General features: G+C 34.5%; 3 protein-coding genes across 4 annotated transcripts; 2 read left to right on the plus strand and 1 right to left on the minus strand.

The window, feature by feature from the left end:
* Positions 1-21,028: 21,028 nt before the first annotated feature.
* Positions 21,029-30,460, plus strand: LOC104220824 (calcium-dependent protein kinase 21-like). The gene is made up of 8 exons (XM_009771779.2): positions 21,029-22,172; positions 23,593-23,736; positions 23,827-23,979; positions 27,745-27,857; positions 28,388-28,555; positions 28,653-28,780; positions 29,756-29,855; positions 29,934-30,460. The coding sequence occupies exons 1-8, from the start codon at positions 21,425-21,427 to the stop codon at positions 30,006-30,008; spliced, it is 1,629 nt and encodes a 542-aa protein (XP_009770081.1). The 5' UTR covers positions 21,029-21,424; the 3' UTR covers positions 30,009-30,460.
* A 14,195-nt stretch (positions 30,461-44,655) lies between these two features.
* Positions 44,656-53,287, minus strand: LOC104220619 (FRIGIDA-like protein 5). Of its 2 annotated transcripts, XR_709547.2 has the most exons (8): positions 51,063-53,287; positions 49,598-49,773; positions 48,751-49,510; positions 48,150-48,650; positions 47,110-47,285; positions 46,260-47,032; positions 45,663-45,832; positions 44,656-45,585 (listed from the first exon to the last, which is right to left on the minus strand). XR_709547.2 is itself a non-coding variant. In XM_009771521.2 (6 exons), the coding sequence occupies exons 1-6, from the start codon at positions 52,819-52,821 to the stop codon at positions 46,322-46,324; spliced, it is 4,083 nt and encodes a 1,360-aa protein (XP_009769823.1). In that variant the 5' UTR covers positions 52,822-53,287; the 3' UTR covers positions 46,139-46,321. The 2 variants fall into 2 exon arrangements, 1 of the variants encoding a protein (XP_009769823.1); XM_009771521.2 differs by lacking the exons at positions 44,656-45,585; positions 45,663-45,832 and having other exon boundaries at positions 46,139-47,032.
* Positions 53,288-68,970: 15,683 nt separating this feature from the next.
* Positions 68,971-69,417, plus strand: LOC104220620 (protein S40-6-like). The gene has a single exon (XM_009771522.2). The coding sequence runs from the start codon at positions 68,971-68,973 to the stop codon at positions 69,415-69,417; it is 447 nt and encodes a 148-aa protein (XP_009769824.1).
* Positions 69,418-72,089: the final 2,672 nt, after the last annotated feature.

Genomic DNA, 72,089 nt, shown 5'->3' on the forward strand with positions numbered 1-72,089 from the left:
TATTTAATTTTAAATTTCTAATATTAGGACTCCTACAAAATTCACATAGAAAGTTTTTAAAAAAATTTAGGTAATTTTAAAGTCTTAAATATTAAAAAAATAAAAAATAATTTAATTTATAGTACATTATTAGATTTTTTGGAATAAAACTTGTTCAACAAATAGCTTTGTTGAGTCACATAAGTATAATCGTTGTACTTCATTTGTTTTATATGTCATATCACCTAATTATGCATTATGCTTCTAGAAAACAATACAGAATACCAAATACATTATTTATATATTCTATACGTATTTATTAATACATTATTACTATTATTACTTTTAGTAACAAAAATTAGATTTATTCTTGTATCATATATACAAATACTATTTCAAGAGCTATTTCAATCCTAGTTTTATTATTATTGATATTTAAGATTTTGAAGTCAATAAATTACAAAATTATTTAAATTCTTAATTGGATATTTTCTAATGCTATATGAATTTTACAAACAATAAAATAAATAAGTGAATGAAACAAAAGCTGAAAATAAGAACAAAATCCTATCGTTGACATAAATGAGATATATTCACCCGTTTCCTTTCAATCTTTCTTTCTTTATATTTTTTCTCTTTAATATAACTAGTATTAGTATTGTGCGGATGCACGGACACTAATCATGTCAAATATTTAAATTATTTGGATTGTATATAAATAATCTTAAAATTTACACTTTGTCAGTAAATATAGATAATCATTGGATATTAACTATATGAAAAAAATTAACAATTTCTTCTATTTTTCTTTTTTGATATCATTTTTGCCGGTGTCATTGGATCCTAAAAATAGTCAGGAAGCAAAATAATAACTCATATTTATGGCAAAACAATCAAATGTTGATACAATGAATGACTCTTTGGATAAGACTTAACTCTTTTACTACTACTTGAACTCTTATTTGGTGTGTTGATATCTCTTAAAAATATTTCTTTCTTAAAATTTCAGTTTCTAAAACATTATTTTTCAATAATAATTATTTTTATAATAATGTAATTGAAAATATTATTCTTAATTCAAAACTCATTTTAGTTGGCTATCGAAAAATATAAAAAAAAAAATTTAGCTAGTGAATTGTTTTGACTCCATTTTGATATTTGACATTAACCATGTTAAATATCTGAGTTATTTGAATTATATGTAAATAACCTTAACATTTAAACCTTCTAAATAATTATACATAATCGTCAGATATTAATTAAGAAACACTACATGAAAAAGACTAACATTTTCTCAATTCTCGTAGTGATAATTTTATTTTTTCACTATTCTCATAGGTGTCATTAGAACTTAAAAATAGTCACAAAGTGAAATAATAACTCATATTTATGAAAGCACAAAGGTTGACACGATATAAATGATTCTTTGATTACGACGTGACTCTTATACTACGACTTGAACTCTTATTTGGTAGGATTTTATCTTTCAAAAAATATTTCTATTTTGAAATTTCAATTTCTAAAACTTTATATATATTATAATAATGATTATCTTTATAATAATGCAAGTGAAGATATTATCCTTAATTTAAAATTCACTTTAATCGGCTATCTAAAAATTTAAATAATTCTTTGGCCGGATTTATTTCAGTATGACTCCACTTTAAGCTTATCGATATCTCTAGCCCCAGAATTTAAATTTTTAATACCCTATATATACAACAATTTTGTTTTTTGAATCATTAAATGTTAAATTAGTTGATTATTATTATAAAACATTGCATATATTGTCTTAAAATTATCAAGTAGTTTATTTTTCAACATCATACTTGGCTTAACCTCAATACAAACTACTCAAATTGCATTCCAATTCAAATTCGAATATCATATCAGTTTGTTAGTAATAGTGATTTTTTAAAAATGACATATAATGTAAATTTAAAAAAAATATTCGAAGATATCCTTATCTTATAATCTATGTATTTGAGTTGAAAAAAATATACTTGAAATCGATGAGATTAACTTTCAAATTTTTTATATTCAACAAAGATGAAACATAAGAGGAAATTTGTTGTCATCTTTTATTTCTCGTTTTTAGATCTTTCTACCATTTCTTTCAATATTTATTTTCTTTTATCTTATTTTTTATGTCATTATTTCTTTTGTTACAAAAAATTAATTTATTTCACTATAAAAGGATGAGTTTTAATAAAAATTGTCTACATATGAACTTTAATTATATTTTTAGTCTTTGGTTGAAATTATTTCATATTTTTCTTTTGGCTTTATCTAATCAGCCTAAATAGGTGCTCTCCCGACCATTTAAATTAAAAAATTGAACGATGTGTAATTTATATATTAATCCATATATAATATACGTATAATCATGTCTTATCGATATATCATCTAATTATATTAGCTATAAAAAGTAAACAATAAATATGGCCGGATATTATGTAAATATTCCATAAAATTTCAGTTTTTTGAGTTTATCCATGATATAACTTCTATTTTAATAATTTTAAAACTCTCTACTAATGTTCAAAATTATCTTATCTTTTTATTATCTTTGAGTTTAAAAATTAAAGAGATTTTTCAAAATAATTTGTTTACATTTAAAAAAAAAAGATATTTCACGTCATACCAATTTTTTCTTTATATATACTCTTTGTTACACTTAAAAGTCACTATAGAAACTATCAATTAGAAACTAATTCATCTCTTATTGAGTTTGAAAAAAAAAACCTTTCACATACATGATTCAAAACTAATATTCTTCAACGAAAAAAATATTATACCCTTGCAATATTGACTTGACTACACCTAAATGAAGGGGTTTCAACTTATACCCTTCAATTCCTTGAATGTGCTAAATTGAAATTAATGATAGCAATTGTATAGCCAAAATTTTATTATTTGTTTGATCTCCATTTATGCAAATTGACTTCAAACATATATTCTTCAAGAAGAAAAAAGAAACATCTTTTTTTTTTAATATTGATTGATTTTGTGATGTTTCTTTCTCCAGCATGTATGTTTACTTTATTATATATGTAAGTAAACTTTTATTTGGTTTTGTAAACTCTTTTTTGTTAATAAACACAGACGTGTACCATATATATTACATTTATTTTAAAAGAATTTTGTTTGATTCAAATCTAGCTACAGTGTTTCAAAGAACTATACTTATAGGATTTTAAATGTGAAAGAGTTTTATAATTATATGAAGTAGATTTTTTTTTTTGCTAGAGGCAAAGTGGTATTTAAATAATTATAAAAAATAACAAAAGTTCTTAACATGATTGCATATGATCATTAACCAAATTAAGTATGATAACATGATAAAAAAAGATATATTTTATTTATAATTTAAATTCGAATTTTAGAAATTTATCTATAAATTCAAAATTATCTTTTAATTCAAATTCCGTATATATATATTAGATATATTATATTTATATTTAACTAAAACAGTCAAATATAGAATAAAGTTACTATATACTATTGCATTTATTAGCTTGTCATTTGGCTTAACCATAATGTCAAATATATATGATAGCTTTCTTGCTTATATATATATAGATACTCCTAAATCTGAAAGGAGTTGAAAGTAAAAAACTTTATTAACAAAATAAACCCTTACAAAGTGGACGAAACTTTCCTAGTCTGGATTGAAAAGTGGAGGAATTGTAGAATTAAAAAAATTAAAATCCTAAATATTTAGAGTATAATTAAATGACTACTCCTAAATATTATAGATAATTAAATAAATACTCCTACATATTAGGAAAATAATTAAATGACTATTCCTAAATATTAGAAAAATAATTTAATGACTATTTTATCCAATGTGAACTATATTTTAAAAGGGTAAAAAAGACGAACGAAATTTCGCTAAGGGCCTTCGTGCTTTTAATATAGTACTAGTCTCTATGAACGTGCGTTGCACGATAATAATAACACGTACATAGATATTCAAAATAGATTGCAAAATATGGTACTATGAAATATACTGGGTTTGATAAGGTAATTACTGTTCTTAAGAAATTTAAGTATTTCAATTATATTGTTGTAGGAATGGTAGCAAAATTTTTCCTGGATTTTACAAAACCAATGAAAGTCGAATTTCAACAATTAACTCAAATTTTCTCCCAGATTTTTTTATGAGTTGTAAAAAATAATAGTGAGAAGAAGAAGGAATTCAAAACGATTATTGTGTTTGATTTGGAACAGTACCAAATATTTAGAATGCCTTTAGGTGTCTGTTAAAAAATGAATGAGTTTTATAACTAATTAAGACAACCTTTGGGAAGAGACACTTTGCAACAACCACTTCTTTAAAAATTAAAAGTCACCCTTTTGGTAAAATCTGTTAAAAATGTTTTGTATAAATAAAATAAAAAAATTTAATTAAATAAATAAATGTGATGGGAACTAAAAGATATAATTAATTTTGGGCTATTTAAATTTTCACTCAATTCCCATAGAATATTCAGACTGCATGTATTCATCTATTTGCCGTTAGATTCTTGCTCATCAAATCCGAGAAAAACTTGAAAAATATTAGTAGTAAATATTTATATTTGGGAGTGATATAGTAATAGAGACAATCATTAAAACAAAGAAGGAGTAGAGACACTCCTTAACTTGTATCATAAACTTGAAATCTTTAGAAGGAAAGAATTAGGATTATATCTTGTACTGTTGTACAAGGAAAGTTGGCGTTGAGGTGTTGATGTCTAAGAAGAATTAGAAATTTTATCCTCTATAGCAAGCATGTTGGGAGTGATGATGTAGAGTCCTAAAAGAATTATACTCAATACTACAATTTTATCCAATATTATATTGCTTCTTTAAAGAAATAATTTAGGGCATAAAAGTTTATCAATATGTCAAGAATATTTTGTCGTTAACATTTAGTGTTAGAATATTTGTGCTTTTATAATAATATAAATATAGATTATTCTCTATGTTCTTGCGACACACGAATATGTTTAGTGACGGAGAAAGGTTAAAGAATAGGGACTTAAGTAAATCTTCTTCATTTGAAAATTATATTTACAAATAGACAACAACAACAACAACAACAACCCACTGTAATCCCACAAGTGGGGTCTGGGGAGGGTAATATGTACGCAGACCTTACCTCTACCCCGAGGGGCAGAGGCTGTTTCCAGGAGACCCTCGGTTCAAAGAGGCAACAAGAGACACTATATTAGTACTATCAATACACTCATAATAAAACACCATAAAATACCATAAAATCCATAACATAATATAAATACCATAAAAACAAAGTAACAACAATATAAGATATATAGGAAATACGAGAATATGTAAGGTATTAATACACAGAAGATAAAGCCCATCATCAGTAGTTGATCAATAGCATCCTAAGACTAATTCCTAACTGGCTAGTCTCACTCTAGTGCGCTGTAAAAAGACATCACAAATTTTCCCTAACCTACAACCTTAATGCTCGATCTCCACAATTCCCTGTTTAGGGCCATGTCCTCAGTAACCCTAAGTCGCGCCATATCTTGCCTGATCACCTCTCCCCAATACTTCTTAGGTCTCCCTCTACCTCTCCTCGTACCCACCACCGCCAGTCGTTCACACCTTCTCACCGGTGCATCAGTGTTCCTCCTCTGAATGTGCCCGAACCATCTGAGTCTTGCTTCCCGCATCTTGTCCTCCATGGGGGCCACACCCACCTTCTCTCGAATATCTTCATTTCTAATCTTATCCTTCCTTGTATGCCCGCACATCCACCTCAACATCCTCATCTCTGCAACTTTCATCCTCTGGATGTGTGAGATCTTCACCGGCCAACACTCGGTCCCATACAACATAGCAGGCCTAACCACTGCCCTATAAAATTTACCTTTCAGTAACAGTGGCACTTTCTTGTCACACAGGACTCCCGTCGCTAACCTCCATTTCATCCACCCCACCCCTATACGGTGTGTGACATCCTCGTCGATCTCCCCGGACCCCTGAATAAACGACCCCAGGTACTTGAAACTACCCCTCTTAGGGATGACTTGAGAATCAAGCCTCACTTCCACTCCCGCTTCCGTCGGCTCTGCCCCAAATTTGCACTCAAGGTATTCCGTCTTCGTCCTGCTCAACCTGAAACCTTTGGACTCAAGGGTATGTCTCCAAACCTCTAATCTCTCGTTGACGCCGCGTCGTGTCTCGTCGATTAGGACTATGTCATCAGCAAATAGCATGCACCATGGCACCTCCCCCTGAATATGATGTGTTATAGCATCCATCACCAGGGCAAATAGGAAAGGGCTGAACGCAGACCCTTGGTGCAACCTCGTAATAACCGGAAAATAATCTGAATCGCCTCCTGCTGTCCTAACCCGAGTCTTAGCTCCATCATACATGTCTTTAATCGCCCTAATGTAGGCAACCGGGACCCCTTTAGCCTCTAAGCATCTCCATAAGACCTCCCTAGGAACCCTGTCGTACGTTTTCTCTAGATCGATAAACACCATGTGGAGATCCTTCTTCTTATCCCTGTATTGTTCCACCATCCTCCTAATAAGGTGGATAACTTCTGTGGTAGATCGCCCCGGCATGTACCCGAACTGGTTGTCTGAAATAGACACCGTCCTTTGCACTCTCATTTCTACCACTCTCTCCCAGACTTTCATAGTATGACTTAATAATTTAATACCCCTATAGTTGTTACAGATCTGGATATCGCCTTTGTTCTTATACAACGGGACCATTGTACTCCACCTCCACTCTCCACTCTATATTTACAAATAAAGCAAAACTAAATTTCTTTAATTATGTATAAGTTGTTAAATTCCCTTGACCTAAAAGAAAAGTCAAGTAAAGAGGTAAATTGTTTAGAATATCTTGTGTGAATTATTACGAAGTGCGTATAAAAAATTATAAAATTTCAGTTGAATAGATATTCTGAATTGTTATTCACTATGTACAAAATTTAATATAGTAACAATTTAAAACAAAGGGTAGCAGCAACAGTCTTGAATATTCGTGAGCAGAATATTCTCAAAGTGTCACAATAATGAATTCTCAATTTATGTTCGATTTTTCTTTTTCTTCCATAATTGTGCTTCATATCCACGTTGAAACACTTATTAATTAATTAAGTGATATATTTAGTTGCAAATTCCAAGTTAGTTTGACCCAAAATCAACTTTGTAGGCTTGTCAAGTGTATTTTAAATGGGAAAAGAATTCCAGTCTTAGGTGATTTACAATTGTATCCTCAAGTTATATAAATATTTAAGGTTATAAAAATCGATCAATATTTTGAGGATATTTTAGTCGTTCAACATTTAACATAAATTATTCGTGCTTTTATAATATATATATATATATATATATATTATATTATAGAAAGAGAAATATAATCCAGCTAAATCAACCAAATGCTAGGGGTAAAAATTTCACGTAAATTGAATGGTCAATTTCAGCATTCATTTAAATAAAGGGATATTAATTTAAATATTTTAAATTAAGGGAAATCATTTGACTGTTTTAGCTATGCTTGTTAGGATGATCAATGATAACTTGAAACATAATACTAACTAAAGTTTATCCATTCTTAATTTGCTTATGCTTGCAGTTAATTAATTACGTGTCGTTTTTTTTTGCAAACTGCGATTAAACGTAAGTTATCAGTTTTGTCTCCTTTGGAAGTAGAATTGGATTAATATTGTATAATATGTACCGATAGATAGAGGCGGAGCTAAAATTTTCATTAAGGATATATAAAAGAAAATATACCAAAAAATTAAGGGTAGTCAATATATAATATATATATGCATAGAAATATTTTTTTTTACCTAATTACATAGTGTATTTTTCCGACGAAACAGTTGATAGACATTAATGTGGCGGCATAATGTTGATTAAAAGGTGATTAGGTCAAGCTAATTAGAATACGTGGCAGAAATCCAAGGGCAGGTTGAACCTAATTAAGATGAAATATCTGATATAAAAAATCTGTTGGAAACTAAAACATAATCCAGAAACTTACTATGTATAGCTAAGAAGTTGAAGATTAAATAGGAAACTGAAGTTGGTGAAGAAAAATGCCCAAGATTCCATCGACCAATTTTCGTTCACACTATTGCCATCTTTTATTTCCTGATTATTTTTATTCCTTCTTGTCGACAACTAGATTTTAGCTCTTTCTTCTTAATACCACCATTCGTTAATTCAATCTGTATTTCCATTAAATAAAATAAATATACGTGTGCACACGTAGATATGTACATATAACTTGTCCATATAGTAATGAAATAACCAGGGGTGGAGTAAAGATAAGAACTATAAATTGAGGGTTCGAATTCATCTCTTTCCTTTTTTGCTAATTGAAATCCTTTTTATTTTATTCTTCATATCCAGAATTACATATTGGGCGCTGAATAATTCACATCACTTCCGCTTCTATTGGAAGGAAAAGAATAAGGATCTTCTTCTGTGGATCCCTCTTGTTCGAAACCCATTGTAAAGGACAGTGCAATGCAAGAGAAATCATACAAAAATTATCGAATCTTTATATGTTTTGAAAAAGATATTAGGTGTTCGGAAATGGTGAATAAAAGAATTAAATCCTTTTAAGAAATAAAGTTTTTGATCGAAATAGGAATCAGACCGAAAGGATGTACAAATAAATAATATGTTTTGACATGAAATGAATATATCCATTTAATCCCAAGATATTGATCTCTGACTCGAAAAATAAATGTTTGAGCTTGAGAAGCTTTTGGTCTAAACTATTTTTTGGACATATAATTGCAAAAGAGTCGTAGATTCAAAAGTCGCTAAAAATAATAATTTTTGGAATTCATGAGTTATGACTCTAAAGCAAAAAAGCAAGATGCATTAATTAGTGTATTCGTCTTTGTACGTTAGTACTAATTTTTGGCCTGCAGCTAGTGCGATTAACTAATAAAATAGTTATTTCTCACTTGTTGGAAAATTCATATTGTGTTTGAAACCAATAAATTTAATCCAAGAATTTGAGCTTAAATATATATAAACGTGTAGGCCTAAAAAAGAACCACATTGGTGCATTGGATATATCTTCGACTCCATTGACAATGTCCTGTTCACATGTGATCTAACTTACTTTCCTTCTCATTTATCTTATTTTATTTTATTTTTGTTCTTTGTAGACCCTATCTTCTTGTTGCTTTCACATTAAAAAATGTCAATGTAGGTATTTTTCTATAATTTGGTAGGTAGCAGAAGCGTGGATTAAACGCAAAACACGAAATAAACCTAATTTCAAGATGATAAATATCTGTAATTAGATAAATTGTAAGATGAAACGTAACAAGACCAACCTCACATAAAGATACAAGTAAAAAAAAAAGCAGCCCAATGCACAAAACATTCCGTATTTATATAAGGCCCGAAAAAGAGCTGCATTCCAAGGTGTAACAAAACATTCCACATTATGTAGGGTCTAGGAAAGGGCCGCATTCCAAGGGGCGTAATATAGATAGTCTACCCTAATACAAGTATTAGTGGTTGCTTCCACGATTCGAACTGGTGACCTATAAGTCGGACGGAAATAATTTTACTGTTATTCCAAGGCTCCACTTTCTCAAATAAGATCCACGTAAATATCAAATTTTGCAAAGGGTTTTTATTTCCAAAAAAATTGTTTGTTTTCTTGTCGTAAAAATCCATGCAAAATAAGGAAAGTTTGAATCTAAAGTCATAACCTTTTAAGACATTTTGGACAGTTTCAGACTTCTTCGAGAATAGTATACTTTATATTATATTGTCAAAGCAAAATATTGATCGAGTAAATTGAAAAGTAGATAGTTCAACTAATCAATATCCTTTGTCTGCCACCCATAATTTCCTAAAATAAGAAAAACCAATTCTTACTCTATGTCCTTCCCACCACTTTCCTCAACCCTTGGTCAGTTGGTCCTCTCCCTAATTAAAGGGTATAAATATAGATGTTTCATGTAAATTCTAAATCTTCCACCTCTTTCATTTTACACATATTAATGAGAAAATTATACTTATAAGTTATAAAAGTTCATTTATATATACTAGTATATACTTAGTAATTTCTTTTGTGTAGAGAGACAGCTCTTCTTTGCCTCAACTTTTGATCTCCACCAGCGAGATAACTGTCTAAATCATTTGACGCGCTTCTTCTCACTGAGCAATCACTCGACTTCCACTTCAGGTTCGGGGAAAACTTATACTTAGTAATTTCTTTTGTGTAGAGAGAAAGCTCCTCGTTTGCCCCAACATTCGATCTCCACCAGCGCGACAATTGTTCTAATCATTTGACGCTTTTTTTCACTGAGCAGACCCTCGACTTCCACTTCAGGTTCGGGGAAAACTTATAGGGAGAAAGATATGGGAAATTGTTGCTTTAAACATGGATCTAACATGGTATGGGCAGGAAACGATGATGAAGAGTGGGAATGTGTCGTAGCGCCAAAAACTTTAGTTGAAGAGAAAGAAAAATTGTTGAGTGATAATTCCAAAGACTTATTCTCATCTTCATCTTCATCATCATCTTCTTCTTCTCTTTCTTCGTCGACGAATAATTACAAAGAGGTGAAGATTAGAATATCAAAAAAGGAGCTAGAGAAAATGCTAGGGAAAATTGAGAATATGGAGGAAGTAACAATGGACCAACTCTTGTCTGGATTTTTGAATTCTAGCAATAATAGCTTTGAATGTGAGAATTTTCAGCGTCAACGCTCCTGGAAACCTCGTCTTCAGAGCATTCCTGAGATTGATTGATGTTGGGAAAACCCTGAGCAGAGGCGAATGCAAGATTTATAGTCAGTGCGTTCAAAATGAATATTATATAATATTCCGCATATATATGTGCTTATATATCGAGCCAAAAGCAATGAGTTCACGAGGTGGCGAAGGATTTTTGTTTCCTTCCTAATTTTCTCTGCCTTCTTTAATTTGTTTCTTTTTGTTTATACATTTTTAGGTTTTAGGTGTATTTATTGATAACGTTGTAAAGGAATTAACTGGATTACTCAATATTTCTGTATAAAGTTTATTATATTTCTAAGGCCTTTGAAAAAAATTAATAATTGTTTAGTCCGAATATATTAGTAATTCAAATTAAGAAAAAATAAAAGAAATTGAACAAATACAAAGTCAGAATTCTTTTATTCATATTATATTATATTATTCAACGTGGAGATCCATTTAGCCAATATGGCTTTGGGTAGGTCTTATAAGCAGTTTTGTCTGTCATTGCTTTTCTGTAAATATTTCGATTTTCAGATAATGTTTGAAATTCTTCTTATATTGAATTTATTTCACCTCAAGTCAGGGGCGGATTTATGTACATAATTGGGGGTGGTACGCCACCCGGACGCTCGGGTAAAATTTTGGGCGTGTATATATGCATTTTGACATTTTACAAACAAGTTCCTATATATTTTAAGGACAACACTCGATATTATATGTGGGCTCTAGGTGCCGGTTAAAAACCAATAATCCGGATCTTAGATGCAGGATCGAATCCGTGATGTTCCCCCTTTCCTTCTCTTAATTTTTTGTATTTCTTCATCTTTTGATTTCTTTTCTTGGTACAACTATTTTATTATTTATTAAATAATATATTTGCTTCTTTTTTTCTTTGACTTGATCTTCAATATTTTATTGAATGTGACTTTAATATTATCTCTTTTTATCCATATAATATATTTGCTAATTTAAAATTTTATTTTAATTTTGTGCATCTAATCACATCATTCAATAGAGTTAGAGAATTAAATTAAATTAGACAAAACTTATTCGGTTTGATGGTTATATATTTATTTATGCACCAAAAATCTGGTAAATTTAACCTAATTAATTCAAAATAGATCGAACTAAACCAAAGTGAATCGAGTAGTTCAAAATGGATCAAACCAATAAAATGTGCACCATAATTCAATCTCTTAGACTAATGGTAGATTTGTATTAAAAAGTGATATCCGTAGCCATCAAATTCTGAATCCGCCTCTGCCTCAAGTATTAAACGGTCGTCTATCTGTCTTGTCAAATTGTTAGCTTAACCAAACTATGACTCAATCGTAAAAGGTGTGCGTTCATTATTATATTGGTCTCTGGATTTAGGAATCCATGTACAAGTTGCTAGGTTTGAATTGAAATTAAAATAAGTATTTTAAATTAGAAAAATTAATCGTGATAGGTTATGTACTTGAATTTCTTTTTTAAGTTTATGAGTGAAAAGTAGTAGGAGCATTTCACTTGATATACTGATCATGACCAAACAAGTATTTTTGAGTGTGATCTTGATTGTTTTCATTATTTTATATTGTTAATTCGTTGGCATTATGTGGAGACTATCATATTCTTTTTATTTATAGCCATTAGCCAAATGCACTTCAAATTTATCTGGATTATATTATATTATCTGGGTTGCTAAGCTCCTTAAAAGGATTAGTGAATAAGGTTTTCACCGCATCAATCAATAATTCCAAACTAAGCATTTTAGGGTGTGTTTGGCATGGATGAAAATGTTTTCCTAGAAAATATTTTCATGAAAAATGAGTAATTTTTTTTTTGGTAATTAATCACTTTTATATTAATCACCGATAAAACTGTACAAAACCATAACATCACTTACACAACTAACTATCTCATTACAACTCTATCACCTATTTAACATGAAATCTATACACTCAAACAAAAATATTAGTTTGTACTAATTTCTGATTGCCAGTAGTAGCTCTAATGTTGCATATGTATGCTACTCATGTGCAATAGCATTCCAATCTCGAGCCCTTTTTTCAAAGATCCTCATATGAGTGATAAATGTTGGGAATAAGCCCCACCTCCCTCCTCCCCACACAAAAATAATATTCACGGTAATAACAGCGGAACAATAATGTAGTACCGAAATACGGTAATCAACAAGAATAAAAGGAATAACAAGGACACAAAGATTTTTAACGTGGAAATCCCTTCTAAATAAGGGGAAAAAACACAAGCCCAAGAGGAGCAAAGTAATCCATTATAATGAAGAATTTTACACCCAGTAGTCCGAGGAAAATACTCCAGGGACCATTATACACTCAAAAGAAATAACCCTCTTTTAAGATTCCCACCTCACTACAATATCGCTCACGCTCTCTATTTTCCCTCACGGGCTATACTGCCTATGAATACCTGATGTTGCTCTCTAATTCTCAGATATATTTTGCTCTGAGATTGGTGTATTAAATAAGAAGCTGAAGCTCCCTTTTATAGGAGAAATGACCGACCTCTTCAACCAATCAAATTGATTGGCTTTAGCAAGTTGCTGTTGCAATTTGCCAATTTGCAAGAATGCAAACTGTTGCCAAAACCGATTTGGCAAAACATGTATGGAATCTGACATTCCTTTTACTTTTTCTTTTTCATTATTGGGATGGACCCTACAATCTCCCCCTCCAGACCCATCCACTTGAAGGACGTAGCATCAGACTTCTAATTTGAGTACATGCCGACAAATTCTCTTGCACAACTCGAACTTATCTCTTGGTACCACCTTGGTCGGCATATCTGCAGGATTCTCACTTGTAGAAATCTTCAAGACTTTTAGAGATTCATTCTCTACCATTTCTCAAATCTAGTAATATCTCACATCGATGTATTGTACATGGAGTCCTTACTAATATCTATTACACTTTGACTGTCACAATAGACGACATACTCCTTCCGATGCAATCCAAGTTCTTGAAGGAACCGTATCAACCATATCATCTCCTTGCCAGCTTCAGTAGCGGCAATATACTCTGCTTCAGTTGTAGAGAGTGCGACACACTTCTGCAACCTCGACATCCATGATATAGCTCCCCTTGAAAATGTAAATAAATATCCAGTAGTGAATTTTCTGTTATCAATGTCACCTGCCATATTAACATCTGTATAGCCTTTCAAGATTGGATTAGATCCTCCAAAGCACAAACAATCTCCCGTGGTACCTCTCAAGTACCTGAGTATCCACTTGACTGCTTCCCAGTGTTCTTTTCCATGATTTTCAAGAAACCTGATGATGACACCAAGTGCGTGAGCAATATCTGGTCTAATGCATACCATTGAATACATCAAGCTTCCAACGGCAGAGGAATAAGGAACTTTGGTCATGATCTCCTTTTCCTCCATTGTTGTAGGACACATCTTCTTGCTTAGCTTCAGATGACTAGCAAGGGGTGTGCTGACTGGCTTAGCATTCTTCATGTTGAAGCGTTCCAGTACACGTTCAACTTACTTTTCTTGAGACAGTCACAACTTTCTGCTTGTTCTCGAACAATCTTCATTCCCAGAATTTATTGTGCCGGGCTCAAGTCCTTCATATCAAATGACTTGGACAAGTCTCCCTTCAACTTTGCGATTAGCTCCTTGTCTTTCCTACAATTAACATGCCATTCACATACAATAATAAAATAATAAAATAATAAAGTTGTTGTCAAAAAATCTTTTGAAGTATACACATAGATCATAATATGTCTTTTTGTAAGTTCGACTTTTCATGAATGAGTCAAACTTCTTGTACCATTGCCTTGGTGCTTTCTTCAATCCATAAAGACTTATTTAATTTGCACACCGTGTGTTTTTTTCTAGCTACTTCAAATTCTTCTGGCTGCTCCATATAAATCTCCATGAAGAAATGTAGTTTTCACGTCCAACTACTCCACTTCAAGATCTAGGCTAGCTGCTAAGCTCAAATTGGTTCTAATAGAAGTCATTTTGACAGTAGGTGAGAAAAGTTTGTCAAAATCAATACATTTCTTCTATTCAAAGCCTTTTACCACCAATCGAGCTTTGTATTTGACCGGCTTGTCATTTTTATCTTTCTTGAGTTTAAAGACCCATTTGCATTTAAGTGGTCTTTTACCCTTTGGAAGTTCAACCAGCTTGTACGTGCCATTTTTCTGTAGAGATTCCATCTCTTCTTTCATGGCTTTCATCCACTGGTTCTTTTCTAGATGGGACAACATCTCCTTAAGACTTTTTGGCTCCCCCTCATCACTGATGAGGACATACTCTGTGGAAGGGTACATGCATGACTCTACCCTTAGCCTTTCTGATCTCTTCAAAGGTTGAGGTTGTTCTTTTTCATAAGTGGGGTAATCCACTTGCTCGACATCATCATCAAGTTGCTCCCCCGGCTCAATAACCTCACCAGGTTGCTTCCCCTACTCGGTAACCTCGTCGGTCCTACTTTCCGCACTTGTGGGATTATTAGAAATAGAAGGAATGGTAATAAGGTTAGGGATTATACCATTCTTGGCCTTCTCTAACTGATCATCTACATCTCCAATTTTACTTTCTCGGAAGATTACATCTCTGCTTCTGATGACCTTCTTCTTTACAAGATCCCGCAATCTGTACCCAAACTCTTCATATCCATATTCGATGAATATGCAGGGAACAAATTTATCATCCAGCTTTATTCTCTGCTCCTTTGGTACATTTGAAAAAGCTCTGCAACCGAACACCTTCAAATGTGAGTAGACACCTCCTTGTTGGTCCAAACTCTCTCTAGGATCTCAAACGCCAACGGAACTGATGGAATCCTATTGATAAGGTAGCAGGCTGTCTGAACCGCTTCACCCTAGAATGACTTAGGCAGTTTAGCCATTCTGAGCATGTTTCTCACCTTCTTCATAATAGTGCGGTTCATCTTTTCGGCTATGCTATTGTGTTGTTTGGTTCCAGGAACTATCTTTTCATGTATGATCCCATGGCTCGAACGGTACTTTTCAAATTCCTTTGAAGTGTACTCACCTCCATTGTCACTTCAGAGACGCTTTAACTTTTGGCCTGTCTCTCTTTCTACCAGAGCATGAAACTTCTGAAAAACTTGAAACACCTGATCTTTGATCTTCAAAATATAAACCCACAATTTCGTGAAACATCATCAATAAAAGTAACAAAATATTTGTTATCGTCCATCGATTCAATTTCTATTGGACCAAAAACATCAGAATATACCAAATCAAGTATTTTCAATTTTCTTTCAAACGACGTCTGAAATGAGACTCTATGCTGCTTACCAAATAAATAGTAGTCACAATGTTTTACCGTTTTACCTTTGGCATAAGAAATGGGTGATTTCTTGGCAAGAATCTGCAATCACTTCTCGTTCATATGACCCATTTTTTTGCCACAAATCTGCTGAAATCTTATCTTGTGACGCGTTCAATTCACCTTGGCATATTTCTGCATTTATCTTGTACAATATTCCATAAGCAACTCCTTTTGCAATCACCAATGATCCCTTGGTGAGTTTCCACTTTTGATTTGCAAAATTGTTCTCATATCCATCTCGGTCTAAAGTAATTTCCGAGATCAGGTTCATCAGCAAATAAGGTACATGCCGCAGTCCTTTTAGAACCAATGTACATCCGACATTTGTCTTGATATAAATGTCGCTAATCCCCGCAATCCTCGAGTAACTTGTGTTACCCATTCTCACAGTGCCTAAATCACCTGCTACATATCTGCAAAAAAGACCTCTTACCGGTGTGGTATGGTAAGATGCTGCTGTATCAACCACCCATTCCGACTCTGGACCTGACAAGTTCATGCATTCCTCTTCCCCATTTCTAAATAGGACAACATTATCATTGTTTTGCACCATGGCGGTTGTGTTGTCATCATTCTTTTGGCCATGCTTTCACCTTTGCCCTTCCTTGGATTTGGGCAATCTCTTTCGAAGTGACCTGGTTGATCACAATTGTAGTAATTTCTAGCTCTTGATTTGGATCGGTTCTCAGACTTCCCACGAGCTCCGGATCTACCATAGTTGCTCGAACTTCTTTGATAACTCCTGCCTCTACCTTCTGTGATGAGAGCATGTCCTAGATTTTTAGGCTTCTTTCTCATCTTGTCATTGAGTAGAAGAGCCGATATGATATCTTTCAACTCAATGGTAGTCTTACCGTACAGGATGGTTGTTGCCAAATTATCATACGAAGATGGAAATAAGTTCAATAGCAAGATGGATTTATCTTCTTCCTCGATTTTTACTCTGATATTGGCGAGCTGTGTGATTAGTCCGTTAAACATATTTAAATGTGATAAAAAAGTCGTACCTTCACCCATGTGTAGGGCGTATAGCTGCTTCTTCAGGTACAATTTATTTGTCAGCGTTTTGGACATATATAGGCTTTCCAACTTTGTTCAAATGCCATATAAGATGTTTTCATCAATTATGTTATATACCATATCATCTGATAAGTGCAACCTAATTGTACTAGTAGCCCTTTCATCCAAGTCAGCCCAATCCTCAGCTTTCATGGATTTTGGCATCAACATCTAGTACCTTGTGTAATCCTTGTTGGATGAACAGATCCCTCATCCTTCTTTGCCATGTTGAGAAATCATTATCTCGTTGAATTTTGTTACCTCGTACTTTACTCCGGATATTTTTGTCACCGAGTATAGTACTACCGACAGTGAATTGTATTTCTGTGAATGAGCAGAACCTGTGCTCTGATACTAATTATTGAAAATAAGCCTCCCACATAAATAATATTCACGGTAATAATAGTGGAACAATAATGTAGGACTGAGATAGGGTAATCAACAAAAATAAAAAGGAATAACAAGGACACAAAGATTTTTAACGTGAAAACCCCTTCTAAATAAGGAAAAAAACCACGAACCTGCGAGGAGCAAAGTAATCCACTATAATGAGGAATTTTACATCCAGTAGTCCGAGTAAAATACTCCAGGGACCACTATACACTCAAAAGAAATAACTCTCTTTTAAGATTTCCACCTCACTACAATATTGCTCTCGCTCTCTATTTTTCCTCACAGACTACACCGCCTGTGAATACCTCGCACTGTGCTCTAACTCTGAGATATATTTTGCTCTGAAATTGGTGTATTAAATAAGAAGCCAAAGCTCTCTTTTATAGGAGAAATGACCGACTTATTCAACCAATCAAATTGATTGGCTTTAGCAAAATGCTTTTGCAATTTGCCAATTTGCAAGAATGCAAACTGTTGCCAAAACTAATTTGGCAAAACCTGTATGGAATCTGGCATTTCTTTTTCTTTTTCTTTTTCTTTTTCATTATGGGTATGGACCCATAATAAAATGTGTGATTTTATTACTTATTTTTCCTTGCTTAGTTGGTGAACTGAAAACTTTTTTTGAAAAATATTTTCTAGTGTTTGGTTAGAGAGTAGAAAATATTTTAACTAATGTGTTACTTTACTTTTTTATGCAAAAATAACGTTAAAATTTGTGCTCCATAACTACAAAGAAAATACTTTTTTTGGTTGAAAAATGAAGTACTCTTTCTACAATATGGAAATAAAATACTCATTTTATTGAAACAAAAAAAAATATTTTTTTCTAAATCATGAAAAGAAAATACTCATTTTGTTGAAATGAAAAAATACTTTTTTTAATCATGAAAAGAAAATACTTTTTTGTTGAAATGAAAAAAAAAACTAATTCTACAGGAAAAGAAAGTATTTTTTTGGTTAAAATGAAAAAAAATACTTTTTTATATCATGAAAAAAAAAGTCATTTGTTAAAATGAAAAAAAAATCTATCTATAACATGAAAAGAAAATACTATTAGTAATATTTTTATTTAAAATGGGGGTGGGTTGGTGGGGGTTGGAGAATAGGGTGAGGAAGGTTGAGAAGGAGTTTTCGAAAATGTTTTTCCTTCTCTTGATAGGGAATACATTTTCTTCCAATTGGCGAAAAAGGAGTTCATGAGAAAAATATTTTTCAAAATGTTTATGTCAACCAAACATGATAAAATTGTAAAACATTTTCCGAAAAATATTTTCTTTCATACCAAACACACCCTTAATATTGTTTAATGAACACTTAGCCTAGGAGTTTTTGCCACTGCACTAACCAAGTTTTCCAATATTATATAAAATCTTTTTCTTTTCATTTCCCCTCCTATTTACCACATGAAGAAACTTAAACTTTTTTTTCTTTTCATTCGGTGCTCGTTTAAGTCTAATTAGGGATAAAACACTTCCTAATAAAGATAGTTTCATACTCAGAATTCTCAAATCCGAAACTTCCGATTAAGAATAAAGAAGTACTTCCCACTCCACCATATTGCTTCAACTTTTCTTTGGTAGACTAGTGTGGAGTCAGCATCTTATTCTTCTCAACTGAAAAAGGTACCCTTTTTATAAGTTTGTTTATTTTCCTCGGCCCAAAACAAGAGTTACGAGTAGCAGTGATATATTAGAGGTATTTGCATCTATACCCGTTTTTTGTGCCACATTTTAACCCGTGCCCGCTTTGTAAAAAAAATTGTAAGCGTACCCACTTTTTCGAATAACTTCAGCATACGGGGCTGAAGTAGCAAAGACAATCACGCAAAACTTCAGCATAAGTTTTTGTGTTGTAAATGGGAAACTTCAGCTCTAGAGCTAAAGTTTTTTTACCACCTATTAATATTATATACTAGAGCTGAAGTTTTTTTACCACCTATTAATATTACATACTAGAGCTGAAGTTTTTTACCACCAATTAATATTCAGCTCTAGAGCTGAAGTTTTTGTGTTGTTAATGGGAGACTTCAGTTATTCGAGGTGCTAGAATCGTCAAATATCATGCTTCGAAGAATCATATGGACGTCATTTAAGCAACATGTATTACATACAGTAAATCCTTGGATATTAGCTACCTTTGAGATCGAGGATTTAAGAACTACAGAAACAGACTAAAAGATGACAGTTGGTTGGCATGACATTAACAGAGGATTGGGAACACATAATCATAAAAGATGACTGTTGCAATGAGGAGTGCCTGCAAATCTCTTCTAGAATAGATTAGAGTTTTCTTGTGGCTTTATAATTCCATCCATGCTACTGAGTAGCTATGGCCTATGGGCCAGTGAAAACCTTAGTACTCTTTACGTTCATTATATTGGGGGGTGAGGTTGTGATGGTGATGGAGAAGGAGGAGGAGAAAGAGAGCTGAAGTTATTTAAGAAGTGAGTACAAGTTAAAAGTTTAAAAAAAAATAAGTATAAGTTAAATAGGGGCGACCAAATAAGACGTCCCGTGCAATTTTTACAATATATTATATACACCAAACATATTAGACTATGGAACCAAATGACAATTTTTTAAGAGCGTACTTTCCAGTTAGACATCTTTTTTCTTTCATCACTTTTTTTCAATTTGCAGATACAAGGAAATATTTTCTTATTTTACGCGTTTGGATTTGATTAAGACAACTTAGGGTGTGTTTGATATTCAATTTCTCATATTTGATTGATCGAGATGGTTTGGATTTTAGGAAAATAAATTCCTATAAAAATAAGGAAAAGACTTCCTAGTAGAGGTAGAAAAAGCAATTTCCATAACTGGCATTCCACACTGAAAGCCTTTAGAGGCGCGGAGCTAGCGTCACTTTTACTTAAATATTTTATGCGGGTTCAATCGAACCTAGTCACTTTTACTTAAATATTATATTTATAATAGAAAATTTATTAAGTATATATAAATATTTAATTACAAGCTCAATAACTAAGACGAGCTATGAGTTCTGTGATAAATTCATAACCTATAAACTTCAAATTTTGATTCCGCCTCTGATTGTCTTCTATCCCCTTATCCCGGCACACACCCGATCCCCATCCCCCGCCTCCCATTCACACTCCCTGACCTCATCTGACTCCTCATTACCAATCCCTCACCCAGCCTATACCTTACTTTTGGTAGTGTTTGCTTAGATTATATATGAATATTTTTGGAATAATATTATCTGTTTGTTTACCAAACGTCATAAAATTAAATAAGAAAATTACACTTATTTTAGAGGAAAATATTTTGTGCATAAAACATTTTACTTCGAATCAAACACACCGTTAAGTTTGACTTTTAAATTGCTAAAAAGACCCTAAATAAATAACCACTTGGCCTACCTATTTTTTTCACACGAAATCTGCATTTCTTTTCACTAGTGGGGAAAACCCCAGGAAACAAGGGTAGTAGACAAAAAAAAAAAAAAAAAAAAAAAAGTCGAAAAGCTGACAAACAAAGTTTTGACAAATCAAACTAAAGTACTAGCATTTCTATGGACAACTCCACGAGCTTAATCAAGTCAATGTATAGTGTTCAAGTCTTTGCCCTTGTCTGATCTGTGCAGTATCTTTAGGTACTGTACCCCTCAAATCTTTAAATCTTGATTTTATGTCATTCACAAAGTTCCAAACTTTTCATCTCTATAAAATCCCAAATTCTTGATTTTCTTGTAAAATCTTGAAGAAATGAAATCCAATAATTCAATCTTGATATATGGGAGGTTGTTTTAGCTAGAAGTATATCCAACAATCTTGAATCTTGATTTAGTCATTCACAAAGTTACAATCTTTTACTCTGTAAAACCCCCCAAATTCTTGATTTCTTGAGGAATTAAAGTCCAAAAATTCAATCTTGCTCACATAAACTGTAGAAATGGGTGGTTGTTTTAGCAAGAAGTATAGACAAGAAGGTGCTAATGGGGGGTATAGGGCAACAAGAAGAAATGTTAATCAAGAATATCAGAAGCCACCACAACATCAACCAGAAAGGCCATATCAGCCACAGCCACAGCCTCAACCTCAGCCTCAGCCTCAGCCACGCCCACAGCCACAAGCACATACTGTTACCGCGCAGCCGGCACAAACCCAAGATCAAATGCAAGGACCCCATTTGAATAACATATTAGGAAAGCCTTTTGAAGATATTAGGAAGCAATATACACTTGGGAAAGAATTAGGTAGGGGTCAGTTTGGAGTGACATATCATTGTACTGAGAATTCCACGGGGAACCCTTATGCTTGTAAGTCTATATTGAAAAGGAAGCTTGTGCGTAAGAATGATAGGGAGGATATCAAGAGGGAAATTCAAATTATGCAGCATTTAAGTGGCCAGCCAAATATCGTGGAATTTAAAGGCGCGTATGAGGATAGGCATTCAGTGCACCTCGTGATGGAACTTTGTGCTGGAGGAGAGTTGTTTGATAGGATTATTGCTCGGGGATATTATTCGGAGAAGGATGCTGCTGAGATTATTAGACAGATTGCAAATGTTGTTAACATTTGCCATTTCATGGGTGTTATGCATAGGGATCTTAAGCCAGAGAATTTCTTACTGACTAGTAAGGATGAAAATGCAAAGCTCAAGGCAACCGATTTTGGACTTTCTGTCTTCATTGAAGAAGGTCAGTTTCTTGCCCCTCGAGATTAATTACATTATAGCTGAGTTTTTTAGAATAAACTTTTGTGTTTGTTAATATTATGTTATCTTTTTATATTTTCATGACTTTTATTGCTTGAACGTGCCTCTCAATGCATGATGAAAAGAACGTCTTTACTGGGACACTAAAAGTAGTATCTATCTTCAAAAAGTAAAGATATGATTAGGGTAGAGTATAAAGATGCGCTTGTTGGTTAAGCAAATCTTTGTTGAAGATGCATCCATGGGTGTGGCCTAGTGGTCAATGAAGTGGGTTGAGAATCATGTGGTCTCAGATTCAAATCCTAGCGGATGCAAAAACAGTAGGTGATTTCTTCCCATATGTCCAAGCCTTGGTGGACAGAGTTACCTGATACCTGTTGTTAGTGGGATGTAGCACATATTCCATGGAGGTAGTCGAGGTGCGCACAAGCTGACCCGGACACCACGGTCATAAAAAAAACTTTGTTGAAGATCTATTCTCAATTGTTAGCTAAACAAGAATTACATCGGTCCGTCCAATCACGCAAGTTCTCAATGATTACCATCAAAGCAAGAAGTATTGCCTATAGACTATCAAAAGAGTTAGGCGAGCTGTAATTTCCATATCCAGTGCTGCAGTTGCTATCGTAGTTCCAATAACCTAAGATGGCTTTTATGCTGTATTCATGACTCAATCTAGTGTACTAAACCCGAACTTTTGTCTTGCTGTCATCTGTGGGTAGTGAAAGTGAGCAAGTGAAACTTTTTGACCGAGAATGCAAGTTATTGTTAGAGCATCTCTCATCAGTGATCAATCCTGTTTCCAGGTGAAGCAATGTGTTAGTTACAAGATTGCCAAAGTGTCTGCATAGTGCATTTGTTCAAGTGTTCATTTACTGGAGAGACAAGTTTGTTGATGTGTACCGAAGGCACTTGATTAGTGAAATATCTCAAGACTTACTTTACTTCCGTTCAGGATTACCTTTGAAGGGTTTAAGTATCTCCGAGGAAGGGGACAGTCGAACAAAAATACTACTCGTCGATTAAGTGTTAGAGTTGTCAGGATAAATCCACTATGTGTCAAACAAAAATGAAACAGAGTACCTTCGTTTTTGTTTCACGCGCTTTTTTTTCTTTTGTCTGATAGGTATACTTTACAGCACATCCTCTTCTCTTGTGATCTAAGTTTCTCTAGGTGCTGTGTAGTATTGCTGATTTTCACGAACTACTAACATGCATCCCCATTCAATATAGCACATTTGTTCTTAACGCTTTTATTTCATGTGTTGTCTTGTCACTTGTGCCACTATTTGAATATTTACGCATAGATCATTACCACAGTTGACTTCAATTGCTTTTGTTTCCTCCACCGTTCTTTTAAGGATCTACATTAGATGAACTTATGTTTCATTTATAAATTTCAGGGAAGGTGTACCGGGATATAGTTGGTAGTGCATATTATGTTGCCCCTGAAGTATTGCGGCGTAGTTATGGGAAGGAAGCAGATGTATGGAGTGCAGGTGTTATTTTGTATATTCTACTCAGCGGCGTGCCTCCATTTTGGGCTGGTAAGGACGGCGATCAAAGTTTAACAAGATGGTGTACTTACTGTTATTTGCTCTACTTATCTATTATGTCTCTTGCCAAATCCTTTGCAGAAACTGAAAAGGGAATATTTAATGCCATACTAAAAGGAGAAATTGACTTTCAAAGTGATCCATGGCCATCCATATCAAATAGTGCCAAGGACCTTATAAGAAAAATGCTGACGCAGGAGCCAAGGAAGAGAATGACTTCAGCACAAGTTCTTGGTATTTCTCTCTTTTCCCCTTTGTGTAATCAAAAGTTACTGCTGTGATTTCTTCTCTTTCTGCCGTTGTACATTACATCCATATTTCTTTCAATGTAATAGGGTTAATTCATGTTTAAAGTTTCTTATGCATTTAGTATTTATCTTATGAGTATAAGTTGCAGTCCTCCTCCAGTTGACTTTGACCAGAACAGACATTGATGAAATCACTGTCTTGACTATAGCAGAGCTAAATACATTATCATTCTTCGTATAATATCGCTTGTCTCTTGGTGTTAACTTTGGATATACTATGGATCTGCTTCACTAACAAACACAGTGATCTGGTGAAGGCATTTATCCAAGAGAGTGGTTTGATATATGAATACGTCACACATAGAAATGATAAGATGACTGAAATGGAGTTCTTTGGGCTTGGAAGATTTACACCAAAATTAAAGACAAGTTTTATAGAACAGTGGTGTGACTAGCTATGTTTTATAAGACTGTAACTTATCTACAACATGAGTTCTCAGAAATGTGGATGTTAAAACAGATGTGCGGTGATACAGTTCTGGACAAGATTAGAAATAATCACATCATGCTGAGAGTGCAAGTAGTATACATAGAGGATAAGATGAGAGAAAGTCGCCTTAGATGATTTGGTCATGTTATACATAGACCTCCACATGCATTATTCAACACTAAAATGCTGAAAAGATGAAAAAGAGTAGTTTTTTTATATGGTTCAGTAGAAAAGAATCCCAATAGTATAGTACACGTTGGAAGAAAATTAGGAATATAGGTCCATATAAGAAATCTTTTGATCGGTGAATCCATATAAAAATAAGAAAGGGCGCGATAGGAGTTCTTTCCGGTAAAGGGTGCAAGCCCATTCTGAGACTCAACCCTTTACATAAAGTATTACTACACGGAATATGCCAATATATCTACACAATTTTCACATCTTTCTACATTCTTTAAATTGGGTAAAGCTCTTCTTTTGGTATCTTCTATTGATTACGAACTAGGAATCATACCTCGCTCTTCCTTTGTTTTTTATCTTGGTAACTAGAGCATCATAATAAAGCGGGTTCTCTCTTTCAGTTTTGCTTCTTTTTTTTCCACATAAACTTTATGTATAAGCACGCATCTGTCATAGTGTGAGGGGCTGAGGGGTAGAAGAGATCAATGAAAGACCAGAGAGCAAGCTACCTGATCAACCGACAAGTTCTCGAATTCTCATTCGCGAAGGCAAACATAAACTCATAAAACACTTGAGGTCTAAAAGAGGACAAGGTAAAACTAAAAATCACATGGAGGGAGTTTATCTCAAAAGGTCTATACTCTCCCATAATCAATGCAAATTTAGCTATCAACAGAATACTATAAAAGCAAAAGATTCATATAGGATATACGCCTACCTACTGGTTTCAACTAAGGTTTAATTAGTTGTACAATTCATTAGGTTTTGTGTTTTAGAGTAGCCTTTTAAGTATGGGTAGAGATTTGTATGCTGTGTAGAGATAAATTGAGATATAGAGAACCTCTAGTTTTAAAGAGTTTCTAGTTTGTTTTGAAAAACAAATTATCTTTTAGCAAAGTACTAGTCATAGACTGAATATACTGGAATGCTCATCGATGATTCATATAGTGGACCTCAACTTTGTTTCAACTGAGACTTAAATTATTTGATATTGTATCTTTGGTCTTTGTGAGACAATAATTGATTTCTTCCAAGTTCCAACTTATTGGTTAACTATCAATTGATAAGGAAGAAACAATTTTTTTTATAATTCTTTTTTTCCTTATCAAAAAAATAAAAGAAGAAACAATTTTTTTACGAGAACAACTGATACATGTCAATAAAAAATTAAAGAAATAATGAGATGTTCAAGGGGGTGGGGTTAGAAGGTGAGGGATAAGAAGTTGGGTGTTTTTACCTTTATGCCCTCTTGGTGGTTTACACATGCTCCATCTCCTCATCCTTAAGATTACCGGATCTCCTCATATGGCGTTGGGGAGGGGAGGGGTAGCATAATATCTACCTATTATTCGAGGTTGCAGAAATCAAAAGGGGAGGGGAGAAGAGATAAGGGGTATTTATCAGGAACTATCTAACACCAACCACACATGATAGAATTTTATCCCCAAAATTCCTCCACTATTGGCCAGTTAACCACCACATTCAATGCCTTCACTTTGCCTTGCATAACGTTGTCCTACCAATGTGAGTGGACGTCACTAAGCATGTACAAACTTTGTATATTTTCAATCTACTTGTGTAACGCACAACTAATCCTTCCAAGAATCTGAATTCACTAATTAGATTTCTCATGCGTTAATTTCTGAGAATCCCTCATGAAACCAAGACCAGGACTCTCAAAGTAATCTTCCACTCAATACCTATACTTTTTTTTGGGGGGAGGGGGTTGACCATCATGAGGGAATCTCTAAGAATGGTGAAATAAAACTTCCAGTATGGATAACTGTCCTCACTCATTTTAAGTGGATCGGTGATTTTGGTAACACTAGAAGAGGAATGGCTTTGTTATTTCAACTTTGACTTATGACAGCTATGGACATTACTAAAGTGGAACAAACTGAAGACTGAGCCAGTATAATATTTACAGCTTATCAAGTATATTTCATAGTAAACCTTTCTGTTCTGGTCCTTTGTTGGCACTTGGCAGCTTGTAACATAGAATGGGCATTGGATGGATTTCAATGCTGAGTCTTCATTTCTTTTCAAGATTTCATGCTTCTGTTGAGTCACTAGCAGCACAATTTCTTGTTTGTCTTCTGCTTCCTTTTTTTTTGGTATAATGAAAGGTGTCAGAACATTACATTGAGCTCCCTATGCACAATGTGTCTTTCTTGGTTTTGTGGAAGTCGAATTGATCCTCTCCTCTCCACCTTCCCCCTTCTCTCTCTCTCTCTCTCTCTCTCTCTCTCTCTCTCTCTCTCTCTCTCTCTCTCTCTCTCTCTCTCTCTTTGATGTTGGTGGTGTTTGGACCAACTTGCATGCACCTCGATTTTTCCATTCGATACTTGCATGGGAAAAACTAACCCAGACTCGGTGCATGCACCAACCATGTTTATTTTCCATAGTTAAAAGATAAATTGAGTTAAGAATTCATATTAAAAAGCACAATTAAGTGATAACCATGTTTAAAATACACATATCATGAACTTATTGCTTTGGTCCTTGCATAACCTGCATCCTCCCATCAATACGAATATCGGATAACACTATCCTTTATGGTTAGACCGATGGGAAGAAATCACTTAACTTTTTCTTTTTTTTTGCCTCTATTGGAATTTTGACAAGAGTGGGTTGCTCTAGTGGTTAGCACCCTGTACTTCCAACCAAGAGGTTGTGAGTTCGAGTCACCCGAGCAAGGTGGAGCGTTCTTGGAGGGAGGAATGCTGAGGGTCTATCGGAAACAGCCTCTCTATCCCAAGGTAGGGGTAAGGTCTGCATACACACTACCCTCCCCAGACCCCACTAGTGGGATTATACTGGGTTGTTGTTGTTGTTGTTGCCTCTATTGGAATTTAACCCTGGTATGACATGGTATTTGTTCTACCTTCATCGACCGCTTATAACCACACCTTTGGGAGAGACCCCCCTCCAGCTTGCTTCCCCAGGTTCTTAAGTCTTTGACTGAAAGCAAGAGGCATTGCTTTCTTGCAGCTTTTCTTTTCTTTTTAATTTTTTTATATGTTGCATTTAAGTTCTGCTTGCTTGTGTAATACTTAGCACTCATCGTGCTTGTTTCTACAGAACATCCATGGCTTCGAATGGGAGAAGCATCAGACAAGCCAATAGACAGTGCAGTGCTGTCCAGAATGAAACAGTTCAGAGCAATGAACAAGCTCAAGAAACTTGCATTGAAGGTACAATCTAATATTGCATTCTTATTTTGGCACAGCAGATGATTTTAGTATTTTTGAGTCTACTGTAAATGAGAATCGTTGACTATCATTACTGGTTTTTCAGTAGCAAAAATGATATCAGATATGCCGTACATACTGAATTATTTAGAAGATGTAGCATTTTCTACGCACTTGATGTTGGAAGTAGAACTATAATCATGCTAACTTCATCTTTTCTTGGAAGGTGTTACACAATGTCTATATGTTTGGTCAACTCTGTGAGAAATTTTCTTTTTATTTAAATTTTCTAACACCACCTGATTTTTCCCTTCACAAGGTGTCTTTTGTGGTTGAATAAGGTCTTAATTGATGTTCATTTCCTTTCACAAGATGTCTTCATATCAGTAGATTGACTTTCATTTAGCAGAGGTATACGAATTACAGTTGCTGCATTAGGCAAAGGTGTACTTGGATTTCTAACAAGTCAAAGCAAGATGTTGATATCAGCATTTATAACCTCTTGATGTTCTGTTACATTTGTAATTTTCCAGGTCATTGCGGAAAATTTATCTGAAGAAGAAATTAAGGGTCTAAAAGCTATGTTTGCGAACATTGATACAGACAATAGTGGCACAATCACTTATGAAGAATTGAAGTCGGGATTGGCTCGGCTTGGATCAAAGCTAACAGAGACCGAAGTCAAGCAACTCATGGAAGCTGTAAGTATGATGCCTTTGACTAGATTTAACTTTGTTTTTAATCTTAGCCGCTGACCGAATTTGTACACGTTTATCATGTAAATGATTCAACGTTCAGGCTGATGTGGATGGAAATGGAACAATCGACTACATCGAGTTTATTACTGCAACAATGCATAGACATCGGCTTGAAAGGGATGAGCATCTCTTTAAAGCATTTCAGTATTTCGACAAGGACCACAGTGGGTAAGTCCATAGAGATGATTAAAACTTCTTGTTTTTAAAACTGTCTGAATGAACTCTTGATTAATGTCTTGGTGAGTATAGCATAAATACCACATGCCAATCTAGATAATTAAGGAAAATTATTTTCAGAAGCAAAAGAAAAACCTAGTTTTGTCCTTGTTGCTATTCATATCTTATATTATAAATATAGTGACATATCCCTTTATGCGGATTATGGATAGATTTGTGGCATCAACAGGGTAAATAATAAAATGATAAGGTCTGGAGTTTCCCAAGTGATTCCTTTTGCCGCTAGCCATTGGGATATTAGAGGAAAACCTCCTAAGCCATCTAATTGCTTAACTTCCTCAAGTTATGGGTAGGATCAGCCAGAGGTGGTTAGTAGGTGTCATTTACTTAAAGGGCGGTCGCTTTCTGTTGCAATGTTTTTTGATAACCGTGGTGTCTGGGCCAGCTTGCCCGTACCTCGACTAATTCTACGGGATATCTGCTACCTTCCACCAACAACAAGTACGAGGTAACTCTATCTACCAAGGCTTGGATAGATGGGAAGAAATCATTTGTTTTTGCCTTCACCTGGAGTTGAACCTGAGACCTCATGGTTCTCAACCCACTTATTGACCACTAGGCCACACTCTTGGGGGTTAATACGGCCATAATTACTCCTTACTCCAGAATTAGATAGACCCTCGTAGTGTCTAATATATGGTAGTTGCATCAAGAAACCTTACTGAGCATGAACCACTAAGGCGAATCATTTTTAAAGTTAGCAGTATTATGGTCTATAGAATCAAGAACTAAAGTCGAACCTTTGTAATGGAATATCTAACACATTGATCTCTCTCTGGCTGTTTCTACACTTGGAGGCTACAGTGTATAAGTGAAATGTGGTCTGTTTAAGTCTCACGATTTCACGTTCTTCTTCCGTTCTTCTTCTAACATATTCATTTTCTTTTTGTTGTTAATGTTATTCAGCTTTATCACGAGAGATGAACTGGAAAGCGCCATGAAGGAGTACGGTATGGGCGATGAGGCGACCATAAAGGAAATAATTGCAGAGGTGGACACTGATAATGTAAGTGGTCTTACAACAAAACGCTTGACATTGAAACTCTAGCATGTTAATCTCATACCGACTCTTCAAATTAAACAGGATGGTAGGATCAATTATGAGGAGTTCTGTGCTATGATGAGAAGTGGAACACAACCACAGCCGAAGCTTTTCTAGTGCATTGACAAAAATACCCTCGCTAGCAGAGATGTTCAGCAGTCAGCATGATAGAAAGGCGTCTACAGAAAAGAGAGATGAAGTATAGGTGATGTAGTTGGTATTTCTTCAATCCTTCAACGATCTTCGGAAAGCACTGGAGTACAAAGGAGGCATTTTGGTTGTAGGTTGAGTTTGAATGCAGAGTGTGTGAATAGTTAAGTTAATGGTAATATTTACACTTTTCCTGTAATGTGTCTGATCCCCTATTGTAATTTTGTGTGGATCATATTGTCATGTTGACCTTGTTAACAGATTACAACAAGACAACCTGGAATTAGCATTATGCTTGAAAAAGAGAGGATTGTTGACTTGACATTAGTGAAGTTTTTAAGATGTTGATGTTTATCGACCTTGGATGTTTTCCATATTTAACAATGCTAATTATCAAGTTATAATATGAAGTTTGTGTACTTATAGTCTTATACGTATAGGCTGATTCAAACACCATGTTTATAACCACCAAAAAAAGAGAAAGAAATAACTTAATGGTACAAAGTTTTTTTTTTGGTAAGAAGGGAAACCCGTAGCCTCTACACTTGATGCTCCCTGTGCAATAGCTTGCAAATCACACGGGGGAAGTAAACCGCATTAGGCAAGCCTTGTGCGATATGCTCAACCCAGATGGCATTGAGGGAGGATTTGATCCCAGGTCATCCATTTAATGGTACAATTTATTTGGAGGTTTTGTGGATAATGAACATTATCTTGATGTCTTGAACCAATCAACCACGAGCAAACAATTCATTACGTCCAGCTAATTGAGGCTATCTTACTAAACACACTCTATAAAACAAGACAGAAGCTCATTTACATCAGCACAATCAAACCAGTAAGAGTTTTATGTTGATTTTATATGATGTAGACAAATGGAAGTTAATAATATTAAAGATGTTATAAAATAAAGACTATAAAGTAAAGACAAGTATAGAGAGAAACTGATATATTATTCGAATTCAAATTGATGTACATAATGAACTGAAATCTCTTCTATTTATAGAAGAAAGGAAGCTGCTGTTATAAGCTGCTGTGTAAGCTGCTACGCAAGCTGCTACTGCAAGTTGTTGTGTAAGCTGCTACTGCAAGCTGCTGTGTAAGCTGCTACTATACCAGATATGGATAATCTTCTACTGAGAGCAATGTCTATCCATAACGGAGTACTGAATGGATAAGCTTATTATACCCAGTATGGATAATCTTCTACCGAGGGTAATATTTATCCATAACCGGGTACCGAAGTGATAAGCTTCTTCAGGAAGCTTATTTCCAATAGAGTACTAAATGGATAAACATATTTACGGTGGAGTCCCATATGGATAAACTTCTTCAGGAAGATTATTTACAACGGAGTACTAAATGAACATCCATAGTATAATATATTTATAACACTCCCCCTTGGATGTTCATTAAAAGATAATGTGTCTCATTAAAACCTCACTAAGAAAAACCACGTGGGAAAAAATTCTAGTGAAGGAAAAAGATTACACATATTTAGTAATACGCATTGCTAGGTGCCTCATTAAAAACCTTATAAGGAAAACCCCATGGAAAAAACCTTAGTAAGGGAAAAAGAGTGCATCGCGTATTTTACTCCCCATGATGAAAACCTTGTTTCAAATATTTGAGTCTCCGCATTCCAATCTTGTATACCATCTTCTCAAAAGTTGAAGTTGGCAAAGATTTAGTGAATAAATCTGCTGGATTATCACTTGAACGGATTTGTTGCACATCAATGTCACCACTTTTCTGAAGATCGTGTGTGTAGAATAATTTTGGTGAAATGTGCTTCGTTCTATCTCCTTTTATAAATCCTCCCTTCAATTGGGCTATGCATGCAGCATTGTCTTCGTATAAAATTGTGGGTCTTTTCTCACATTCCAAACCACATTTTTCTCGAATAAAATGAATTATTGATCTCAACCATACGCACTCCCTACTTGCTTCATGAATAGCTATTATCTCAGCGTGATTTGAAGAAGTAGCAACAATAGATTGCTTTGTGGAGCGCCATGATATGATAGTACCTCCATATGTAAATACGTAGCCGGTTTGAGATCGAGCTTTATGGGGATCAGATAAATAACCTGCATCTGCATAACCAACAAGGTCTTGCACTATCTTTGTTAGCATAAAACAAACCCATATCAAGAGTTCCCTTTAAATATCGCAATATATGCTTAATCCCGTTCCAATGTCTCCGTGTAGGAGAAGAACTATATCTTGCTAGTAAATTAACAGAAAATGCTATGTCAGGCCTTGTAGCATTAGCAAGATACATTAGTGCACCAATTGCACTGAGATAGGGTACTTCGGGACCAAGGAGTTCCTCGTCCTCTTCTGGAGGTCGGAACAAATCCTTATTCACTTCAAGTGATCGAACAACCATTGGTGTACTCAATGGGTGCGCTTTGTCCATGTAAAAGCGTTTTAAGACCCTTTCTGTATAGGCAGATTGATGGATAAAGATCCCGTCTGCTAAATGTTCAATTTGCAGACCAAGACAAAGTTTTGTCTTTCCAAGATCTTTCATCTCAAATTCTTTCTTAAGATATTCAATTGCCTTTTGGAGCTCTTCTGGAGTTCCAACAAGATTTATGTCATCAACATAAACAGCAAGTATAACAAATTCTGATGCCATTTTCTTTATAAAAATACATGGACAAATAACATCATTTATGTAACCTTCTTTCAGCAAATATTCACTAAGGCGATTATACCACATGCGCCCAGATTGCTTTAAACCGTACAAAGATCTTTGTAATCTGATTGAATACATTTCCTGAGATTTTGCTTCAGGCATTTTAAATCCTTCAGGGATTTTCATATAAATTTCATTATCAAGTGAACCGTACAGATAAGCTGTAACTACATCCATTAGATGTATTTCAAGCTTTTCATGTAGTGCTAAACTGATGAGATATCGAAATGTTATGGCATCCATAACAGGTGAATATGTTTCATCAAAATCGACTCCAGGTCGTTGTGAGAATCCTTGTGCAACAAGGCGAGCTTTGTATCTTTCAACTTCATTTTTATCATTCCTTTTTCGCACAAAAACCCATTTATGACCAACTGGTTTTATACCAGCAGGTGTTTGGACTACTGGTCCAAAGACCTCTCTTTTAGCAAGTGACTTCAATTCCGATTGAATTGCCTCTTGCCATTTTGGCCAATCAGATCTTTGTCGACATTCTTCGACAGATCGAGGTTCAAGATCCTCACTATCTTGCATAATATTAAGTGCAACATTATATGCAAAAATATTATCTACCACTATTTCAGATCGATTTAAATTAATCCCATCACTGATCGAACTTATTAAAAGTTCCTCACTCACATGAGCTTCGGGTTCATTGATTTCTTCAGGAATCTCAGAACTAATCAGATTTTGGGTCTCTTCAGGAGATCCCTTCATAGTATCGTTTTGATCATTTGTCGATTTTCTTTTTCGAGGATTTCGATCCTTAGAACCCAAAGGCCTACCACGCTTCAGGCGTGCTTTAGGTTCACTATCTCTCATGCTAGTAGATGGTCCTACTGGGACATCAATTCGGATAGGCACATTCTCTGCTGGGATATGTGACTTAGTTATCCTTTTCAAATTAGTAAATGCGTCTGACATTTGATTTGCTATATTCTGTAAATGGATGATCTTCTGGACCTCCTGATTACATATAGGGTGGGGATCAAAGTGAGATAATGATGAAATTTTCCACACAATTTCTCTTTTGATTTCCTTTTTCTCTCCCCCTAATTGTGGAAAATTTGTTTCATCAAACCGACAATCTGCAAATCGAGTAGTAAATAAATCTCCTGTTAATGGTTCAAGATAGCGAATAATAGAGGGTTATTCAAACCCAACATATATTCCTATCCTTCTTTGTGGTCACATCTTACTACGTTGTGGTGGTGCTACTGGCACATATACAGCACATCCGAAAATTCGTAGATGGGCAATGTTTGGTTCATGACCAAAAACTAATTGTGACGGAGAATATTTATTATATTGTGTCGGTCTGAGATGGATAAGTGATGTTGCATGCAAGATAGCATGCCTCCAAGCAGTAGTGGGCAATTTTGTTTTCATAAGTAGTGGTCTTGCTATCAATTGCATGCGTTTAATAAATGACTCTGCAAGGCCATTTTGAGTATGAACATAAGCTACAGGATGTTCAACTTTTATCCCAACGGATAGACAATAATCATCAAAAGCTTGAGATGAGAATTCTCCAGCATTATCAAGGCGAATAGCCTTTATAGGATAATCTGGGAATTGTGCCCTTAATCGAATTATTTGGGCTAATAGCTTTGCAAACGCCAGGTTGCGAGATGATAGTAGGCACACATGAGACCATCTTGAAGATGCATCTATTAGGACCATAAAATATCTAAACAACCCACTTGGTGGGTGAATAGGTCCACATATATCCCCATGTATACGCTCTAAAAAGGCAGGGGATTCAATACCAACCTTCATTGGTGATGGTCTAGTGATCATTTTTCCTTGATAACAAGCATCACAAGAAAATTCGTCATTTGTAAGAATCTTCAAGTTCTTTAATGGATGCCCACTCGAATTTTCAGTAATTCGTCTCATCATTATTGATCCGGGATGGCCCAAACGGCCATGCCAAAGCACAAAAGTATTTGAATCCGTAAACTTCTGGTTTACGATAGAGTGTGCTTCAATTGTACTAATTTTTGAATAGTATAAGCCAGAAGATAAAGTTGGTAACTTTTCTACAATGCATTTCTGGCCAGAAATATTCTTTGTAATACAAAGATATTCCCTGTTCATTTCATCTATTGTCTCAACATGATACCCATTTCGGCGGATATCTATAAAACTCAACAAGTTTCTTCGGGACTTGGAGGAGAACAATGCATTGTCTATAATAAGTTTTGTTCCCTTAGACAGAAATATTATGGCTCTTCCGGAGCCTTCAATCAAACTTATATTACCAGAAATTGTTGAAACATTTGCTTTTTCCTTATGCAAATAAGAAAAGTATTTCTGATCGTTGAATATGGCATGAGTTGTTCCACTATCAATAACACAAATATCTTCATGATTTGTCTTTGATCCAAACATAATTTGAGGGTTATCCATATTCTTCAAAATAACATAAATAAAATATATTATAGTAAACATCATTATCAAAGCATAACTTTTATTTATGTACAACAATTACATAACCATACTATCTATTACAAATAACAAAAATTAAAATATTTACATTTCTACAGATTCACTACCGATTACATGACTTGTTTCTCCTTCTGGGAGTGCAAAGTAATCAGCTACATCCAAATGCATGAAGTCTAAATTATCTTCAGAAATAAAATTTGCTTCAGCATTTTTCTCTGTCTTCTTCAGGGAGGCTTGATAAAGCTCAACCAGGTGCTTTGGCGTACGACAAGTACGTGACCAGTGCCCTTTTCCTCCACATCTATAGCATGCATTTTCTGCATTTGGCGCTTGCACCGCTTCATGCTTTTGTTCCTTCCTTTTCCACTGCTGGTGGTGAGGAGGCTTCTTTGGTGCATTATTATTACCATGATTGGGGTTTCTTCCCCGACCACGGCCATGACCACGACTGGGGCCACGACCTCTTCCACGTTTAGCTTGGTGGAAGTTCGTCTCATTCACTTCAGGGAATGGACAAGAACCAATAGGTCGGCTTTCATGATTTTTCATTAATAGCCCATTATGTTGCTCTGCTATAAGAAGATGTGAGATAAGTTCAGAATACTTTTTAAATCCCATCTCTCGATATTGCTGCTGCAGGAGCATATTCGAGGCATGAAAAGTGGTGAAAGTTTTCTCCAACATATCATGATCAGTAATATTATCACCACATAATTTCAATTGGGAAATAATTCTGAACATAGCAGAATTATACTCACTGATAGATTTAAAATCTTGTAGCCTTAGATGAGTCCAATCATAACGTGCCTGTGGAAGAACGACCATCTTCAGGTGGTCATATCTATCTTTCAAATTATTCCACAGTATGACTGGATCTTTAATAGTGAGATATTCCATTTTCAGGCCCTCATCAAGGTGATGACGTAGGAATATCATTACTTTGGCACGGTCTTGGTTTGATGCCTGATTTTTATCCTTGATGGTGTCTGCCAGACCCATCGCATCAAGATGAATTTCAGCATCAAGCACCCAAGACATGTAGTTTTTGCCTGATATATCCAGGGCTACAAATTCAAGTTTAGAAAGATTTGACATTATTTAGGAAAAGAAAGTTCGTACCTCTAATACTTTCAAAGTATTTGCTCGAGATGTCAGAGTTTCGTGCTGATAACGTGTTATAAAATAATGACTATAAAGTAAAGACAAGTATAGAGAGAAACTGATATATTATTCGAATTCAAACTGATGTACATAATGAACTGAAATCTCTTCTATTTATAGAAGAAAGGAAGCTGTCGTGTAAGCTGCTACGCAAGCTGCTGTGTAAGCTGCTACTACATGCTACTACAAGCTGCTGTGTAAGCTGCTATTACAAGCTGCTGTGTAAGATGCTACGCAAGCTGCTGTGTAAGCTGCTACTGCAAGTTGCTGTGTAAGCTGCTACTGCAAGCTGCTGTGTAAGCTGCTACTATACCAGATATGGATAATCTTCTACTGAGAGCAATGTTTATCCATAATGGAGTACTGAATGGATAAGCTTATTATACCCGGTATGGATAATCTTCTACCGAGGGTAATGTTTATCCATAACCGGGTACCGAAGTGATAAGCTTCTTCAGGAAGCTTATTTCCAATAGAGTACTAAATGGATAAACATATTTACGGTAGAGTCCCATATGGATAAGCTTCTTCAGGAAGATTATTTACAACAGAGTACTAAATGAACATCCATAATATAATATATTTATAACAAAGGATTTCAATCTTCTGTTTTTATAGCCATTTTTTTATTTTTTGGTTTCTCGTCTGGTGTTCGATACCTGCTTCAGTTCCAATTAATCCTCATTTACACCGAAAAGTCCCACTTTGAAGTGTAAAGCATTCCCTACCAAAGACAATATTATTTTCAGGGCTCAAACTTGGGACGTATGATTAACTATGAAGGAGTATTTGTCGTACCGTCACAATGCTTGGGGATCGTTGACAACTTGATCTTTTCAAATCTTAAAAAGATCTGTGTACACACTATCCTCTTCAGACCTTACTCGTGAATAAGAAATAGTCAAGTCGAATGAACCTTTTTTTTTTGTCTGAAAAAGGAAAGGTGCACATAGCTGTCTTTAATTTTAAAGAATTAAGAAGATGGAATCCAAGGTTAAGTCTCATAATCTGCTGACACAAATTGCTATAGAAGAATGAATTAAGACAACCCTTTGAAGTAAAAATAACACGGTATAACCAGTTTTTGAACTAGTCATTCAAAAATAGCGAGCGTTTACCAAGTTAATAAAAAATAGCCACTATTTTGCTGCAACAGAGACCGGTCCAGCATAATATATTAGAGTTCGGTGCACCTGTGTATGAACTCCAGCATATTATGCTGGACCGGTATACTTTGCTGGCTCCAATATAATATACTGGAGACTGGAGCACCGGTGCTCCAAACTCCAGTATATTATGCTGGACCGGTATACTTGCTGGAACTCCAGTATATTATTATGCTGGAGAACTCCATCATATTATGCTGGAGTTCAACATACTTATCATGGAACTCCAGTATATTTTGCTGGAGTTCCAGTATAAGTATATGCTGGAGTTCAAGTATACTTATGCTGGAACTCCAGCAAAATATACTGACGTATTTTTCGGGTTTTGAATAGTGTTTTCGCTCAGATTTATCTTTACATGAAAAGTGGCTAAATTTTAATTACTTTTAAAACTGTGCTATTTTTGAACGACCGGTTGTAAATCTGGCTAATTTGAATTTCACCCGGTTGAAGTTGCCATTGCACGTGAGGTTAATATTCTATGTTGTACTATAATTAAGCATATTATTTTCATGTGCACGTGTACACACCTTCTCCTTTTTGCCTCGGAAATAGACGTCGTTGCTACATTGGGTTCATATGCCAACACAAATTAAGAAATTAGCATTTGTTAATGTTGTCTATGGACGTACGCAAAATTTTGCAGGCATCATAATTTGAAAAAATGAACAAATAAATAAATCGCTATAATAATAAATAAAATTATTTTTTATACGTATGTCTAACATTTTTATATTTTTAATAAATATCTAATGAAAAATTTCAACCAAATTGTATCCCGTGACACTACATGGTAAGGTGCATACGCCCCCTGCTCTTAGGAATTTACTCTGCGGAGATTCGAGCTCTAAAAATAAAGAATTTTTTTGTTATGAAGTGTTTCATTTTTTTAATGGACTAGCTCGGTGAGAATGCAGAGAATTTGGTATCAATAGACCTCACATTATTAATGGTTATTTTAGAAAATAAATAAGTGATAATAATAATAGCATATTCGGTATAATTTCATAACCGGAGTCTAGGGAGGGTGGGGTGTACACAGAACTTATGCGGTTGTTACCGCTAGATCATCGGCTCAAGAAAAAAAAATTATAATACTAGAATAGTGAAATGATAAAAGGTTCTTTACCCCTTTTTAACCAGAATTTATGGCTCGAGCCTTGAGAATAAAGTTTCTTTGAATAAGAAGCACTAAAACTCCCCATAGTGGTTTTTCTACGGAGCTAGTTCTGACCGGTGATTTCCGAATATCGAATGGTTAAATAAAATTCGGCTGCCAAAAACTTAGAAGCTTACATAAAATAATATTCCCTCCGTTTCAAATTAGATTAGATACTTTTCTTTTTAGTCTGTTCCAAAATAAATGATATAATTTTAAATTTGGAAATAATTCAAGTTTAAACTCTTCATTTTATCCTTAATGAAAAGCTTTTATAACCACACAAATATTATGGCCCCACAAAGCTTTTACCCTTAAAATTTTAAGACCACAAGTATCAAAAGTCTTTTTTTTCTTTCTTAACCTCCGTCTCGAGTCAAACTACCTTATCTAAATTGAAACCGCAGGAGTAACAAAAAAAAGGTCCAGTTGTTACCTTTTTGGCATCTTGTTTTGTGTCATATAATTAAAGAACTCTTCTTGCATTGAGACTTTTAACAAGGCAAAAAGTATAATAATAGCATAAATTGCCTAGGATGCTCCTAATGTTTCGATTATTGGGAAAACAGCCTCACTTGCTAACAGCGAAGCTTTCCATTTCTTTAATTTTTTTCTTATACTATACTTACTATTTTAATTTTTGTACCATAAGAATTCGTGTGCACTGACTAATTAATACTTAGGGAAGTACTTTAACAAGAAACATAATCGTGTAATTCAACCAGTGACAATAACAACATTAAATAGTCACTTATATGAGTGTTTTATTTGGTCCACACAAATATTTTTATCACAATTTAGTATAATCAAGTATATGCAAAAGCAGAACTAAGTTCTAGAAAATATTACTCTCTCCATTTCAACTTACGTGTCTTAGTCTGACTTGCACGAAGTTTAAGAAAAATAAAGAAAATTTATAAATCGTGTGACCTTAAACTAAATATATGTGTCATATGCTAAAATGTCATTGAATCTTGTGATGTTAATATGCCATGTGGAAAATTGAAGTTAAAGAGTTACTAAATATAAAAGAGGCATTATTTTTATACAGCCTAAAAAGGGAAGTAAGACATATAAACTGAAACGGACTAAAACATGTGCTTATCAGTGACATTAGCAATTTCATAGATTCCAAAAGTGGAGCCTTGCTGCGATGCTAAGAATTGCCATTACGTGACCAATAGGTTCACAAGTTCATGCCACGGAAATATCCTCTTCCAATATGGTTCAACTTTTTCTCGGACCCCGTGCAGAGCGACTGCTTAGTGCATCAGGCCATCCTCATTTTCACATGTTACTACCCAAACTAGATGCATGTTCAAGTTCTTGGCTCTTGCCTTTGCTTAACTCATTGCCAACTGCTGTCTTAACTGTGCTTTTCCTCCACGAGCAAAGCTCGATTGTTCTGTCATCCTTCGACAGACCCCTTTTACACCTCTAACTAGTGGTGTTGGTCTGTCTTGTTACAATCATTTTGGTCACATTTACACTACATTAGCTTCGCTAAAAGCATAGGCGCGTACTTGTCTAAATATAGGAGGAAGGTTGCCAAAAGTTAATAGCCAGTGTAGAACTAGAATCTCATATACATCAGTGATCAAAACCAGCTCCTACGCATTTCTCTCATAGGCATTCACAACAGCTAGCTCTATACTGAATCTATCTCAAAACCATATACTTCTTGTGTTTTCTTACACTGTAAAATCTGAAGCTTTTCTTGGATTTGTGGTGAAATATCACAATAGGAATGTTAAAAAATAGCATAATGGAACACCAGAGTTTGGTCACTGCTTCTGTATGTTGCGATGAAGAGGTGAAAGAAGAGAGTCTAAATGGCATTGCTGAGATTTCTGCTGAATTGCAAAAGGAGAGGCAGAAAAATGCAAAGCTTATGGAGAGAATATCAGTTCTCGAATCGACGATACAAGAAAAACATAAAGAGTTTGAGCCCTCAAATGGAAAAGTATGATTGCTCAACTTTTTGTGTACATTAGCATTTAGCTATATGGCTGTTGTTAGTCTGTTACTTTTGATTTCCAGAAGAATAATAACTGCAATGTGTTTTACTTGGCTTTTAATCATTTGAGCATGTTCGACCGTATGATTCTGATCTTCCAAATTCTGTATTACAATAGCATTCACTTAAGCATAATCAAAAAGTTGAAGTTGAAAAGATTTTAATATTAGAACTAATCACTTGCTACTGTTTCAGAATTTCAGCATTTGTTCATTATGTCAAAGAAGTACAATTTTATCCTGATATATTTATCTATGTTTATGTGCAAAGTCTAGCCGAGGGTCTATCGTAAACAACCTCTCTACCCCCAGGGTAGGGGTAAGGTCAGCGTACACAATACCCTCCCCAAACTCCACCTGTGAAATTATACTGGGCTGCTGCTGTTGTTGTATGTGCAAAGTCTGAGATTTAATCATATTTAGACCAGTTCTATTAATGCAAATATTCTTTAAATTTTTTAATACATTTACAAGTATGATCAATGCTGAATAGTAGAGAAATGAAATATGTTAACTTTTGAAATGATCTGACTTTCAGTTTTGAAATGCACTACTAATTTCCTCTTTATGTTTCCTGTTTGAATCATCTGACAATGCATTCTCATGACTGAAGAATATTGTGTTAGAAGAGTAAACTCTTTATTCCGACAAGTGTTAGCCGGTCACTTGTGTGTGCCTCTTTGTGAGATTATTCTCTCGATATTTTGCACTCTTTTTTATGTAGTGGATTGCTCATCTCCGCCTATGGATGTAGGTCAACTCACTGAACCACTTTAAATGTTTGTGTCTCATTTGTTATATTTCTCGTTTGCTGTCTGATTATCGTTGTTGAAAGTATGCTTTGTTAGCTTCCGCATGACACCTGATTATTTCGATCCTAATAAGCACAGGTCAGTTGTCAAAGTATGGGAGAAAGGCACTTCAGAAAGCTCAAAAGACAAAAAGCAGCAGAATGCATTGAAACTAAAGAGGACAGAACACCAAAAATGGACTCAGAAGTGAAGGATCATACTGAAATCTTTCTAACCAAAGACGTCAAGACGGAAAAATGCCTAGTCAATTGGATGAGCATAGATGATACTCAGTTTCTGAATTTTGAAAGATCCAAAGACAGCGATTCAGCTGCAGATAATGACCCTGATGATAGTGAAGATGAAAACGATGAAGAATCCGACGACAGTGGCACTTGTAATGACTGTACAGATAGAGAAAATGTCAAGAACTTGCATATCAAAAAGGAAATCAAAGAACAAGTACTGAAAGAGAATCTTGGTGAAGCAAGTGATCCGCCGTTCAGAAGACAAGAAAGTTCATTTTCACATAAAAAGTCTGTAAAGGTGGCTTTTTGTCCAAAGGAAATAAAGAAAATACTTGAATCAAAAGAGCTTTCATTGGAAAATGCTCAATCCCATACTATAAGAAAAATCTTAGTTTTTTCATCTCTTGGTATAAGGCATGGGTGTGAGGATATGTATGAATTAGACTTCAACCATTTTAGCATTTTACACAAGGGAGAACAATATACAGATTCAAAAAATCCGGGGGTATGCTACCTGAATTCTTGTACCTATGACTAAATGGTTCTGTTTTGGTTCAAAGTTCAACTGAACTAATATATTCTGTGTCAGGAGCACGTGTTATACGATAACCCTGGAGTTCGGAGGAAGATATTCTATCCCAACAGACAGAACCCAAACTTGTGTCCTGTTAGAATACTTGAAGAGGAGAAGGTCATGCGCCCGTCTGATCCTAGCTGCCCGTCGTGCTTATTCCTATGCATCAAATATGGAGGAAAGACAAGAAATCTTCCTCAAAATGGGTAAGAACTGCTTATATGCCTTGTTACAATAGTGCATAGAGATTGTGTTTTGCGTACTGACGGTGTAAAGAACTTGTACACTATTAGGTTTAGTTGATCTACGACATCAGGTAACTCTTCATATCAGGCACGACACAGTAACCACTGATAGGATAAAAATTCTTTACACTGTCAACGTATATAATAGTTAAACTACAAAGTGAGCAGAAAATTGGCTATAGCTAACTTACAATTGATGCATTGTAATTCCAGATACGTCAGGCAGCGAATGGGAAGAAACAAGCTAAAATCGTTTGGCCCGGCCATATGTAGGATGGCAATGCTAGTCCATATTCGCAGCGGAAGCTTCTTTTTTAAGGCCTTGGGAATTACACTTCTTTTCATGGCTGGCTTTCCTAATGACCTGGTTCAAAGAGAAACCAAATATAAGAAATTGGATCTCCTACAAAAGTATTACAGGTATTCAGCATTGCTTGTTTTTCTTGTATATTTTCAAGTAGCCTATAACGCGTCTACATAAAAAGAGTTTTAAATCGTCTCAACATTTGCAGGACAGATGAGGATGCGAAAAGAGAGGAGTTATTTCTATCACATACTGAAACTGATACTATTGTAAGATCTGCAACTCATGGTTTTTTCTTCAATATTTGTGGTAACTCTGCTGCAAAGTAAAACTCAACACATCAAATTACTACTCCCGACATTCCAGTTTATGTGAATCTTTTCGCTTTTAGAGAGTCAATTTGACTAATCTTTGAAACTAAATTGGATTAGATTGACTCGATATTTTAAAGTTAAAGTTTAGATATTCAAAAACTATATGAAAAGTACTATAAGTTGAAACTCTTCTCATGTTAATATGATGAAAACATGCATTTCAAAATGTTGGTCAAAGTTTACATAGTTTGAAACTCGTAAAGCAAGGCAAGATATGTATTGTTTGTGACTTTAAGTTAATCCTCACCTGTCAACTTGCTTTAGTTTTGAGTTTTAACTTTCACATTTTAGACAAAACACTTTCTTATTCTGTTAAAGAGGTTTTTTCTGATGGAATTATTCATGTTATTCCAGAATATTAGTCCCAATTCTCAACAGGGGAAGAAAGTATCAACAAAATCGAAAAGCAAGAGGGAAGCAATCTCTAAGAGCAAAACTTCAGAGAAAGCGACAATTATACATTCTGAACCTTCATGTTCTGCAACTCCTGCGCCGTTTGGATTAATGAATTTTGCCTCATCTCCAAGTCAGATCAATATAGCAGTTCCATCATCTCAAGCACCAGTAGATATGCCAAAGCCTGTAATGGCTAATACCGCGTCCAATATTCCCTACCATAACCAATGTTCATATCCTGTTGTTCCAATGTATCCGCCACATTCTGTTGTGCCTCTTGTATACTGGCCTCAACGTAATGTGTTCCCTACCTGTCCTTACCCCTCTTCTTATAGATATATTGCCCCTGGAAGCTGCATTTCGGTCAATCCATATTCGTACTATGGTCATTTGTGTAGTAACCCTTTGATTCCAGAAACTTTAAGGACTGAGAAGCAAAATGGAAGATCAGATGATGCTGAAAGGGAGTCCAATAGTAGTACAAGCAGCACAGATTCAAGAGAGAAGTAAACAAACTTCTAGTGTCCAAGGTCATTTTTTGTCACGACCCAAGCCCCTTCTTCAGAAGCTTGCGAGCATAGAAGTCTACCACTTGACTCGCCCTCATCAGCCAGCCCTCCGTCATGGGCGTCACATTTTTCTCCTTGGTATAATGTGGTTTGGTAGCAGCAATTTGTAGTCAAAACTCAGTGAGTAGATTATTTTCAAATTTTGAATCAGGGCTTTAGCCTTTGGGAGTGAAACAATATGCATAATGATCATAAAGCTTTATAGTTTACTGATTCTACTGTGCATGTACTAACGGTTAAGAAAATGGACCTTGCGCCTAACTCAACCTCATAAGCTAACTCATGAGGCGAGGACTGTCTAAGACCACGAGACGACCCCTTTTTGAACCAATGTGGAAGTTCTCCATAGAATATATTTTCCTCGGAAAATGTCCTACCAGATAATCATTTTTCCACTCTTTGGTTTGTGAGTATTAAAGTAGGGACTTACTGTAACAAGGTGGAAGATAGCATAACTTGGCTAAACCCACTTGCATCCAGGGTTAAAAAAAATGATTTTGGAGCGCGCGCGCGCACACAAAAAAAATCTAGCTAGGATTTTAGTTAGCTAGATTAGCTAGTCCACTGGTTAAGATTAGTTACTGATTTTTTTGTATAGTACATGTATTTACCTACCATTTACAGAAAAGAATCAAATACAGTTCCTAGCTAACTCTTCTTCTCCCTTTTCACTTCCCGCTACGTCCTTTTATGATCTTCAGTCTTCCCTGAGCTGGACAAAGAATTCTTGAGCTTATTTAGTAGCTCCTGAAGTTTTGGCATCAAATTTTGCCCAGAATGATTAAATGGGTTTATCTGAACCGGTACTTCAGTTTCAACCTCAGTATCATCATAAGCATGTGAATCACCAATTAGTTGGGAAGATGCTTGTCCAGAATCACAAATCTGGTCATCTCCAGGGCAGCCCTCTAAGCGCTGAGAAAACACTTTTTCCAAGTAGTTTGGTGTGACAGTACTAATTTGACCATCTGCAGGTGCGGGTTGAGAAGATGATTGTACAGAGGATGACAGAGAAGCATTGCAAATGATGGCATCTACACCAACTTCTGTCCGCTTGGGTAACTGGCAAACACGCTTAAGTTTTCGCCGTTGTTGTTCAGACTCATGTACAATAACACCTCTGTAGCTGAGGCAAGACGTCTTTTCGTGACAGCTTTTTGCACTTGAGAAATCGGAGCACATAGATTTCCTTCATCTCTGTCGTCAACTTGGGATTTAGTAGTCAAGCCGGAGTGTTGGTTTGGGATCCTTAGTTCTGCCATCTGCCTTTGAAGCTTCACAATACGAGCTCTAAGAAGGTCAGGTGAGTATTCTGATTGAAGGTAGTGCCACACTATGCGTTTTAATGCAGCTCTCAATGCAGATTTCACAATTTATAGCTTTTTCCTGTGAGCAAGTTTGGTACATTATGAGCACAGAACCAAAATTGATAGTTCAAGAAGATAAAAGAGATAAGTACTTACTTGGGCTTCACGAGAACCAAGTCCATTATCATGTATTTTCTTGGCTAGCTCTTCTGAGTATAGCACGAAGTCTTTAAGGGGCACATGTGGAAACAGGTCAACAAGTTCATATACACGGATGTATCTAATAGCCAGCAACCATTGTTTTCTCATCAGATTTTCAATAAAGCCTATAAAAGTATATTATATACATGAGAACTCAGTTGTACAAAATGGTTTATGATATAACATATAAGATAATCTCCCCATATATTTAAGTGTCAGGTAGAATGAAATGGACAAAAATTACAACAACAACAACAAACAAAAAAAATCCAGTATAATCCCACAACTAGGGTTTGGGGAGGGTAGAGTGTATGCAGACCTTACCCCTACCTAAAAGGTAGAGAGCCTATTTCCGATAGACCCCCGGCTCAAGGAAAGATGAAAAGAAAGCAGTAGCAACAACCAATAACAACAACAAAATAATAAGAAAATAAAGCGAAAAGAACATCATTTTAACTGAAGAAACAGTTAGGTCCATTAGTTAGCAAGCTTAGATAGGTCACTGGTTAAGACTATTTACTGATTTTTTGTATAGTACATGTATCTACCTACCATTTACAGAGAAGAATCAAATAATTTGCTAGCTAACTCTTCTTGTCCCTTTTCACTTCTGCCTACGTCCTCTCATGATCTTCAGTCTTCCCTGAGCTGGACAAAGAATTCTTGAGCTTACACAATAGCTCCTGAAGTTTTGGCATCAAATTTTGCCCAGAATGATAAACTGGGTTTATCTGAACCGGCTCTTCAGTTTCAACCTCAGCATCATCATAAGCATGTGAATCACCAATTTGTTGGGAAGATGCTTGTCCAGAATCATAAATCTGGTCATCTTCAGGGCAGACCTCTAAGCACTGAGAAAACAATTTTTCCGAGTAGTTTGGTGTCACAGTACTAATTTGACCATCTGGCGATGTGGGTTGAGAAGATGATTGAACAGAAGATGATAGAGAAGCATTGCAAATGATGGCATCTGGACCAACTTCTGTCCGCTCGGGTAACTGGCAAACACGCTTAAGTTTTCGCTGTTGTTGTTGGGACTCATGTACAATAACACCCTCTGTAGCTGAGGCAAGACGTTTTTTCATGACAGCTTTTTGCACTTGAGAAATCGGAGCACATAGACTTCCTTCATCTCTGTCGTCAACTTGAGACTTAGTAATGAAGCCGGAGTGTTGGTTTGGGATCCTTAGTTCTGCCATCTGCCTTTGAAGCTTCACAATATGAGCTTTCAGGTGGTCAGGTGAGTATTCTGATTGAAGGTTGTGCCACACTATGCGTTTTACTGCAGCTCTCAATGCAGATATTTCACAATTTATAGCTTTTTCCTGTGAGCAAGTTTGGTACGTTATGAGCACAGAACCAAATTTGATAGTTCAAGAAGATAAAAGAGATAAGTACTTACTTGGGCTTCACGAGAACCAAGTCCATTATCATGTATTTTCTTGGCTAGCTCTTCTGAGTATAGCACGAAGTCTTTAAGAAGGGGCACAGGTGGAAACAAGTCAACAAGTTCATATACATGGATGTATCTAATAGCCAGCAGCCATTGTTTTCTCCTTATCAGATTTTCGATAAAGCCTATAAAAGTATATTATATACATGAAAACTCAGTAGTACAAAATGGTTTATGATATGACATATAAGATAATCTCCCCACATAATTTAATTGTCAGGTAGAATGAAATGGACAAAAATTACAACAACAACAACAAAAATCCAGTATAATCCCACAAGTGGGGTATGGGGATGGTAAAGCGTACGCAGACCTTATCCCTACCTAAAAGGTAGAGAGGCTATTTTCGATAGACCTCCGGCTCAAGGAAAGATGAAAATAAAGCAGTAGCAACAAGCAATAACAACAACAAAATAATAAGAAAACGAAGCGAAAGGAACATCATGTAGTAACAGAAATCTAACAATAAAAGAATACAAGACTAGCACTAACACTACTGGTATGGGAAAGCAACACTCTCGACTACCTACCAGCCTTCTACCTTAATTCTCGACATTCACACCTTCCTATCAAGGTTCATGTCCTAGGTAAGCTAAAGCAACATCATATCATGCCTAATCACCTCTCCCCAATGCTTTTTTGTCCTACCTCTACCTCTCTTCAGATCCACTAAGGTCAACCTCTCACACTCCTCACTGGGGCGAAATGGAAATAAATTACATCCTATAAAATACTGAAAGACTTCCAAAGTCTCTTCGAGAAGGAACAAAATATGATCAAACTATTTACCATAGACAACATATCCAAAAAAGCCATAAGAATATGAACTGGTTGACCAAAATATAATAGTAATGCATAAGAGAGCTGAATAAAGTTGAAACGAAAACCAACATATAACCAGTAGCTGATATCATACTTGGTCTGTATGCGCATATGCATGAGAAAGAGAGAGAGAGAGAGAGAGAGAGAGAGAGAGAGAGAGCACATACATGGGATCTTATCTGCTAATCCTAGGATTTTGAACAGATTAATTGCCCTTCTGGACCGGTAAACAATCTCCAATAGACCTAGAAGCTCATCTGAATCATAAGAGGATGACAATTCAAAAGTAGCTAAAAGTTGCAAAAAGCCTAGGACCTCAGAATAATTCAGCTGCGATCCGGTCAATGTTTCTCTCCACTCAACAGCAAGCACAACTGCCTCTATTTTAACCTGAGGTGTTATTTCTGGAGAAACTTCTCTCAGATGTTCCAACAAATCACAGAACCTCTTCATAAGTGATGATGGGCCATATTTACACTTCCCCAAGTTGGCAGAACGACATTTCCGCAATGCATCTAAGACAACCTTTGCAGGATCTGATGCACAATGGATAAAACTTAAGGAACAAGCAGAGGTTAAATCCCGTGCCTTGCTTTTCAATTCCACATTGTCGCAAAGAGGTTCAGTTTTAGAGGGATCCATAGATTTCTCAATCTGGGGATTTTCTCCTGAGAAGGTAGAACAGAACACATGATGTCATTAATATTCCACAATAATAAATGTGCCACACAAGACTGACCACATATGAATTCTTATGAGAAGTATTACCTGCAATACCCAGTACATGAAAATTCTGATATGCATTCTCATCCTGTGCTACAGTGTGGCACAAACTCTCAAGCTCATATTTATCGAAGGAAGATGCCAAGCCATAGGCACCTACTAGAAGCAGAAAACCCAATATTGCCAGATAGTTTTCTGTTTCAGCTATCATCTTTGCTTTCCAGTCAAATGCAAGCTTGCGTGCTTCCAGTTTGGCTTTTGGTTTAATCTCTGGTGAGAGCCTCATCAACTGTTCCAGTAGAAGAATGCAACTTTTCCTGATAACACTACGATCAAATAAAATTTCTTCATTATGAGGTTCTGGAGGATAAAATCCTTCAAGTGCTTCCAATACAAGCAATCCTGAGTCACATGACATTTTGAGAGCTCTAGAGATTTCAATGCGCAACAACTCCTGCTCATTCCAATGATTGTATAAAAAATTCTGCAAATTCTTTCCGCCCATGCTCACAAGGATGGAAGCCATAGCATCGGAATGACCTAACATGCAAGTGGAGGCCTTTCTAGAGAATGAGGTAGAGCTGAGGGTCTTGGTATCAGTGGGGACAGATGGACTAGTTGATACAACCTGTTTCAGCTGAGCCTCAGAAATGACAGATGATGATGTTACATCTGCTTTCTGCCTTGTGAGAGATTCTATACACTCTTCAAGCTGTGCAGGCGGGTATTCTGATTGAAGCTCGTGATCCATAATGCATCTGATAACAGCTCTAATGGAAGCTACACTCTGTTCAATGGCTTCATTCTGTACGCAAAATATAGGATTAAGCATTTCAAAGAAAGACTTATCCAACAGGATATTATAATAGCAGTGACAAATGTGGTAAAAGACCTTTTCTTTGACTGAGCACGTTTCTCCATTACAAACACACTCAGAAATCTGCATAACTTGTTTCAAGTAGTCCTTGAGAATAGGTATTGGTTGGAAATGGTCTGTGAGCTCAAAAGCATAAGCATATTCAACAGCTTCAAGATGCTTTTGCTTGGCTATGAGGTTCTGGATGAAACCTATCATGAATATGATTTAGTTGTCAAAGTTCACTAATTACCTTTGAATAAATGGAATGACAATAATCGGCTCACATTTAATCTATCATCCGATAACATGCCATTCTACGAATATCCACAATGCAGCCATACAATAATTAACAATTCTACCAAAACATCTCAACTGTTTGAAGATGGAAGAAAATGCAATGTTAAGAAAACTCAACACCTCCGGAGGAATTGGCCACTTAAAGTCAAAGCCATTTCTCTTTCGCAGTTGCAACACAATCTACTAGTTCCTCGTCATTTTGGATCAAGCTTTAGTGACCCCAGATCAATGCTAATAGTAAAAGGAACCTAGCCACACCCCCACTATGGTAGTACACACACCAAATTTCCCTCCCTTTTCATGTTTCAGAGCAATACAAGCTGTACCAAAATAGTAAACATCCACAAAGGAACACAATGCGTTCCTTGGTTACCCCATGATCTCATACTCAGATACGTACCAAGGGATTGTTTGATCAAACTGAAAATTAAGGTCAGCCATCTTTTCTTCAGACTAGTAACCAAAAGTATTTTCATTAATCAAAGGCTAAGCAGTAAGTCAGCGCAGGACAATGCAAAATCATCCGTTTACAATCACAATAAGTTCTGTAATGAGCTAAGAAATCTTTCATATTTTGTTCATCATATACATCCCATACATTACATCGAAGAGCTAATAAAGCAAGACATTTAAACTTCTACATATGCACAGATGTGTTCCTTCCCTCAAAGCAACTCTATTTCCTCACTCTTTATACAATCTAGCATATACAAGCTGGTATATTCTCCAAATTTTCCTCAGATCTTTCCTGATACCGCAACCATTCTAGCATCACTTTGGAATCACCCATTTGACGCAAAATTAGCATAAAAACTCTAACAAAAGTTTTGCCACAGGGCAATGTTGGATCAGGTAACAGAAGTCTTGCCACAAGGCTAAAACTTACAGAGAAATTACATTATGGAAAACAAAAAGGTCTTTTAATTTACTATACTATGTAATTATAAGACTGTATAATTAATATCCTAGCAATTACACAGCCAAGTAATTACACGTCGTTGTTCCAAAACACCCTTAAGTTTCTGGCATACCACTTATCTACATCAAAATCAAATTGATCATCAATATCCATTTGGATGAGAAGCAATCAATAGTACGGAAATTATCTTATCAAATAGTGGTAGACTAGATTCGAGCAAGAGAAGATGTAGAATGAAAGCTAGAAAAAGAATAACAAGACGAAGGCAACATCGATACTTACAAGGAATCTTCTTTGTGAAACCAAGAAGACGACACAACTCCATTGACTTGTTATGCTCAGCAACAACAGTCAGCAGGCTCATAAGCTCATCCGCATCAAAGGAAGAGACAAGACCATAAGACGCCAACAGATACAAGAAGCCCAAGATCTCGAGTTGATCCCCAGTCATTGCCCTCATTTTACCCTTCCACTCTCTCGCAAGTTTCCTTGCTCTTCTGCGCACAATAGGTTGAATCTTCGGTGATACTCTAATTAACTGCTCTAATAGAAGAATGCAGGTCTGCTTGACAACACTACCCTCAAACTCTGTATCTCCGCTCATCAAGTGGGGAGGATAGAACCCTTCCATTGCATCAAGCACCAACTGTGCAGGGCTGCGAGACAATTGAAGGGACCTGAAAACATCATCAGACAACGAATCTAGCTTGTTTGCCTGCTCATTTAAGAATATCTGTAAAGTCTTCCCGTCCATTGTCACAACAAGTTTTATATCAGCAGAACTACTAGAGATAGCACCAACTCTTTCCACTTCTACATTGTATAAATAAATAAACTCAGTCTTCTCAGGGACATTACCAATAGTTTTCAGTTGCTTCATTTTCTCCTCAAGCACTTTAAACCGATCTTCCATGTGCTTTTCTCTTTGTTCAAGCTCTCTAAATTTCACCTCAACCTGTTTCTCTTTAAGTGCTATATCTTTCAGTTTTTTCTTGAAGAATCCTTGTTCTGTTTGGAATTTTTCCTTTTCTAATTGAAACTCACCATGAACCAAATCCAGTTTCTTCTCCCTAGAATCAAGATCTTCTGATCGCTGCCTATATGCCTCTTGAATAGAACTGAGCTCTCCCTCCCTTAATTGGAGTATTTCCTCAAAAAAATTCAAGTCCTGCTCGCAGAGTTCAAGTTTCTTCTTAATTGTATCCAGACCCTTGTCCTTGTCCTCCAGTTCCTTCTTCACTGAGTTCAGGTGGTCTTCCTTGATAGTAAGTTTCGTCTTTACAGAATCCAAAGTAGTTTCCTTCTCTCTTAGTTCCTTCTGAATGGAATCTAGGTAATGTTCCTTTTCTCTAAGTTCCTTCTTCGCGGTGTCCAAGCTCCTTACTTTTGTTTCAAGTTCCTTCTCCATCGACTGTAAAATATTTTCCTTAACTTGAAATTCTTCCATTCGTTCAGCGAATTTTCTCTCTTTCAACTGAAGGACATCTGATTCTTTGCGAATCGAACTCAGAATCTTATTCAACTTCTCCAGGAACTCCTCAAACTCCTTGGCCTTCATACTAATCTCCGTAAAACTAGACTTGCAAAAATTCTCCAACTGCTTGTGCTCAAATCCTATTTCCTCCAAAAGGCGTTCCCCAATCTTCTCTTGCTCAATCAGCTTCTCCTCTCTCAATTTCACAGCTTCATCGAATCCCTTTTTGGCAAAAATGAAGTCTTGCCACTTGCATTCCAAATCCCTGATTTCTCTTTCTTGGAATGCACAAAACTCCGCTTCTTTTGTCTCAACTTCTTTCCGTCTCTGCTCTAAAGATTCCCTGATCAAGTCAAGTTCCTTAGAGCTCTCAGCCACCGATTCTTGTACTGAAGTCAAGTACTTCTCCCTGACCTCAAGTTCATTGAAGCATTCTTGCAAGCACTTGGTGGTCAAATCAGACTCCTCCTCAAAAGTTTTCCATTCCAGCATAAACATTAGCATTAATTTCCTTAAACCCTTCTTCATTACCTCATTCTGTTGCATACCTTGTGATATCTTCTCCATAAATAAGCCTTTTTTATTTGCTCACACAATATTCATAAGCTAAGAGCAAGGAGAATGAGACAAACCAGGATTCATTAAACCCATCAACTTTTTCTTAAACCTATACTGTGAGTTCAATCTTTGAGGTTATTAATATTGAACCTATTATATTTATAAAGTTATGGGTTCAGACACAGTATATGCCGCAATTTTAGTGAATTTTTATACTAAATTTATATTCCGCGTCAAAAGTACTGCGCACGTGAAATAAAAAAGGGAAATACAATATAAGAAAAAATCAAGAGTGAATACCCCGCCTCCAGAAAAACCTGCATTTCTGAGAAGCAGCCTCAATCTTGATGGAGAGAACCCTAATATACTCTAAATGACCGAACTTGACTGAAGGGTTACTGTCTATTTTGAGGTTAAGAAACACTGGTTGTTTTGCAGGGTTTTTCCAGTTTTCTTCAAAATTCTGGAGGTTAAAATAATTCTTCACTTTCCTACTTTTTAAATGGGGGGAAATTACAAAAGTGGTTTCTTATTTAAGGATAGGTTCAAAATAGTACCTTAAGTATGATTTAATTAGTTTTTATCCCTTAAGTTTTCCATTATTTAACACTTTTGGTCTTCGTAAAAAGTGAAACCGACTCCGTCTGTTATATTTGATGGAAAGTATATAAAAAGGGAGATTTAGCGGAAATTCACATTTAGATATTATAATTTTCTGTAGATTCTGCTATTTTTGGTATATTTTAATTTGATGAAAACTATAAAAATAAATTTAGCGGGAACTCACATTTCGAGGTACAATATTTTGTAGTTTTTACTATTTTTAATGTATTTCTAGAGTTTGGTGCAGCTTTTTTGAGGTGTAATTCTACCATGTTGATATATTTTCTGTGTCTAGTTCTTGTTTCCCCCGTAATTGCAGGTGATTTTGCGAATGACTCAAGCTTCATTAATGTAGTTAATGTTTCTTTAATGACAGTAATCAATCGCAGACAAATTTTCTTTTGAACTTAACTTTGCGCACAAGATAAGAACTGCAGAAAAATAACAAGGGTCAGTCAGTTTTCGAATTAGTAATTGAAAAATAGACAGTGTTTGCATAGTCGATGAAAAATAGTTATTGTTTTGCTGAAATACAGAAAATTCCAGCATATTATGTTATATTATGGAGCTCCTGCATATAAATTTCCAGCATATTATGTTGGAACTCCAGCACATAGAAAGTTCCAGTATAATATGTTGGATTATAGAGCTCCTGCATGTAAACTTCCAGTATATTATATTGGAAAATATGTTGGAGTTTGAATTTTATCTCATAGTAAAAAATTCAAACTCCAGCATATTTTCCAGATGATAACTCCCCTGCACCATGATCAGATTGGTGGATCGAACATGAATGACCGCCCATTCAATAGACTGATTTTCATCAACAAGTTGCACTAAGAGAATGTATCTCGAGTTCAACGGTTAAGGGATTGTTTGGTACATGGAATAAGAATAATAATTCTGGGATAAAATTTGGGATTAACTTTATCTCAATTAAAAAGAAATGCACTAGATCTATCAACCTCCACCCCACTAAACCAAATAGGACATTCCAATGTGAAAAAAAGTTTCCATTTCACAAATTTTTCTTTTCTTCTATGTTGCTTTCCTCTAGAAGGGTCATCAATTGGATTCAGTAAAAATGGGCGCGACTGGAGGGAGGTTCTTCTTCTAAAGGCATAGGTGAATTTAGGATTTTTTAAATATGGGTACAACACTAAAAAAAAAATAGAAAAGAAGTATTACGTGAGAATTGATTCATGTTCATTTGGATGAATAACCTAATATATTCAATATCGAGTGCACCATTTAGTCTTTTGGAGGATAGGTGCCAACAGATAATATTAGACGAATTTTACAAAATACGTACATAAAATATCTAGTTTAACGGAGACAACATAGTTTTACGTGCCCATAATTTGGTCTATAAATCCGCCCCGACTTCTGTTCGAGATACTAAAGTTGAAGCCAGGAATGCATGAAATGTGTGCGTCAGTGTGTGTAGGTATATTGGAATCTTGATTTCAGCATTATTCAGTCACATTATGGAGATACTAATGGAAAACGGTAAAAACTTGCTTGTACCGGGTGTTTACACCCGGCTTAGTTAAGTTAATCATAGGAGCAAACTAAGGTATATTAGGATTAGGGGTGTGCATTCGATTTTGACCCTTATCGATAATTACTTATCGATTATCGATTTGTACATATGCTTATCGTTATCGTTTCAATAAGGTTTCGATTTTGATTTATGGATTTTTGGGGCTTATCGATTCGGTTATCGATTACACCAATAAGAAAATTTGCGGGATTCCACGGAAAGTATATCGCTATAAACACACCTAACTAATATGGACAAAAAGAAGCTAAAATAAGACGAACACCGTTTATAACATAAAAATTATATGTCAACAAGCACATGCAACGAAACTAAAGTAGGGATCAAATGTATGTCACCAACACTCCAACGGTAAATATATATATCATCACAGCTAATTCTGTTTTCCATTAATTTGAACTTCATTCCCTTGAGCTTTAAATATGATCATTCCTTAAATGTGGTAGAGGAAATAATAGGGTTAGGGACTGAGGGTAAAGGGAAAGGTATTATAGAATAAGGGTAAAAAAAAAATCTTGTTAGTATATCTTATCGGTTTATCGATAAACCGATAACCGAAGAGGACAAAATCGAAATCGAAATCGATAACTCGATAAGGAAAATTGCGATATCGATAAAGGGATAACAAATAATCGATTCAATTTATCGATAAACCGATTCGAATGCACACCCTTTAAGAGTTTTATTTTAAATAAATAAATTTTTTCGAGAACAAATAATAGAAGTCATAAACTCAAAGTATCTAACGTCAGAAATATTAGGGTTGTTGTCGCATCTTTTAATTTGCAGCAATCTTGTATTTTTCGTTCTTTCATTTCTCCAATACAAATCAAATGATAAACTTTGCAGCTACAACGTGGTTGGGGAGTACAAACTAAGAGCAACGGATTGGAGCATATAATATGTTTGTTTAGCTTCGTCCTTCTGAAGACAAGAGGGGTTGCTCTGATGGTAAGCAACTTCCACTTCCAACCAAGAGGTTGTGAGTTTGGGTCTCCCCAAGAGCAAGGTGGGAAGTTCTTGGAGGGAAGGATGCCGGGGTCTATTTGGAAACAGCCTCTCTACCTCAGGGTAGGGGTAAGGTGTGCGTACACACTACCCTCCCCAGACCCCACTAAGTGGGATTATAATGGGTTGTTGTTGTTGTTGTTGTTTAGCTTCATCCTTCTGTTATTTGAAGGCTGCAGAATATTTCTTCCACATCTGAACTTTGTACTCTAATAAGTACGTGTGCATATTAAGAGGATTAAATTTAGATCCATATATGGTGGATGTTAGAAAAGAAAATTTTGTTTCTGTAGTACAGATGAGTAGAGTCCAGTAGAGCCTATACTCTGGTTATAAGTTAAGATTAAAATATAATAATATTTACAGGAGATGAAAATACTTTTTTTGAAGTTTGTAATGGCCAATGGTCGCCTTTGGGATAGGTTGACGGTACTGTTTAGAAGAGAGAACGAGGAATAACTAGCATGATTATTAAGTATTTTGATATTATTTATTAAGATTATGTACAAAATACATGCTAGTTAACTATGGTTAAGTACTAATAGTTGTAGTAAAATAAAGTCATATGTGTCATTTGTTTACTGGCCGGGTGTAAATCCCCGGTGCGGGTAAGTTTTTACCATGAAGTAGTAGAAACTAGAGAAGTTCCTGGTTATAATTGCATTTGCATAACCATATCAAGCGCTAGCAAATCAACAAATCCCTTGTTAAATTTGACAACCTTGCAAGTCCAAAGCAATTAAAGTCTATCATCTTTTTTTTATTTTAAAAAAAAAAAGATCTTATTAAATTCAGGATTCCTAAAAGACAATACTTATTTATGTATGCTAGCACAAGAAGTTAAAGCTAGTCCTCAAAAGAATTTTAATTGATTTACAATAAGCTCAAGCAAAACATAAAGAAAAGCTGTGTAGATGTCTTTATTCATAACAATTTTCCCTACATTTCTTATTTGTTTCAATTACAAGGCAATGTACTACAATAAAATCACCACGCCACCAAACCAATGCCAAGAAAATTCAAGTAAAAAATAAATCCCATTTCACAAATTTATCGAGGGGTTATTAATGTAACAGTCCAACCTATTAATATTACTAGTCTTAGGGTACGCGCGTTGCGCGTGTATCACATATTATTGCATACAAAACTTTAAGAAGCTAACACCGCTAACATTATGAAATATTCTTTATAAACTAAAAAGAAATATAAAAGATAAAAGTGCAAGAATAAAAAAAATGTTGTCCTACGATTATTATTGGAATTGTCATTAAACTTGGATTAGAAGAACCTTGTCAAAGCATACTGTCATAGGCAGATCCATAAAAATTAAATTAGAACGGATTTTAATTTGCTGGGTGTAATCTAGGTTTTTACTACTTAACACAATACACTTTTGAAAATATCGATAAATAGACTATATATATAAAATTGCATATAGTTCAAATAGCTAAAAAAAGAATTATTAAAAAAAAAACTCCTAATCCATAAATTAGTTCAAAAGGCTCATTTTCACCTAATATAGTTTATAAAAAAGTAGTCCTGAAAAGTTAGCACCGAAATTTTTCTAACTTTCCTACCTCAAAACTTTATTAACTAAAGAAAACAAAAACTTTTAGGTAAAATTTTGTTAACTAAAGAAAACCCCCTCCTAAACCTAAAAGGAGACCTCAAAAAAAGAAACTTTTTAGGCAGAATTTTATTAACTAAAGAAACCTCCTGTGAAACCTAAAAGAAGAAATTTAGTACTCCTAAATACAAATGGCGTTAAATGAAAAAACTTTTTCTAGTTTATAAAAATTAGGAGTATAATTAATTGACTATTCCTATATAATAAGAAATTAATTAAATGACTATTTCTAAATAGTACGAGATTAATTAAATGATTATTTCTAAATGTTAAAAAAATAATAAAATGATTATTTTGTCCAGTGTGAACTCAATTTTTAAAGGATAAAAAAGACAGCGACATTTTATTAAAGGCATTCGTGCTTTTAATATATTAATAATTCTAACTTTTGTGAAGTTTGTGAATTTTAATTTAAGAAGAAGAAGAAGAATCTAGTATTATTTATTTGATAGATATGTTACATGAAGGTGTGAGACACAAAATGGAATAGGCTTATTTTGTTCTCCAATGAGATAGGTGACATTGTCTTTGAGAGAAAGTGCATATAATCGACAAAAATTAAATCACCTCAAAAAAGACATCATATTCTCTGCGTGTGGCAATGCTTGAAAAAGGCTACTATTAAAAAATGTAATAACATCATAACAAGATGGATAAATAATACAAGTAAAGTAAGAAGCATGCTAGATCTCATATTTTGTTCTTGATTGAAATAGATGCTTGGAGTAATTTTTGAGAGAGAATTCATATTATATAAAAAAATTAAATTACCTGTTGAAAAATCGATATTCCAGCTATAGCTAAGGTAATTCAAACTAAACGTGATCCCTCATTATAGAAGAAAAAAGTAGTCCAACATGTTCTTGTCCATCTTAGATGGGTATGGCCGTATCTATGAAGATTTAACCCTAAATAGATGATAACTCTTGGAATGCCGTGAAACTTTAGTCGTAAGTATAGCCTTATAGGACAAGTATATTATATTTAAAATCCTAAATATTAAGTCTTTTTACATAGTACAAGTAAGGAAGGTTTTAATAACTAATTGATCAAAAAGTCCTAAATATTAGAAATATAATTAAATTATAAATTTGACCAATATAAAATCTACTTTTAAAGGGTAAAAAAGGCGAACAATATTTCATTAAGGGGCTTCGTGCTTTTAATATAGTATAGATTGTCCGCTTTGGCCTAGGCTGGTACAGCTGTAAATCTCATCACTAGAATATAAGGGTTTTCTCCGAGTGCTGAACCAAAATGTGGTTTATTTTTACTCAAAATACTCAAATAAGTGTAAAAAAAAAAAGTTACCAAACTATATATAACGCCACTAATAGTGGCGCTATACAGTAATGTTAACTGTACCGTTACTGTATAGCGCCACTATTAGTGGCGTTATACTGACAAACCTTACATAGCGCCATTAATAGTGGTGTTATATGCCTTATTACCTGACCCCACCAATAATTTATGGGTTCAATAATCTAAATGCGTATAAAGCCACTTTTTGTGGCGCTATATACAAAAAAAAATAACCCGGCTAGCCATTTTCTATATAAACATCGTAGAATCGCCACAACTTCATTCAAAAATTTTTTTTAACTCTTGTTGGTTTCTATTGTTGTTAAATTCTCCAGCATTTTTTCATTATGTCTGAAGAACGTAGAATAAGAGTATCATTATATTGGGGGGGGGTGAGGTTGTGTTGGAGAATAACTCTGTGGGCTACAGTTTACCTGCTAAGTGTAATGTTAAATTGCCACTTTCAATGGAGTACGAAACATTGATATCGTTGTTATGCAAAAAAATGAGTGTGAGAAAACGTTCAGTGATACTCAAAGTAACCGGAAGATATCCGTATTCCGTTACGCCGCAAGGGGTTGCTTTTTACTCAGAGTTTAACATCGACGATGATGACACTTTGAGTGATTTCTTGAGGACTCCGGACGAATGCCGGGAATTTCTTGTAATCACAATGTTGGAGATGTACGTGAAGGTCGAAGACGTTCCAAAAAATGAGGTTGTGCGTAGTAGAGATAACCCCCAGTCATCGGGTGGTTATTCTGGATCAGTTTTTGCCGGACATGTTCCAAATGAAAGAATTTTTCTTGATTTAAATTTATCACCGTCGGCGAATGAGCAGCGAGAAAATAATTTATACCCTGCTTTCCATAATTCACAAGAAGAGTGGTAAACTTCAATTTTCATTTGTGTTAATTATGTATATTTTTGCGTATTGAATTAATTTTAACGCTCATTTATTTAATAGGGGGTACCGGCCGGATATGAATTTTACAAGTGGCCCATCCGGTAGTCATCACCTAACTGAAAACGTCCATCATGGAATGTCATCACATTACAACTTGTAAGTGAAAAGCTACAGCCATATATAAAGCATTTATTAATTTAGTAGCTTATATTTTTGTTGAAATGTGCAGTGAAAACGAGCAAGTTGAACTACCCGTACTCACTCAATTGCCCGAAAATGACGTATTATAGAAGAAAAACCGATATTCCAGCTATAGCTAAAGTAGTTCAAACTAAACGTGATCCCTCATTATAGAAGAAAAAAGTAGTCCAACATGTTCTTGTCCATCTTAGATGGGTATGGCCGTATCTATGAAGATTTAACCCTAAATAGATGATAACTCTTGGAATGCCGTGAAACTTTAGTCGTAAGTATAGCCTTATAGGGCAAGTATATTATATTTAAAATCCTAAATATTAAGTCTTTTTACATAGTACAAGTAAAGAAGGTTTTAATAACTAATTGATCAAAAATCCTAAATATTAGAAATATAATTAAATTATAAATTTGACCAATATAAAATCTACTTTTAAAGGGTAAAAAACGCGAACAATATTTCGTTAGGGGCTTCGTGCTTTTAATATAGTATAGATTGTCCGCTTTTGCCTAGGCTGGTAAAGCTGTAAATCTCATCACTAGAATATAAGGGTTTTCTCCTCATATACTCAAAATCATTCCTGTGTTTTGCTGACGTAGGATTTGCTGCGACAACAACATTTTAGAATAATATTGCAGCATCGTCTCTACGCCATCACTCTTTCAATTTCGCGCAATTACAATGAATCAAGAAATAAGAAGAGATGCATACAAGATTTGAATTTTATATGTATTGGATATATAATAATTGGATTTACGATCAAATATTTATAAATATTTAATGGATTTCTTAATACATATACAGAATTTGGACAAAAATTATTGGGTTCACTTGACCCTATAGTTGACACTCATCTGCCTCTGGTTATTAGCATCTTTTTATTTATATTTTTTTTAGAACCTTGAGCACATAAAGCATATCTTTTGTGCACTTGTCTTCATGAAATTCCTAGTTTTCTTGTTATGTTATGAATTAAACCACGCAATTAATCAAGTGTTATAATCAAGGAATAATCATTATTAATTTTGACGGCTCCTCCCAACCGAGGTGATTTTCAGTGGCCGCTACCTTTGCTTTATGTGCCTCTTTTCATTTGATAAGTTGAATTTTTGGTCTCCAACTGAGCAATGAATTTCATCATCATACTGATTACAAGGGCAGAGTTCGAGTGCGGAGAGCGGATTAGGTCAAATCCAGTAGTTTTTCGAATTCTTTATTTATTTTAAAAATTCGTTAAATATGTATAATATATTAATTTAAAACCGAGTAACTTAAAATGCGTAAAATTCCGAACTCTTAAACTTGAAATTCTGGCTCCGGCTCTAATAATTACTTACTTCTACATAATAAATCAATGTATTCCACATTGCTTTGTCGTTGCTTTCGTTCCGGCCTTCTGATTACAATATTTAGTTTTAGTTTTGTATCTTTTTTTTTTTTTTTTTTGCTTTGGTTTCTAATTGGTGTGCTTGCTTGCTGCTGCCCTTTTTTTATTTTTCCTACGCCGAAGGTCTTCCGGAAACAGCCTCTCTGCCATCTTGAAGAGAGGGGTAAGGTCTGCGTACATTCTACCCTTCCCAGATCTCACTTATGAGATTGCACTGGGTTTGTTGTTGTATTCTACGTTGCTGCTGACACAGGCATATAAAAATAAAAAGGCGTTCTTTTAAGTTATATATATGAATAATATAAATAGTTTTTATAATAGCAAGTACGTTTATATCCTATCATTATATAGAACTTAAACCCGCCTTTATTTATGAAGGAGTTAATTGACTCATCTTCCCAATTAGGACAAGATAAGGATTTTAAAGTTCAAAAGTCTTTCATTTATTCTTAAATTTTATATCCAGTTAAATATTTGAGAGGATATTTGGTTACATCTACATGTGGTTGTCCTTGAGTGGCCACTTGTGAAATAGGTATTCTAAATAAGATGTGTACCTTTACATAATGGAAGGGGAAAAGAAAGATTGTTGTGTGAGTGCGAGTTGATGGGATTTGGGGAACATTTTCAATGAAGACAATGGCCATTTGCTTAAGTCCCTACTTATCTTGACAAGGCTAAAAGATGAAGAAAAAGTACATAAAGATGAAATCTCTCAGATTGAGAAAATTTTATTTTGTGTCTCGTATAATTGATACTAGTTGTATGAGATAACTTTTTTGTCTCACAGTTTTGTGGACCCAGATTTTTGTGGATCCAGAAGTATAAGATTGGGGTCCACAAATTTGTGAGACAAAAAAGGCCTCATACAACTAGTGTAAATTGTATGAAACACAAAATAAAACTTATTGTGTCTCACGTTCACTCAATCAATCAATTCAGCTATATAGTACTTCCTCTATTTCAATTTATGAACTTATTTCTTTTTTAGTTGTGTAAAAAAGAATGATCTCTTTTCCTATTTGAAAATAATTTACATTTATGCAATTATTTATAGTCATACAAAATATATGTACTTTATTTTACACCACAAGTTTAAAAGTCTTTTCTCTTTTCGTAAACTTCGTACCCAATCAAATGAGTTCACATAAACTGAAACGGAAGGAGTATGTGGGATTCTTTTTCCATCCAAGATGGCATATTGTATTGCATTCATTGGTTTATTGAATGTTGTCATAGACTATTGGATAACAACAACTATTATATGTCACACCACAACAATCCCAATAAAATCTCACAAATAAGGTTCGGAGAGGGTAATATGTACGCAATTTTTATAAAGTCAAAAAGGGTATTTTTAAAAGACCATCGGCTCAAAAAAAAACATAATCACAACATAATTAAAAAGAAATACACAAAAGAGAAGCCATGTAAAAAGAAGCAGTAACAACATCATGATAATAACACAACCGAAACAAACCATACAATATAAAATGATAAGAAAAAAAGTCTAAAATTGCCTTTGTAGTTTTTAAAATAGTCTACTTTTGTCCTCCGTTTAAAATTGAGATCAACCATGCCTTCGATGTTATAGAATTGATACACATTTACTTTTGTAGTTTGCAAAATGGTATACTTCTTTTTTTTTATAAAAGAGGCAAGTGCGTTGAAGTTAATTTTATATTTTTTTGTTTTTCACCCGTTTTAGAGTTTGATTACTTCAAATTCGCGTCGGAGAATTAATTTTACTCCAGGGGTTGAAGTCTTCCTACCAAAAGCGACTCTATTTTCAAGGCTCGAACCTAAAATTTATTGTTAAGAATGAAAAATCACTTACCAACCCGACCACAATCTTTCACGGTAAATCTATTTTTGCCTTTGAATACTACATTCTTCCTAGTGGTTATAAGTTATAACATTTTTCATCTTAAGATGCCCAACATATATTATTTAGCAGCATTCTGATAATAACATTGTATTATTTAATTTTCACAAATTCTTAGAATTTAAATTTATTTAACTATCCAATTTTTATTGTTTGTTTGCATTACAATTTATATAATATACTAATTTGTATTAATCAAATATGGGATTTTTACCTATCTATATCATATATGAAACCTTATTACCCTCAATGTTTAAGGTTTGTGTTTATTACATTTAAGCATACCAAATTACCATTTCTATACCATAATTCAAATTATGGGCATAATTAATGCTTTATTTATATTAGGCGTTAATTTAGGAGCGTATATTCTCCCATTTTCGTTTACCCGCCTCTCTCTCCTCCCACCCCCATACCTCCCACGTTTCTCTCTCCCCTGGACTCGACGACCTCAAACGGATTTAACGGAATTCAAATCTGACTGAAACGCCTCTGTTTTTCGAAGAAGAAAGGGTTCGTTTGATTTTTGTTTTCAGGTGGGAACGACTGTTATCTTGGGAGCTAGAGTGGTTTTTGATTTTTCTCCTTCTGGTTTTCACTTTGATTTCATCCATAGAGAGAGATCTGAAGATTTCCAACTTTCCCTTCTGATTTTGTTCGTTCATATAAAAACAGAAACAATTTATTCGTAAGATCTGACGAGCGCCGTTTCCCCCCTCCCATTTCTTTCTCTTCTACATTCTTTCTTCTTCTCAAAAAATACAGAGAAAGGTTGGTTTATTTGTCATAAAACAGCATGGGCGATATGTTAGTGTCGATCCAATTAATGGAAAAAGACGTGATACTAAATCACTTCTAAACTTCTTCTCATATTTCTTGATTGGAATGATATGAATTGCTTTTTTGGCAGCTTTTATTTGTAGTTTTTTGTAGAAATTTTGTAGATGAAGAGCCAATTGTAGAAATGTGACATCCACAATTAATCTGCAAATTGTCTGCAAAATTTTACAAAAACTACAAATTAACTACATTTAACCTACATTATAACTACAATCTGGAAACAATTTACACATGAAAGTTCTTCAAGTTGGAATTGGCCACAACTACATTTCTTGTTTTCTTGAAAGAAATTTTGTAGTTTTTTTTAAAGAAATTTTGTAGTCAATATTTTTTTTCAACATAGATTGTAGTTTAATTGTAGTATAAATGTAGTAATTTTGTAGATATCCTTAAAAACAATACAGCTTTATACAATACTAAAACTGATTTGTAGGAATTTTGTAGATGAATAGAAATTTTGTAGTCAACATAGATCGTAGTTTAATTATAGTATAAATGTAGTAATTTTATAGATACCCTTAAAAACAATACTGTTTTATACATACTTAAACTAATTTATAGTTTATTTGTAGATAAATGTAGGAATTTTGTAGATATTAACATAAAATCAGACTTCATCTTCTCTTCCTTCTTCTTCACAAAAAATACAGAGAAAATTTTGTAGTCAATATTTTTTTTCCAACATAAATTATAGTTTAATTGTAGTATAAATGTAGTAATTTTATAGATACCTTTAAAAACAATACAACTTTATACAATACTTAAACTGATTTGTAGTTTATTTGTAAAATTTTTGTAGATAAGGATTTGTACTGAAAAGAACTATTTTATACAATTATTAAGGATAACACGTCACTACAATTGTGTGTTATATACGTTAATGCATTTATATGACCATTATGAAGTTTCCATTTTGGTCCTTTACAATATATTATTTTATTCATCCGTAACTGAAGAATAATGACCGAATTAAGACTTTAGTGACTGGATTACCTTTAAAGTTTTTTTTTATTTTAGGAATTTTTACCTTCCTATATCACATAAGGAAACAAATATGATGTGAATATGAAAAGATATTTAGTCCCAAATTTTTAGGCGCCTAATTTGGAAGGAATAAGCTATTCAAATATTTATCCCAGATTTGTAGGCGCCTAATTTGGAAGGAATCAGCTCTTAATATTGAGTATTTAATGAATGGTATAAATTTTGTAGGAAAAATATAAACATGGCGGGTAATAATGAAAATATGCACATTTTTAGTAATAAGGTTTCAGATATGATATAGATAGGTAAAAATCCCATCAAATATTCACCACGTGATGGGACATAAAATAGGATTTTGAGTGTACATCAATTGTTTGACAATACTCCATTTCATGCTATGTAAAACCACCTTGTCCTTTTCCTTTGACATTATTGGCTAAAAGTGGAAATACATTGTATGCATATCTAATTACTACATTTTAGTCAGAGAAGTAGGCCCTAAAAATAAAAGTAATTTCTGAAAAAACTATGAAATGATTTTAAAATAGACTATAGATGTAAAATGCGAGACCCACATTTTAACTTTCAGGAGAATATATAAGTACCCCTCAAGTAGTACTTTTTTTCTTTAAAAAAAGAGATAACAGTAAAAATTTATCCACATTCAATATTTTCATCCAACTAAATATTAAAGTAAAAGTACATAGTGTATTATCATAAATCTACTTGTATATGTTTTTGAATATGGAAATTTTGGGGATTTAAGACTATTTCATCTCCCGTGTGTGTATATATATATATATATGAACGATTGATTTAGAATTAGACGGATAACTTCAAAAATGGTCTCGATGTTAGAATCTGAAGAACAGTTTTGTTGGTGATTCATTCAAAAGAAACTGGCTGCTTTGGTTTTAATTTGTCGATCGAGTGCGGAGGGTGGTACGCTCCTTTTCATTTGTTCCTGTTAATGACCACAGGGGCGAAGTGGCATGTCTGACCACCCTTCGTTGGAAAATTACATTGCGTATATAAGTAAAATATTAAATTTTAGAGGTATATAACATATTTTGAACGCTATTTGTCGGAGATTTTTCTTTTTTTGCTTTTTTTTTAAGTTTGAACACTCTTGAAAAAATTTCTAACTTTGTCGCTGAATGACCAGAAACCTCTAACACATGCTCCTGAGGCCCCATTATAGATGCTCTGAATACCTGATGGTAAACAACCAACTAGGTGCATTGCATATTCCAACCTTAGTTTTATTTTTCAATTGTCACTGGCCATTTCCGCTGGTTTTGATGCAAACTTTAGTTGTCTCCTGAGTTTGGATAAGGATATAAAGAAATCAGTGAAAGTTGCCTAAACCAATTGTTTCTCTCCATTTTTCCCAATCAAAAAATACCATCAGCTTTTCAAGAATTCAATTAGGAATATTAATTTAGCGTTTGTTTGGATGGTTGTTACGTATCGTTTCATAATGTATCGTATCGTATTGTATTGTACTGTACTGTATCGTTTGATGAATACAATATTTGGATAGATTGTATCGTTTGTTGTTGTTTCATGATATCATGCACTAGCAATATGAAGAATAAATTTGTAATTATAAAGATAAATTATGATACCGGGTAAATTTATTATATAAAAAGGCAGGGTAAATGATAAAATAAAATAATTTAATAATAGTGAAGGGTGGGATGAGAGAAAAAGACAAGATAATGATGCAACCATACCAAATCGGTCGTTACATAAAGTGGCACATTTCGTCGTTACGTAACGACGGATTTAACGATACGATACAATAAAATTTAAGTAACAACCAAAACAAACATTGTATTTAAAGTAACAATACGATACAATACAGTAGGTAACGACCATCCAAACAAGCTATTGTGTATCTGAAACCATTTGTCCACCGCATACATTTACATGTTCAACAATAATTATGTCTCGATCCCAAGCAAATTAAAATTAGTTACGAATTTTTATTGTCAATGTCAATCGATTTTATCTCAACCGTCTAATAATGCACTACATTAAGAAAAATTCCCATAAACGTTGGTCCTGCATTCAACACACTACCATGACTAAATTTTAATCTCAACTAGCTAATTGATACTAGCCAAATAAATTTTTAAGGGCCGTGAAAGCAGTCACTAACGCTTACATTAGGGTTTGCTGTCTATATCATATTTTCTTGGGATACGACCTTTCCATTGTGCCTACGTGAACGCGCGATATCATATGCACTGAGCTTCCTTATGTATTGTATATCATAAAGTTTGTCACTGATGTAGTCAGAGGCAGAGCTATAGTGCGAGAGAGGGTTCGGTCGAACCCTGCATTTGTCTTAAATTTTTTATTGAATATATATAAAATATTAATTTAAAATTCGGTAACTTAAGGCAATTAAAATTTTGAACTCATACATAAGCTTGAAATACTAGCTCCGCTTCTGGACGTAATGGAGCAAAATTATCTGTCTTGTGACAATTTGGCTTGTGTGGGCTTTCCCATGGGCCCTTAATTTTCACTCTTTTTACTACTTTTTTATCTGTGGGCGCTTATGGACTTTTATGTACCCAAATATTCCCCATGTTCCTTTTAGTTATAAACCATTTTATAGTGGGAATTGAAATTTCATAAAAAACATCATTTTCTTTTAGCCTTTTTCTGCTTCAGTTTCCAGTTTTAATGCTATTTATTCATCTCTATATTTGCCTTTTTCCTTCTGGTACTATAGTCTGTTTGTAGTATAAAGCACTTGGAAATCTGTGATCTTTCATTGGATTTTTGCAAAAACCACAGTAAATTAATTTCTGGGATTTCACACATTTCTTTATGCTTTCTTTTGAGAAAACTCAAAAAAAAAGTTTCCCTTTTCTTTTTTTTCTTTGGCCAAAAGGAAGGAAGTTTCTTGCTACCAGAAAACCAGCTTTTCATCAGAAAAAGAAATAGGATTTTATCTATAAATATTTGCAAGGCTTGTTAGCTGCTTCTTGGTATTACAAAAGGATCAAAGCTATATACCTGACTGGATAAAGATTTTTTATAGTATCAGTATAATTCAGCATATTATAGCAGGTTAGTTATCTTTTTTTAAGATTATCAATGCGTATTTTGAGATTGTTGTTACTTTTTTTCTAGTCCTATTTGTTGATATTACTTGTTTCTGCTGATTCTTTTTATTTTTCTTAAACCGATGGTTTATCGAAAACAACTTCTCTCGTTTCTCGGGTAGGGTATCAATGCGTATTATAGCACTTTATTATCCTATAAATATCCTATAAATTATCCTATAAATAACTTAATTGTATAGATACTTTTATAGTGTCAGTATAATTCAACATATTATAGCAGATTAGTTATTTTTAATCAGATTATCAATGTGTATTATAGTAATTTATCTATGATTATCCTATAAATAAATTGATTGTCTAAATATTTTCATGTTATCGAATAAAACTTAAACTCATTCAACTTTAATTATATTATCATATTAAAGCATATTATAGTGATTTGTCATTATTAGCTTAGGAATAATCTGATTGTATAGATATTTTTATATCTCAATGCTAATAGATTTTAAGTCATTAAACAAAATCTAACCTTTTTCATATATTATTACTACCTTGTTGTTGCTTTCTTTTCGCTATTCTTTGACATTTCTCTACCTTCACAAAACAGTAATAACGTCTGGGTACACATTAATATCCGTGAACCCCACTTGTAAATTTATACTGAGTTGGTTATTATTGTTGTTGTTGTAACCTTTTTCATATACATTCTTGAAATTTGGTAAGTTTAACTCATGATTATGTGGCTACAGAACAATACAAAACAAAGGAAAAATCAATGGAAGATTTTCAAGAAGAAGATATATGGGATATTAATGTGAAGGAAAGAAAAGGTTTCTCAAGTTCAGTAGTGAAGAGGAAATTAGCCACTGCTCCAAAAGTGATTCCAAGAACTAAAAGTACACCAATGCACCAGCAATCATCAGCTCCAGTTAATATTCCTGATTGGTCCAAGATTTATAACAAGAAAAAATCAAGTAGATTCTTGAAAAATGGTTCTTGGGATAGTGATGAAAGTGTTGAAAATATTGTTGCAGAAGATGAAGATTGTGATTATGATTTTGGTGATGGAATGGTACCACCACATGAATATATAGCTAGAAGAGTTGCAAGAAGTCAAATTGCTCCTTTTTCTATGTGTGAAGGTGTTGGGAGGACACTTAAGGGAAGAGATCTTAGCAAATTGAGGAATGCCATCTTAACCAAAACTGGTTTCTTGGAATAACTCAAACAACATATTAGGTGTACCAGATCAACCCGCTAGTGATATTGTTTGCTCTGAGTTTAAACTCTCACGGGATTTAAAACATGTCACTAGGATCTAAGACTTGTTAACTTATATATCAACATCATCCGACTTTGTGTTTTGGATGGAGGACTCTATCTAAAGTGTGAGGTGTTATAGGTCATCCACTTTATAGTGTTTCCATGATGTTCTTATTTTTAAGAAAGTGACGTTTGGATCAGTTTTTTGGTATCTCCACTATTTTACCATGTCTGCTCAGAGGTGGATTCAGAATTTTAACTTAACGGGTTCGGACTTGCATTGAACTTATTATACTATTAAAATTATGAGTTCAGATCTAACATTCATATCTATATATAGAAAGCAAAATCGAAATTGTATACGGGTGCTTCCACTTTCTTGAGAATTCTAAGACCCAATCACCTGTTAAAAAAATATCCTTAGGTCTTAAGTCTGCAGCTCCGTAGCTTGTGTTACCTACACAGGGTAGAAAAGAAGCTTTGCATAAACATTTCAATGTTATAATTTTAGTAGATTTTTACATATATATTTATACTCCATATCGAAAGTTACCGGTTCAGATGAACCCATAGCCTTTAGGTTATATCCGCTTTTGTATTTGATATCTTTCATCAATAAAGGTATTGAATAACTTTGTCTATCAAAATACAGACAGTGAGCAGAAATCACGTGGCATCCAACTTCTTTTTCTATTTTTTTCTTACCTTTTTTCTTAGTGGCCTAATTTTAAAGTTGTATAGGCCATAGCAGATTAGTTGGCACAGATTTGCAATTTTGAGATTTACACTTTTAGCGGAAGAAAGAATGGTTTGCTCATGGATTTTGTCCAGATACTGGAAGTTTCTTGTTATTAGTCAAAATAGCACATGCTAGCTATTTTTCGGACTAGTAATAGCACATGCTAGCCATTTTTCGGACTAGTAATCGAAAAATAGCTACTGTTTAGTTGAAACACGAAAAGTCCAGCATAATATGTAGGATTATAAAGCTTTTGCGTATAAACTTCCCGTATATTATATTGGAACTCCACGATAGAAAGTTTTAGCATAATATGCGGGATTATGGAGCTATTGCGTATAAACTTCCAGCATATTATGATGGAATTTCAGCATATTTTAAAATTTCAACATATTATGTCAGAAGCTCATGTGTAAAACATTCGAAGCATTAGGGGGTGATAATGTATTTTGCCTTAAAAAATTAGTACATATAGCCTAGGAAGGGGAGCATGGATGCATGTACTCCACTCCCTTCACATAAATCATTAAGTGTGCGATTTTTATTATACTTATGGATTATGGATATTCATTCATATATTTCTCAAAAACAAACACTTAACACTCTAATAAAACGAAACTGTTATAAAATAAAGACTGTAAAGTAAAGACAAGTATAGAGAGAAACTGATATATTATTCGAATTCAAACTGACGTACATAATGAACTAAAATCTCTTCTATTTATAGAAGAAAGGAAGCTACTGTGTAAGTTGTTACTACAAGCTACTGTGTAAGCTGCTACTACAAGCTGTTGTGTAAGCTGCTACTACAAACTGTTGTGTAAGCTGCTATTACAAGTTGTTGTGTAAGCTGCTAGTGCAAACTGCTGTGTAAGCTGCTACTATACCAGATATGGATAATCTTCTACTGAGAGCAATGTTTATCCACAACGGAGTACTGAATGGATAAGCTTATTATACCCGGTATGGATAATCTTCTACCTAGGGTAATGTTTATCCATAACCGAGTACCGAAGTGATAAGCTTTTTCAGGAAGCTTATTTCCAATAGAGTACTAAATGGATAAACATATTTACGGTGGAGTCCCATATGGATAATCTTCTTCAGGAAGATTATTTACAACGAAGTACTAAATGAACACCCATAATATAATATATTTATAACACTCCTCCTTGGATGTTCATTAAAAGATAATGTGTCTCATTAAAACCTCACTAGGAAAAACCACGTGGGAAAAAATACTAGTGAAGGAAAAAGAGTACACATATTTAGTAAAACGCATTGCTAGGTGCCTCATTAAAAACCTTTAAGGAAAACCCCATGGGAAAAAACCTTAGTAAGGAAAAAAGAGTGCATCGCGTATTTTACTCCCCCTGATGAAAACCTTGTTTCAAATATTTGAGTCTCCGCATACCAATCTTGTATACCATCTTCTCAAAAGTTGAAGTTGGAAAAAATGTAGTGAATAAATCTGCTGGATTATCACTTGAACGGATTTGTTGCACATCAATGTCACCACTTTTCTGAAGATCGTGTGTGTAGAATAATTTTGGTGAAATGTGCTTCGTTCTATCTCCTTTTATAAATCCTCCCTTCAATTGGGCTATGCATGCAGCATTGTCTTCGTATAAAATTGTGGGTCTTTTCTCACATTCCAAACCACATTTTTCTCGAATAAAATGAATTATTGATCTCAACCATACGCATTCCCTACTTGCTTCATGAATAGCTATTATCTCAGCGTGATTTGAAGAAGTAGCAACAATAGATTGCTTTGTGGAGCGCCATGATATGATAGTACCTCCATATGTAAATACGTAGCCGGTTTGAGATCGAGCTTTATGGGGATCAGATAAATAACCTGCATCTGCATAACCAACAAGGTCTGCACT

This window comes from Nicotiana sylvestris, chromosome 9, assembly GCF_000393655.2.
Source record: "Nicotiana sylvestris chromosome 9, ASM39365v2, whole genome shotgun sequence".
In the NCBI taxonomy this organism is placed as follows: domain Eukaryota; kingdom Viridiplantae; phylum Streptophyta; class Magnoliopsida; order Solanales; family Solanaceae; genus Nicotiana; species Nicotiana sylvestris.

What these genes read in the sequence shown, in the direction of transcription:
- LOC104220619 (XM_009771521.2), bottom strand. Translation starts at nt 52,821, where the DNA reads ATGGAGAAGATATCACAAGGTATGCAACAGAATGAGGTAATGAAGAAG. An exon ending in TCATGTACTGGGTATTGCAG is followed by an intron (nt 48,651 to 48,750) that starts GTAATACTTCTC and finishes CTACCTTCTCAG; the next exon opens with GAGAAAATCCCCAGATTGAG. An exon ending in TTGGTTCTCGTGAAGCCCAA is followed by an intron (nt 47,033 to 47,109) that starts GTAAGTACTTAT and finishes ACTTGCTCACAG; the next exon opens with GAAAAAGCTATAAATTGTGA.
- LOC104220620 (XM_009771522.2), top strand. Translation starts at nt 68,971, where the DNA reads ATGGAAGATTTTCAAGAAGAAGATATATGGGATATTAATGTGAAGGAA.
- LOC104220824 (XM_009771779.2), top strand. Translation starts at nt 21,425, where the DNA reads ATGGGTGGTTGTTTTAGCAAGAAGTATAGACAAGAAGGTGCTAATGGG. An exon ending in TTCTGTCTTCATTGAAGAAG is followed by an intron (nt 22,173 to 23,592) that starts GTCAGTTTCTTG and finishes TATAAATTTCAG; the next exon opens with GGAAGGTGTACCGGGATATA. An exon ending in TTCGACAAGGACCACAGTGG is followed by an intron (nt 28,781 to 29,755) that starts GTAAGTCCATAG and finishes AATGTTATTCAG; the next exon opens with CTTTATCACGAGAGATGAAC.